Genomic DNA, 72089 nt, shown 5'->3' on the forward strand with positions numbered 1-72089 from the left:
TAGCATTTAACAATATATGTGAGTCCATGTCGAAGAAAATGGACAGTGTGTATGATTTATTGCCATATTAAAAACCCGTCAGAGAAGACACTCGTAATTTCCACACCATGTTGATGAATATATACCAGTCTTGATCACTGTTTTGTCAATAGCAATTTTGAACAGTTGTATAGATCTGGCTGTTCTCAAACCTGTCGCATGCCTGTGTTGCTTCTGGTGTGTATGGTCATGTCCTGCGAAAATGTCTCATCGCCAATTACATCGCATCTGGTGTGTGGAGACCTTTACTGCACCTTCCTGAGCTATCAGTGTGTTGGTAGGATGGGCAAAGCACATGTGGCTATAGCGCTGTCTACAGCCCCGCATGCCTCTTGTGGAGAAATCCAAGGGCCCTTCCTCTCAAATACCAAGACGAGAGTACGCGTCCCTGAGAGAACAGACAGCTCTGCCGGCAAATGTCTTAAACAAGTCCATTTACTACAAAACACCTCGCAACACAGGTGATACAAATTTGGATTTGCATCAGTAGGTATTGTTCTACCAATGGAAAATACATTTTTAAATTTGGTGAAAAAGTACAATATTTAAAAAAAAAAAAATAGTACGCAACATTAGGGAAACGTATTTGTATTATTATTTTTTATGTCAGGGGTAAGTTCGTTTAAAAACAAAAACATAAACCTGCTCCACCTCAGTCGTGGAATCTTAAGAGGAGGGGAAAGTATCTAGCTGCAGGAATAAACTGTTGAACTGTGTAGCTCCAGCAGGGAGTGCACTCTGTCTGATCAACCAGCGAGGGCTCTTCAGTGCTCTTTGAATCTGCTCCTCTTCAGAAGACAGTGTTCTAAGCAACGTTTGCTTCAAGCTTACAGACTTGGGAAAACAGACTTTCAGTCACACTCCCTGTGCACTCACTGCACACATTATTTACAAAGCAGCCTGGATCAGAAAATGCAATAGAATCCCAAACTTCCAATTGTCGGGTTCTGGTATTCCTCTCTCGTATTCAATTCTCGCTGGGATTTTAAAAGTCACATTTCAGTAATATTTTCTGTGGACTACAGTCACAATCATGGAGTTATTAATTTATCTGGTGCTTGTGTCAACGCTGTACCTGGGAGCAGTTGGTGACTTTGACGGCAGGTAAGATGATATCGGCGTTTGTAATAATCAGGTGTAACAAATACAGTGGCTCCTAGTTGTCAATTTTTTTATTTACTTTTATGATGTAATTCTAAAATATTACAGTAAGTTATAATTAAATGTACGCACTACACTAAAGTTACTGAATTATATTGCAGTAATGCTTAAATGTAATGACATCATTACATGTGATGTTCAATTGTTGTGTTGCAAGGCTACAGAGAGAATAAGCTGGAAAAGTACAGCATTTATTTATTTTCCTAATTAAGGAAAATTGGGTAAAATATTTTACCTAATGTAACCATTTCAGACTATATTAATACAGAAATTAATAGTTTTGGCACAAACCAAAGTTTGCTTTTAACATATGTGTTATTACATTTGGAATACAAGTCTGAATTTGACAATGCAACCCATTGGAAAATAAATAGTGACTTCCCAAACTTTATGTTTACACCAATAAGCTACTAATAGGAGCTCCCAAGAAAATGCAAACCTAAACTTCATGCTGAATTAGGTGGGACTCCAGACACAGGTGACTATTTATTATGACATGCATATAGTAAAATGCAGCATCAGGCACATTTAGTTTTGTGTTCCCTGTATGAGATGGATTGGAGGCTGGTTTCATTGTTTCTGCTTTCATTATTGTACAGTTCAGAAGTAACAGCTGATAGGCACCTTCAGAACAAGAATGGCAAAGCACACAGGCGTATGTTCTTTTTAATTTCGCTGAAGTGTAAGTGACTATTTTCAGTGACTAATAGTTCAAGTCCAAACATGATTCAGGTGAAATGTTTTAAGGATAGAAAGAAAACCTGCCCAAGTACAAGAATGTGCTGGAGGTCTGAGCCAGCTTGCAGGATGCCAAAGGAGAAGAGATAAGGCTTGCCAGTTTAGGTCAAATGCTTTCAGACAAAATAACAATCAAACAATCATCAAATACCTTAATTGTAAAAATAAATATAAAAATAAATAAATATGTGTATGTGTATATATATATATATATATATATATATATATATATATATATATATATATATATATATATATATATTGTCAAAAAATGTGAGTGATAAAAGAAAATGAATGATGTCAAGTCACATGCTGATTTTAGTCTTTTTGTGTGTTTCTTGTGGTTATATTAAACCAGGGTATTTTTAGGCCACCCTTGCAGTTAATTGCATCAGCTTCTCAACTGTCATATGTACTTTAGGCAGTATTTAAATATCAGTGATAGTCACCATGTAGCCTTATTCCAGATTTGGTTATGTCTAAAGCCTCTTTCACACTGGCATGCCTACTCTGGTTCGGACCCGGGTCACAATCCTGCATTGTGTGAAACCATGTACCTTGGTTGTACCCAGCTTAACCAGGCTCCCAGAGATCCAGGATGTGGGTATACATGCTTTGACCCGGATTAAGAGAGACAAAGTGCTTGACAGCCGTCGTGAGCTGAAGCAATAACAAACAGCTGTACCTGTGTGAAGATTTCACTTCCTCAAGGAACATTTCTGTTCTGTTTAGCCATATATTTTTGTTGATTGAGAGCATGAGCCAGATTGCAGCAGAAATGTAGAAACATTTGCTATAATCAACATTTGGGCCGACGAATCAATCCAGAGACGCTTGGTTGGAAGCATCAGTATCAAGCTGCTTCCGGGGCATTGATATGCGTATTGTGCACATGCATGTTTAACCCAAATCAACCCTGCTTTATCAAAAGCAGAGTGAAATCGCGTATCCAACCCGCATGACACCGGGAACTGACCCGGGTAGGTTCTGTCCCGGGTAGAGCATGCCAGCGTGAAAGGGGCTTAATTCATGAAAACATGTACTTTTAGGATAGATATTATTATGCACAAACGACCATGACATTATGTACAACAATTGCAATTATCCAAGTTTAACATACTGTACAACCAACAGCCACAGATTATGCAATCCATTGGATTAGGAATGAGCCACTCCACTTAAAAGAAAAGCAGATATTTAATATGCCACCATGCCTTGTGGAATGTATGACTTCATGACTGTTGTGATGTTGTTGATAGTTTGGTGGAATGAGAGACCTGTGTTCAGCAGTTAAAAACCTTTATCTGTGAGGGGCCAATTGGACCCCCCCCCCCCCCCCCCCCCCCCCCCCCCCCATGTAAAACTGAAGCGCAATATTTTCTATAATGAAATGCAGTTATTGTATGTGAAAGAAAGGATTAGGATGTGGGATTAGCATTACAAAAAAGGTTATGTTTTATTGCTGTTTGGCAAGCATGCCCTTTGCAATTGAAAGTCCAAGTTTACTGGCTTGTGAAAGACGTGTTCGGCATGGTCTGTTAATTAGTGTAAGGAACCTCAACGTTTTTGTTTTCTAATCAAGACTAAAACCAACTCTCTCAAAACACTCCTTAGCAATTTTCCTTTTCCCAAACAGTGTAAGAAAAAGTTTTCATGTAACGTAAAATCAATCCTCTACATTAAATTCTTATTCGTTGAAGTTGTGTGGGTTGTTTTGAACTACTAAACTAATTGAGCAGTAAAAGAAAAACAATGGTAATGTTCTATAAAAAAAAAAAAAAAAAAAAAACATTACTTCATTCTTAATATAAGTAAAGCAATATAATCCCTTCTACCCCTCAGATATAATTGCCTGCATGATGTTAGCAGACGCTGCACTATAAGGTCCTATGGAACTATTATCAAGAACAGTAGGCCCCAATTGTATTTCAAGTCAAAAGTCCTGCTCTGGGTATTCTACTTGTTTTATCTAAATCCTTAAAGATTATATAAACACCTTTAAATAAATACATTTGAAATTGGAGGATAGGCATCCTCTGAAGGGACTGCCAGTATAGTTTTGTTTGAGAGTATTATCTAAAGTAGTCCAGCTGGGGATTGAACCAATGACCTCCCAGTCTTAAAGGCACCGATACAAACACCAGTCCATGAGGTTTGTTTAAGTTCATCATGACTGAATTCAGTTTCATCATTAGCATAGATCTGTTAAAGTTTTGTTTACGTGAGCACTCCCCTAGCTTGTGACAGCAGGACCAATAAAAAATACCTGTATGCAATGTTACATTCATTCAAAGAAAACTGCATGCTGACCACTAATGGCAAACAGTGTACTGTACAGTATGTATTAAAAAATAGTTACCTTACCAGCTGCAACATTCCTCCTGAACAGGAGAGAAGATCAACGGCCGGTCAACCTCTGACAAACTTAAGCAACAAATGTTACTAACCTTCTGAATTCTGGAGGTGAAGCCCAGCCAGGCGCGTCTCTACCTGGCCTTGTTGAGCACCTAACCAGTAAGGGTCGCTGAAGTGGGATGAGGTGAACTATGCCTTGATAATTTTCCTCCCTAACCCACAAAAATGCAAAGGTCAATGTACCAGTAATGTGTGGCGCCTGCCAATGTCTAGCCTGCAATATTCCAGGAGGCAGTGTGGTCCAGTGGTTCCAGGGCTTATAAGCAGAAGATCACCAGTTCAAATCCCACTACTGCCACTAACTGACTCACTGTTTGACCCTGAGCAAGTCACTTAACCTCCTTGTGCTCCATCCTGTAGATGAGATGTTAAATCAATGTCCTATTGTAAGTGACTGTATATAATGCACAGTTCACAGCCTACCTCTGCAAAGTGCTTTGTGATGGTGGTCCACTGTGAAAGGTGCTATATATAAAAAAGAAAGTATGAGCAAAAAGCTAGAATCAACTTTTGTGTGTGTGTTATATTGATATTCAAATTATTCATGTGCCAGAGAATGTAGAACAGTCAGAAACTAAAGCCCAAAATATAGGGATTGTCATTTAATATGAGTTTAAGACGATATTTTCCTGTTGTATTATTTAGGAACAGTAAAAAATATATCCAGGTTTAAAATATGTCTCTGTGTGTCTGTCCCTTCTGCAGGTGGCCGAGACGGGCGTCCTCCTCAAATGGACTGTGCCGCTATGGAGCCCGCATTGATTGCTGCTGGGGATGGACACGGCGGTCCTGGGGCCAGTGTCAGCGTGAGTACTGCTATTGCTGGGGCTTGTAGGGACATAGATGGGGCTTTTACACACACGTAGTGGCTTTAACACACATGCACAGCAAGAGACCCTTAGAAACAACTGGGGCTTTAGCACAGACACACAAATACACAGTAATGTGTCCATGTTGGTTTTGTAAACACTTGACAATCTTTTACAAAATGACTTTGGAAAAGATTGGTTCATTACTGTAGAAAAGAAATGAGGCATTTTCTAATGTAAAAGCTGAGGGGCTTAGTGGTGTTGCTGGAATATGCACTTGTAGGTGAATCTGTTTGTCAGCTTTATAGCGAATGTAAATTTGAAATTGGGCCTGATTTTGTTGAGCTATTCTCTGATACAAAATGGGTTTGTGCCAAACAATAATAAACATGTGTGCTGCTTTTGTTTCCTGCTTTATTAGAATGTAAATCTCAAAACAATACTCACAGGTTCACTTACATTTATTTTATAATATTTGCTAATTTTGCAAGCTATTTACAAAAGAGTACAAAGAGCAAGTGGAAGAACAGCAGAGCAATTCCTATCTGACACTGACTAATGTATGGTCCTGTTGCAATATGTGTGGTATGTTGCACAGCTTTTTCTGATATCACAGTGATAGAAATGGCAGGTGTCAGTATTTTGACCAGTGCCAAACTGACATGTACAGTGTCAGAGCCTCCATAACACCTATGAAACTGTGAGCTTGGAGTGATAAGTACTAGTGCTCTGATTGCCATGTGCAAAAATCCAGAACATTTCATTTTGAATGTATTCCATTTAAATGCTAATTTAAATGGAATACATAAGCATTTGTTGTATCTATTTGTTTCATGTTATGTAACAAATGTACAGTGCATGCTGATAGTCAGTTCTGAAGTGGGGCAAGTATATTTGTAAATGGTTTGCAAAGGTGGCATTTTTGGCAAATCCAAGAAAATTAAATTACTATGATGTTTCCTTGAAGTTTTCTTTTTATTTTATATTCAAAAGTTAGGTTCAGGAAATTATTTTTCAGTTGGGTTTGTTACTTGCCATGGGGGGCGGGGGGGAGTATTTCTTTAATGCATAGTCTGTGAACTGGACATTATTAGGCACCCAATATATCGAACAAATTCATGGTAGTTTGCACGGCTTCTGCACATGATGTTACAGCTTTTGCTTTCACAAAGTGCATGCTCGGGTTATTTATACACTGGGGTTTTTGCTCTTAATAAGAGGTGCTGTAGTTGTAAGCCACACTTGGACTGTTGCATGCAGCTGCTGTAATTATTGTACACAAGCTCAAGCCTTAACTAATAGAAAATGCTTTGTCCACCATGCTATAACAGGCTGTTCAAAAGCTGAACACAATTGTCATTTTTTTTCCCCCAACATTTGGTTTCCCAACATGTTTTCTGTTTGCTAAATGTGTTGTGATAAAGATTATGTTTATTTATTTGGCTGTATTTACCTTGCAATATATCTGAATGCAATGATGCATTTTTTTTCAAAAGTATTTAACCAAGTTAAGACTTTAACAGATCGTTGAAACAAAACAATATAAGAGTTTGCCATTCAGTTTCCAAATAATGTATTCCCTTACAAAGAAAGCTGAAGAATACCATTAATATGCTGTTATAATACCCTGGAAGATAACAGCATTTCAAGCAATGGCAACACAATAGATTTGGTAAAAATATTGCACAGTGGTCCTGTTAATATCATACCATATTTGTACAATTAATTCATTGTAAACTCTCAGTATGCACAAATACCATTTATCACTGTCTCGATATCAGTTGGGTGTTGTGCAATAAATCTTCCCACATATGCTGAATATAACTACAAAATCAGGACCTGTGTTCAAAGTGGGATTGGAATAGCCAAATTAGACAATCTATATGGAGGATCAAAAAGGATAGAGAAGCCTAAAGATTTTCTCTTTGAACAAGAATAGAAAGCTAAAATTAAGAGAACAACATGGATTATCTTCTTGAATAGACTATACTATATATAAGTAGCGGAGCATGTCCCCAACTTAAAAGAATCTTAAATTCCAGAACATCCAGTACTAACTGCAAGGCTGTGTAAGGCTCAGACCGTTAAGTAGTGGAAGATTAAATCAGAGTATTATAGTGAGCAGACTCTTTTTGGAGTGAGGACCAAGTGATCCACGGGTTTGATCATATATAATTCCAGTCAGTTGGTAAAGGAAATTGTATATTATGAACTTGTGATAACAACAGCTGGGTAGGAAAATACATAAACCCCTTGCTAGTGTCCCTTTTGTCTCCAGTGTTACCCTTGCAATAGATACAATCCTAAAACACTACCCCTTACAGGAACTCCTGTTGCTCAGACATCTCTAACAGTCTATTACCATTTACCCCCAAATCTTTGCTCATCTATCATCTGCAGGAATAAAAGCGAACGTAAATGGCATCGCTGACTAAAGCCTGATTGAAAGACAACTCCCTGGAGGAACTCATTACAACATTACATTTGCCAACAAGTTACTATATAACATGTCATAGCCAGCCCCCCATAGGAACTCATTACAGTATTTAGCATCTTGCTATTGCAATGGCTGAAGCCACAGTAGCTTTTTAAAGCATTTACCATACAGTTTGGCTGTCAGAGGGTGTGCGTCTTCACAGCCATTGGTGGGCTTTATAGCAAAGTTAGGATACACTGCAGAAATACCAACCTTTGATTTGGTTGGAAATAAGAAGTTTTCTATTAACTCCATTGTAAAGCCAATAAAAAAGGAATATACAATACCTCCCAGGTTCAGTTGTTAAAGCTGAAAGAAACTAGGCAGTGGAACTATCTAATTCACATGCCCCTATTGCCTTTGTCCTCTGAACGTCTGGATTTGAATCTGGCTCAGTGACAGTCTGGTGGTCTCAACTTAGCCCAGTATGGACATTACCGACATCACCAAACCACAACACAGTTAGGCACGATTGGCAGCCCAAGTCCATCATTAGTAAGTAAAAATAAAGGACAGTCAAAACAAGCTCTGTTATCTTCTACTTTTGAACAGTCTGTTCTTGACACTAGGCTTCAATACAGGGCACTGGTTTAGATTAAACTAATCAAAATCAGGTGGTTAAATACTTTTGATAAGATTGTGCATCTGTAATAATTTTACTGTAGTTTTAGAGCTAAATATCTGTTAATGTAACTGCTTATAAAAAGTGGCATGCATGCAAATGATGCATACTTTCATCTTTATTGAAGAACTGTGTTTAACTAGGCTTCACAATAATCAGTTTTTGCAATGGATGCTTACATCCAAAAGAAGAAAAACAGAAACCAAAGCTTGCATTAGCTGGCAGTGTTTTGTGGACAGTATCCTTTTTCTTGCAAAAATACAATCATGTGTGCTGAAATTATGCAGATAACAAAATCCTGTGACTTGTTCCAAAGTGCAGGGATCCTCTGGGATGAATTTAATCAGGTGACGGTTAGCTTAACTCAATAACTGCCTAATAATGTGTTCACGGTACATTACATTACATTAAATGGGTCTTATTAGCCTTTAGTTAAGTTTTCATAAATATATATATATATATATATATATATATATATATATATATATATATATATATATATATATATATATATATATATATATATTAATAAATAAGTGTGTGTGTGTGTAGTTTGAACTCCCCCCCTACTGATAGAAGCATCTCTATGTAAAAAACAAGACCCTAAATCACTGTAGTAATAGATTTATTCAAGTGATGACTTTTCTCCCATGGTAGCATCTTTAGGCTTACATTATTTTTTCTTTAACCATTTTGTTATTTTATTTTATTTTATTTAAAATCTCCAGACCATGAGATTCAAGACCTGGTTTCCAAAGGTGAAGCATTAAATACAGGTGTACACATCGGAAACATAAACACTTGTAAATAACCATTTAATTGCTTCAATCTGTTTAAGCGGATTTGTTTAGGGGAGTTGGGTAACATAAACTCATAATGTTGTTTTAAAAACACCAAGGACTGAAGTCCAAAAGCACACAGCACAGATTAAAAAAAGCAACCACATTGCCAAGCTTCCTACATAGCCTCAGATCAAAGCCAGTTTTTATTCTTTGTTCTTACATTTAAAATCATGATGTGTCATCATTCAGGCTGTTTTGACATGTAGATATGTCAAAGATTTCAGTAGCTGTGCATTTATAGGAACATTTAATTAAGAAAATCAACAGCACTAAATATTAAGAAGCTATAGTTATAACATCCACAGTTACTTCCACATTCCCAGAATCAAAACCTTTCCTTGTGTCATATACAGTGCAACTCAATCTATTCAATTGATCTAAACTTTGGCGGATCTAAATACCAATACTATTTCAATATTAAATTCAAACCAAACCTGTGATTTTAATTACTTTTAAATATGGATGTCACGATATTAACTTTTTCATTATCACGATATTAGTCCAGACATTATCACGTGTATTGAGTATCGCAATATTACAGGTCTGGTTTTGAAGTAATTGTAAAGTTTTCCCTCATTTTTCTTCTGAAAGGAAAAAAAACATCAGTATTATGAGAAATGTGTTGCAGGTTGGAGCAATTGCATTATTCTTTTGAGTTGTTTCTTACTAGTTTTACAATCTTAAACGGTTTTATCCTTTTCAGAAAAATGAGGGCACTCACTTCAAAATGGTACTCTTAGGGCCTCATGCACTAAACAGTGTTAAATTACCTGAAATACTGCGTGGTAAGAGAAACCCATAATATGCGCAAAAAGGAAGACGTGTCCGCTGTATTTACTAATATAATAATATACACGAATAAGGCGAGCTAAATCATTCATTTGCCAGTCATAGCATTCGAAATGCTGCACACGTTAAACACCCTTTATTTTAGTATATGGGCACTCCAAAGGACAGGTAGTCTGGCTCTCACTTTGTCAGAATGACAGCGACCAAGGAGGCAGCATTTGTTGCTTTCCCTTATTACTAGTGAAGCCATCTAGCAATGCAATAGAGATGAATTCTGTGTGAAGTCTGTTAATAACGTGGTGAGTTAATATCGCAGTATACCCTCTTACCGTGACATCCCTACTTTTAAATATAAAACTACAATGTTAAGAGATGTTAGTCAAATCATTTGAATGATTTAAACCAGTATTGAAATGACCTACCACCAGTTGGCTCGATTGAATAGACATCAATGTCTTTAAACCTTTACAAGCAATATATAAATGTCCAATTACATATGATAGTCTGCAGCTGTACTCCCTGGCATTATAGATAAAGAGATCTCCTTTATATATAATGCCAGGGAGTACAGTTGGAAGTACTTGGCTTCCTTTACCCAGTTGAATCCATAGAGTTTCCTTCGTGCAGCATTAAACATGTCTGTAAAATTCGAAATTAGAGACATCAGTATGACAAAAGGTGATGACCATAATATGTAGTCTATAGAATAGTACAGAATAAGACATATTTTGTATTTAAGGCAATGATGTGTTAGTGTCATGGTAGTGTATTAAAATCACTAATTTACAGTACATGGAACAATTTTTTGCTCTCAAAATATATGTAAAATACAAGTGTAACATACAGACATGGAGACACCTCCATAGATCCTCACAATCTGAAAATCCCAATAACGTGCTGAACATTTTTAAATGGTTGGTCAAACGGTTTTACAGATATATGGAAAATATAAGTGATGCATACAGATGTATGGCCGACAGACACCGCCCATGTATCTCCAGAATATCTCAAGTCTCATGTCAAATTTTTTTTTAAGGAACAGTGGAAGGCTTTACAGTTTAATTTAAGCACAGAATCAGTACTTTGTATACATCAGTAGCTAAAATAATTGAAAATGCTCGAACAAATTACGCAAATGTCACTTAATTCACAAGCTTTCTTTAAAACCTCAAATCACTCTTTAGATGTTTAGATGATCACTGTAAACAAGGATTTAGTTTGGTTGTTTTTTTTTTGTGGGTTTACAATATGGATGTGCAATACAGCTATGATAATGTTTTTATTCTATGAACATTTTAAATAGTTGTTTTAATGCTTATTAGTTTAAACTGTTGGATATGCAATGTTGTAACTGGGAAAAATAAAACTATAAGCAAATGGTAACAAATGGTTATCAAGGATACTGTCTCCTAAACAGCTGCTGGTCAAGCTTTCATAAAATAAATAAATCCAGGAGCTTCATTTTTCTTTTGTTAAATAAATGCCATACATAATTGCATCCCTTTGATCTATTTTCTTACCTGCATAAAGTGAAGAAACAGTCAAATGATTCAAATCAAATGATGATACCTTGTAAGTACGAGGCAGTACAATTGTGTGTGTGTGTGTGTGTGTGTGTAAGTCTTTTGGAATGCATGTTGTCGAGAAACCAAGTCCAGCTTCGTGTCATGTTTTTCTTTTTTTTTTTTTTTAAGTCTGGAATTTCTTTTTTTGGACATTTGTTTTGCAGCTCTCTACAGAGTAGTCGGGATAAGGTGCCAGCCCCAAGGTTAGCTCAACATATTTCTTGCAATAATCTTGGCAAGCCGTGTCCTGAAGGCATGGCCCTTAAATCATGGGTTAAATGAGATGTAAATAGCCCCCTGCAGCAGCAAATGTTTCTGTTGTCTGAAACCCCAGCACACTTGCTACAGCCACAGTTTGGTTGAACATACTTGAAATAATCCTCATTATGTATCTTAGCCTTACTTATTGTTTCAGGAAACATACAACACGGCCAAGGTTAGCAAGATAACTGGTCCGACCAAAGTCTTGGTGCAATAACCTTTTCAATACTCTGTACTCTGCAATATCATGTTAGAATGTTGGAAAAGGAAACGGAGTGTGTTAGGAATGCAACAAGATTCTGGGACTTGAGGTCATTTATCTTGGGGATGTGATAGGCAATTGCCATCTTTAGGGGATGGAAACCAAACCCTTAAATGCCCCACAGAGATCAAATCTGAAATAGGGGCAGGCACTGACTGGTAGTGGCTGCTCCAGTACTGCTCCTCCCATTGGGTTTCACTAATATATTTAGATAGTAAAGTTCCAACTAGAGAAGTAAATAATAGGATGTAAAGGGACATTTTCAGTAAAGGATAATGAACTGTAAGTCTGTGATATGTTTCTTTGTCAGTGTGACATAAATAGATAACATAGAAATATATAACAAATCTAACAAAAAATGTTATCTTGTTCAAACATTATTTAATGTAATTAAAAAATACACTTTATTCTTCAGCCTGTCATGGAGAGTAACCATAAGATAATAATCTCCTGGAGATAACAGTGTTGTACTAACACTTTTTCAGTTACTGAATTGAACCCAAAACCTGCTAATATTTAAAAAAAGTAGGTAGGCACTGAATTAAAGTTCAGTTAGTTAAATCTTGATGTGAAGACCACAAGTCGTGAAAACTAAAACGTTAAATTTAAGTCAAAATACCTACATTATTTTAGATATATCCTGAGCCATCACAGACTTACAGTTTGTCTTGCGGATAGCCTCTTACATGTTTATTGATTGCACCCATCAACCAGGAATTCTGGTAATGTGACAAACTGTCTATAGTAAAGGGAGCTGGGGGGCAGTGGCTCTGCAGATTATGACAGATTAGTCTTGAAAAGGGTACTGATGGACAGGGACACCTTATTGGTTCACATACTACATTTGAACTAGTGCTGGCAATGGGTCACTGGTTGAATACTGCTTTGAGGTAATCCATCCCATCTATCAACACTCTGATTAGGTGCTGTTGGAGATGCCATCATTTAAATTATCCCACAGCATCTGTTGAGTAAGTGCAAGGAATTATTGACCCCTGGCCAATTATTTCCTAAAGGAATGGCCTTCATCCCACCAAGCATGAAACAGGCCCTTTCTGAGGAAGATTCTTTGAATGCTTATGGTGTACAGTATATATTTAAACACACATGATCATACAGTAAAAATAATCCCAGGCTGGCAAAGAACTCTCTTGAGTCATCCTGCTGGCAAAATAATCACCTTGGATGACTTTAATTGGAATGTATCAGTCCCCGGCCATTTATTTCCATTCTTCTTGTTCATATCTATATGAATGCAAGGGTGTATATAAAAGGTAGTAGGAAGAATATTGCAGCGCTTTTCACGTTCATCCCATTGGGAGCTATGTGGTCTCAAGTGGTAAAGGTGTTCAAATGAAACAGACGTATTCCACATTTTTACAGTTTTATTGTCTGACTGCCTAAAACAATAATTGTCTTGGGAGAGGCCTAATTTCCAGACACTTATTCAGCACTGTATAAACACTGCTTTCTTCTGTTGCCAAAAACATCTGGCATAGGCCTCTATTACCTAAGGAAAACTTACCCCCTTTATGAACGATTATTGAAGTTAGTGATGATGTTGCGCAACGCAGCCACTCACCACTTGACTAATTAACTTGACAAATGACTCCAGTAGTATCTGACCTCAGCATTTTCAACAACAGAGACAAGACTGTACACACACACAGCTCTTTGAGCGTGAATAATGTCAGTGTCATGCATCTATGCTTAGTACAAAAATACAAAATCTAAACCAATTTTAGGAAGGTCTTGGTTTTAATGAAACAATAAGTTTGTGATTTACCTTACCACAGTCAAACTGTAGTATTCCTGCAGCTCTTTAGTAATGTCTCGTTTGTGTTTTTATATAATGCAGTGTTAAGCACCATTGCAGTCAAGGAAACAATAAAGAACAACCATTTATTATCGTCTCCTTAATTAGTTTCATGGGTAACACGGTAACACTTTAAGCGTCTGTAATTCCAATGTAACTAACGCATGATTTCCTACTGATTTCAAATAAAATTTCTATTGAATTCAAGTCACAAGCATAAGTTCATGACATACTTCATATGACATTTCCCTTAATACATTTGAAATAATCATGAACAGACACTTATTTTAAAGTGTTACAAGTACTTACTGTTAATCATATATATCCACTGAGGTAAATCTCTACCGCTTTGTCTCCATAGTTATATGTAAAAGTTGATAAACTATAGTTATATTTTTTTATGCATGCTCAGTCCTCACCTGTCATTTTAGAAAGTATTACAGCATTTGTTGTTTGGTATTTCAGTATATCATTTTTACAATTTTTTCCATAAAGTGGAAATCATGTAATTTCGGTTTTAGCTAAGCTTAGTAACACTTGGATGACAAGCCATTTAAATCCACATATGTCTGACAACAAGTAGTTTTGGCGGAAGACGTAATTACCATACCAAAATGAAAAAAAAGAACCAGTTTTGAATGTCACAGTGGATGAGATACAGTCAATTGCAATAAATGTATCTGTTGTTGAAGATTGCTGGTCTTGGTGTACTAAAGTCTGTCAGATTTTAAAAGGCTGTAAAGGTAGAGAGGCATAATTTCCTTTTTATGTGGTTGAAATACTTAGATTTCATACAGAGAAGGTGCTCAAAACCATTAGGTATACAAGCTATCCAGTATTTGACATTAACAAACATGTTTATTTTTTTTTCCAACAGCTGTCTGCCAACCTGGATGTAAACATGGGGAGTGCGTGGGACCAAACAAGTGCAAATGTTACCTAGGATACACAGGAAAAACTTGTAACCAGGGTAAGATAAAGCAGAAGTGAGTTACCAGTAGACCAGTTTTAACCCCACATAAATTTTTCGTATAATCATCAGAACAGAACAGGGTTAACCCACATATCAGAATCTGGTATCAGCACTTAAACTTGTTTAGTTGACCTTTAGAACTGGTATAGTTCCAGAAATTCCATCTTCGAACAGGCCAGTCTGTTAGGCTCCATTGTCAATTTCCGTTCTTCAATGAAAGAACGGAAGGGCAAGGGTTGAGAAAAAAAGAAGGTTCAAGAAAATCTAAATGTATTTCAATGTGTAAAGCTTTAAACTTGTGTGTGTTTTATCAGACACTTCTGTATTTATTTATTTATTTAAAATATTTCCGTAGCAATTTTTAGTTTTTTCACTTGGACCAGGTAACCGAAGCTTACCTTTTAACATTATTATTTTTTTTTTTTTTGTTGCTGTCCTGTTTTTACAAAACTGTAACTAAACTCAACGAGAAGGCCCAGAATTCTGCAGAACATACACTTTTCCATTTAAAGATATGCATTTCTGGAAACCATTCAAAAATTTCAACGAAGAATTAGTAATTGGTTTAGAAGCATAAAATAATTTTTACAATCTACCACCAAGTCAGCAATAGGATACCCTGTAATTATGAACCCTAAAAAACCCCATCAGGAATGTATAAGTCAGCAGGCTCACATTTCACTGGTAATTTCTGGTAATGCGTGTCACCTTGGTTAATGGAATATTATTAATAGTCTGGCTCTGTTTCCTTTGTAGAAAATGAATATTAATAATAGTATGGCTCTGTTTTGTTGGTAGAAAATCTTTTACACTTTACATTAGATCCTCGAAAGGATGCTGTTGATGAAAACCCAAAATCTAAATGTACCTGCATTACAGAAATAAACTACAAGCCAGAGGGCATTCTGTCTTAGACAAACAAGGTTAACTAGAGTTTGAAAAGGGCAGCTCTGTAGACTGACTTTCAATTTAAAATTAGCTAGCAATACAGCCAAAGAATGTGGTAGCCATTTAAAAAATGTGTACATGCTGGCTATTGATGTGGGTTTCAGAACCCCTGATGTTTTTTTTTTTTTTTTTTTTTTTTTTATCTTACTTTGGTCAACATGGTATACTATCACAGCATGAAATCTCCATTGATAAGAGGATGAGCTACATACATTTATTGTAAAGTAGCTCTAAGCTGAGGTTCAGCTGTTCGGTTATTTTAAATGAGTGCCAAAGATCTGAACCTCCTTTGACTACCCCCATTGTTAGGAAATATTGTATTTCACTGCTAACTCACAGATGCACACTTGCAGACTTTCATGCTTTTCGAGTAACCTTTACAGAGCTTAAAACTACTCAAGAAGCCATATATTACCACTGGAACTTATTAGATTCAATTCAGGATCCAAGGTATACAGAAAACTATCACCAGTTGTTTTTCTTCATTGTTTCCATTAAGGGCTAGTTGAAAAAGCATTATTATACACCAATACTCAGTAAATTTATTGCGTGTGAGTTATGTGCCAAAAAAAGTCTTTTAAGCAGACTTGACTACATTGAATATACTATAATAAAATATATATTAATTAAACCTGTTTTTTTAGTGCAATAAACCTTCAATGAAAATAGCTTTTGTATCCTCAACATTTTTTAACCAAAAGGTCTACTTGATATGCTTTTGAAATGAGATTAAGGTTCTAATGAGCACTTTGAATATATTCACCTAGTATATTACTACAAAACATATACTATGTTTCAGAACTCTTTGGTTTAACTATTAAATGTGTGTGTTTTTTTTCTTTAAACAAATAATTTAGAAACCTGTAGCTTGTATTTAATCTAACATTGATTATTAAGCAACACTTTTGTCAAAAGAGTTTTTATTTTAGAAAGCATCAAATAAGAGTTTAAAAACTTTATATATTTTGGTGGTACAGCAATGTTTAGTTTCCCACTTGTGAATTGACACCTGTCTTGCAGTTAGAATGCTTCACATCTCCAGTTGTACCATAGACATATATTGTAGATTAGGGTATACACTCACAGTTATCGTTTTTAATTTAGTCTGTCCTTTATGTCAGTATTTTGGCAGTGTGGTTCCAACTGGAGGACGGAATAAAACAAAAATCTGAATTAAAAAAAATAAATAAATAACATTTTCATGTCCCCTCAAATTTCTCACACTCTGATGAATAAACAACAAAAAAAGGAAGCTTTATTTTTCACTATCTACCTGTGTACTGTTTTTGTCTTTGGTATTCCTCTGGCTCTCTTGAAGACGAGCAGGATTATGTTACTCCCCCAATGTGGGACAGTCACCCTCCTCTCTTTCTTCCCATGGATCACCAACCAGCAGGTGCACCTACAGCGGGTGAGCAAGTCTGTAATTCCTAAGGCGGCTTCCCCCCTCAACCCTACCTAGACTTGCACAGCTTACACCGGCGAGTCTTGCTGCCTCCCCACTTCTCTACCAGACCAAAAGCATTGCCTTTCCTGATAGAGCCCCAGCTGGTGAATGCAAAAACATGCCTTAGCAAAGCATGTGATCACACAAGTTCATGGCCCTGGCTGAGCCTCCCAAGACCCTTCATCTTTTCATCATCTCTCTGTTATCTCAACCATAAACTCTCTTACTGTACTTCTCCTTTTTCATATACAGGGCAACTGTCTTTTTTTTTTTTGTCACTGCTTGAAATGCCTGTGCTTCAGTGATCCCACTTCTTGTTTTGTTTCATTTAGAGATGCAGAGAATTGTAAAAGGGCTGCTACCATGGTAATGACTTCTTGTTGATTAGTACACTATTTCCACTGGTGTCACATTGCTTCTTTAGTAATTTTTTTGACTTCCTGTCAACAGTTACCATGTATACCCTTTCTAGTTGAAAGCTATACATTAATATTAAAAGAAACATTGGGTAGCTGTCTACATATGGGCTGTCTATATGGGCAGTATCTTATCTTGTGCCCTGTGTGATATCTATGGAGCGGTCAGAAGCCAGTGTTATGTACTTAGAAGTTACAATTGGGTGTTGATTCAAACTGTCCAAGTGACTATGTTGTGATACCAGTACTTCGCCATAGAAAAGGAGAGGTGAATAAAATATTTTAAATGTACCTCAGTCATAGATCATCCCAGTAATTCACTGAGTGATTTATTTCATCAGTCCAGTTATAATGAACATACCAAGTAGATCATGTTCAGTGCAAATGATGCTACAAAGTTGTGGTAAATGCCCTCTGCTACAGTATATTTTTTTGTTTTCTTAATTTCCGTTTTCCTATTCTATTCTTTACTAAAAAAAAAAAAAAAAAAAAATTCTTGCTAAGCAGCATGTGCTATTGCTGTGGACCTGCTTTTTGGAGAAAATGTATTAACTTTTGTTTTTTTACTTATTTTAACATTGGCTCCTCTTAGAAAACGAAGATAAGAAGATAACGACTGCAAGTTTTCTTTTCTTTTGTAGTTTCTACTAGAACCCATGCTGATACATCTGGATTTTGATCTCAGTTTGAAGCTAAACAGGCAGTCGGCTCCAGATTAGCAAATTCACTGAGTTTTTGAGGCATGAACATAAGGCATGCTGTTGTATATTAAAATAATTATGGCAACAACAAAACCTGTAGATATATATCTATATATATAATATATAATATATTATATATATATATATATATATATCGATATATAATATCTATATATATATATATATTATATTATATAAGTGTTTTAATTTTTTTTCCTAGGGAGTGAAGCCATTTATAATATTCCCATTTTGGAATACCTAATTACGTGCACTTGACTAGGCTGCTCCAATTTTCTTTTAAGAGATCAGAAATTGAATGTGACTGGAACAGCTAAATCCAGTTGGTCTCCATCCTCTGCATAAAGTTGGGCTGTGTTGGTGATCCTGGTTTAAATACAGGGCTACCTCTCAGCGTAGTACAGTTGGCATTTCCTGGACTAAGCTCAGGAGCCATAAAAAAAGCACAACATGAGACCGAAAAATTGTATTTTATTCTCCTATACTGTTCCTTGCTGATTGTTGGAAATTTTAACTGAAAAAAAATCTATTTATAATGAGATGCAAATTCTGATCTTTCCTGTATAATGAGCAGTAATTTATACTGCTTGTAAACTTGCGGTGATATTACAGTAGTTATTCTCAAAAAAGAGCTGTTTAGTGCATCACATGCAAAAATTCTATGAAGGACAGAGGCTATGAATTTGCAGTATTTACAAACACGTAAGTAATATTAGTACATAGAATCCTATATGTATAACCTAACCATTTCCAGGAAATGTAGCCACACTTGAAGCCAACTTCAAAACTGACTATTCTTCTCTGGACTGAGAAGGCTTTGTCGTGAGGTGACTCGAGGTTTCAGAGCCCAGGTGTCAATGGCTTGGCTGTTGATGTATGATTGTCAATGCAAGCTCTGATTTCCAGCTGTTGAAATAAGGATTTATCTGGAGGCTAAGGAGGAACATGAGAGGGTATGAGAAAAAGAGACTCAAACACAGAGGGAGATGCTCTCATCATGCTGACCCAATCATGACTCCTGCCTATCACAGATTGTGACTAAAATGCTTTGTTATGTTGGGAATGCATAATTTATAGACTTGAAATGGAATACTTTGCAATCTTTAAAAAAATAATTTTTATATCATTGTAGTAATAGCTGTTAGCACTCTAGAATTTCGTTAGGATTACAGCCGGAAACATTGCGGACTCCTAAGGATAATAACCTATACTATAATATATATATATATATATATATAGATTATATATATTATATTATATATATATATATATTATATATAGTATATTATATATATATCTATATTAGATAGATCTGTCTTTCAAACCCAGGTTATCACTGCAACTTAATAATGTACTTAAAAAAATACGGAATCAGATTTCTATTTAGGTTAATGACTTCTTTTGCTTTGAAGACCCCATTTTGTCATTGTTTTGTTGCTGTTTTTATTTATCCTTGGAATCAGCACATTGATTACAAATACAAGAGGTGATAGTCCTGCTGGTAATGAATACAATCGGAAACACCATTTTCAAATGCAGTAATAGTATAATTCTATATACTGCAATTATATTTAAATAAAAACATATATGTTGGTACATCTTTGATACTGCACACCTCTGTAGAAAGTGTTTGAAGTACATGGAGTCCAGGATATCATTACTTTAAGATACTTCAGTTTATCAGAAGTGAGTATCAGGAAAAAATTCTGAATGTAGCAGCCTACATCATGTGTAATCTGATCCCTGCCATAAAACCTTGAACTCGTCAATTATTGTTAATGTGACTGTACACAGAAACAGCATTGCAAGTGTGGTTGAGAACCATTCATCTATTTAAAGACACGTCGTGTGAAATATTTACTGCATGCTTCTTTAAAGGGTGCATTCCAGTCATTTTCTTAAAGCTAAACATGGCACATTTGCGTCTATGTGGACTGTAAGGAAGATCTATTTCCAACGCGCGGAATTACACTAGTAAAACATGCTAAACGCTTTCCCGAGAAACAACCGCTATTATTATTAGAATGGCACCACTCTTGACCCATATGTTGGCTGAAATCCAAACTCAGAATGTTACTTTTAGCACCTCAGTGTCTTTCTTGCCACAGAGCCCCCTCTTTGGAGCAGACATCAACATTAACCATAATACAATTTCCTTTGAAGCTTTAACGTGATAATATGTAATCTTGTCATGATATACACCAACAATATTTTCTAAAGTTTCACCAGACATCATAAATTTAAGGTCAGATAAGCATCTGTCTGGGGCATCTGGGAACAGCAAGTCACTACATTAATGTATTTAATTTGTGTTGCAAAAACATATGTTTCATTTTTTTTTGGAACATGTCATAAAGATATGCAAATAGCAGGTACTGTATTCAATTATAACTGGTAACATTGATCATTAACTTTCCAGTCACTGTCTGTACTGTATATTTAAACTATTTAAACTCTCAGAAGATGTTAAGGCTGTTTTTTTTGCGTGCACTGGGAAACAATGCAGGTGTAACAAATACTTTGTTCCTGGTTGCAGAAAAATCAGGTACTGTTAGAAATATTCAAGGACAAAGGTTGAAACAAGTGATACATTTAAGATGATATACTAAAAAGACAAATGTGTTCAAACGAGTAGGGGTGAGTCGACAGGTAGTTCCCAATAGAGTCATGCACAAGATGGCGTGGGCCTGTTGAAACAGCATTACATTTCCAGAGTCCTGTAAAGTTAGAGTCATATGCAAGAGGCAAACCAGACAGGGTGGACTGTCAGTGTTGACTTCTGACCTCTGGATGCTCTCTGTAATGCCACTGGCCTTTTAACAAGCCCCTTAATTAATGTCTTTTCTATCTATAGATCTCAATGAGTGTGGACTGAAGCCCAGACCTTGTAAACATAGGTGTATGAACACCTATGGAAGCTACAAATGTTACTGCCTGAATGGATACATGCTCATGCCTGATGGAACATGTGGAAGTAAGGAAATGTAACACCTCTTTGTGTCCTACAGTACAGCCTTTTTGTTTTTGTTATTATTATTATTATTATTATTATTATTTTACTATTCCATTTTGCAACATACTCAAATGTAAAAATATTCTTTTTAAAACACGAGGCCCATCTATTATTTTTTTATAATACATGGATACCCTTGTGATGCTAATATTAAAGGAGACAAGGTTCAGCAGTACAGTTCATTTTTTTAAACGTAGTGTTTCAGTGCTGTACAGACTATCCCTTCATTATGTGTTTCTTTGAGATACGAATGTGCCAGCTTTACAGCTTTTTTTTATGTATTCTCATTTTGTTGATCTTTAATTAATATTTCTGTACTGTGGGTGCTGTCGAGTGACTAAAAACAAGACATTTATGTTTGAATTGAAAGTGATGGTCTCGAGGAGTGGAATGGGTCAAAGTTCAAGTATATTTTCCTCTAGAGGATTATTCATAACTCAAATCTAATGTGAAACAGCTTTATAAGTTCAATTGAACTACAGTATTAACACACATGGCCTCTTTTCACAGATGCCCTCTCCTGCTCCATGGCAAACTGTCAGTACGGCTGTGATGTGGTAAAAGGAGAGACTCGCTGTCGCTGTCCATTACCTGGGCTACAGCTGGGGCCTGATGGCAGGACCTGTGTGGGTACGTGCAGCTATACACAGTGAAGTACAGGCAGACCTTTGGTGAATCGCTGCATGAAAGTGTATTTCAAATAATAAATCACAAGACCACCTGTCTCTAAATACAAATTTAGATAGTGCTGGGAGTTGTCATTATAAGCACAGCATTATAATAGGGCCAGATATTGAAAGCTAGTTTAATAAATTAACAACTTTATACCAATTGCAATATTGAAATTCCTGGGATAGGATTTTATGATACTGTAATATATTATGGATCTCATGGTACTTATTTTCCTGACTAAACCATATCCAATCTTCATAATTCATCAAGTATGTTGTAACAAAATATTGATTTTATAGATGTGGATGAATGTGCCACTGGCAGAGCTGTGTGCCCTAGATTTCGGAAGTGCATCAACACCTTTGGAAGTTACATCTGCAAATGTCATGAGGGATTTGACCTAAAATACATCAACGGAAAATACCAGTGCATAGGTAATCATCTCTAAAGAGAAGCAGATGCACTATACTTGTCTAGTTAAAGGTATAGCCTTTATGAATACTCTGTACTAAAGTGAGCTGGCTGGGAGTTATTTGCCTTTTCTGAAAATGCTGTATATTAGAAGGAACCCTTTGAAATAGCAGCAGTTTTATTTTTTATTTTTATTTATACATGAAACAGTCCACTGTTAAGCATTTACAGTTATTCTCAGGTATAGGTTATCTGACATTGATTTAGCCAAGTGAGTTTTGCAAGGTCACAATTTATTTCACCCTGCTTTGGAATTCAACTACGACATTAAAGTTGGATGCATTTTCATCACGTGGTGTTTTATGTCCCTGTAAAAAAAAGTGACATTTGAAAGATAGAAGCTCACTTTCAGAAGAGAAGTAGCCATGTTGTTAAGATAATGGAAAAGCACTTACTATATAGATATGCTTTAGCTGCAGAGCCTATAATCCAAGGTGGTGATCTTAGAATATTGTTATCCATCACCCAATGTCTGGCCCAGGATTAATTGCTTTTGTTTTCCTTCACAATATTAATTCGAAGGGGCCTACCTTTCTTTAGTTTTGGATTTCTTACAGTAGTATTGAAGCTATCAGTTTTCTTACAGATGTGAACGAGTGTCTTTCCTCTGTGCACCAGTGCAGCAGCTTTGCAATGTGTTACAACACACCAGGCTCGTACAAGTGCAAATGTAAAGGAGGCTTCAAGGGGACTGGCTTGGAATGTAAACGTAAGTATTATTTGCATCCGGCCAACAGCAGTTCCGCATTTTTGAAAAGAAGATTGCCATACTCCGGAGGATACTGTACAATACGCCCCTATATTGTGTAATGCTCTACCTGAATCTATCCGTGTTTGATTCACTTGGCTGTTTTAAAACATACCTTTTTAATGGGGTTAATTTTCAATATTTTGTGTGTGTAAAGTACTTTGTGATCAATTTGCATTGTATTGTATTATACTTTTAGTAAGCATTGTGAGGACAGCTCATTTAGCACCTACTGTCGTCATGTTCTCAATTCATCATCAGGCTTTTCTAGTCTTATTAGCCCATCCTTTAAAAACCCGGTCAACCCTTAAGGTTAGTGCAACTGCTGAGGCGAGTACATTTACGTTTAGAAGTCTTATCTGGAAGGGTTATGATCTATGGCCTAGGAAGCACTATATATGTTATGTAGAATCACAGGGATCTTATCCTAACACAAGGATGGTATTAGTGTGCTAATATAAAGGTTTACCAGCATTCAAACTGGATACTAGTTGCTATTTCTGTATTGCCACTGACAGAAAACGTTATTCTTGAATATACTATATATTGCTTTACTAAATTTAAATAGGCAGCTTGAATGTATAGGACATCGAGGAAGCAGACTTAGTCTAAACTGACAGACAACATTCAGATGGCATGTATTAAAACTTAATTTTTTTTTCATCAAGTAGACAAAAAGTTAAAATATGTGAAATGCCGTATTTATGTAGCTTAGAAATTAAACATAGTTTAAACGATAACATTCAAGGTCCTTTACCAGAGATCAGAGACCCCCTATTGACCAATCAGGTTCAAAGAAATCTCTGATCCATTTTCTAATAACACATAATGTAATTGTAATAACATTATTTAGGTTATAGTGGCCGTTGATGAAGGCTGTACAGTGTGGTAGGTGACCGTGACTGGAGTTATACATTCAGAGCCGGGGGCGAGGTCACTAACAAAGGTCATCGTCAACTACCACACGATAGAGCCTTCATCAAGAGGGCACTATCACAATTATAAAACAATTTTCTCATTATTTTCTTAAAAAAAGCACTTTAAAATTTACATTTACCTTGAATTTGCAATTATTCGCTAGGTACCCTTCCGCTGAGAAAAGATTTAGGAAAGTAGACCCACAAATGTTCATAAAGGATTGCATACATAATTAGGGGGAAAAAAAAAAACTTTATTAAACAAATAACTTTATTATTTATCAGAGCTGCTTATAGTTTATCTGAACAGTGCCAGGTATTGCTTAATTGTCCGTCTTGGTTTGTTGTGGTTGAGCTGACAATCTGTTATTGGCTGTCTCGGCAGTTCCGGGTGGTCGGTGCAAAGTATTGAACAGCTGGATTTGGTGGATAATAAAATACATTTTGACCAATTGTGTCTTTGTTTAGTATGTGCAGTTAAAAAGATGGGAACTGAACAATCAATACAAGTCAAAATGAAAAAGCCGGCACCTGCTCGGATTGATTTCAAATTTGATTCACAGGTGATGCTGTGTGACGTTCCAGCAGGAATCTACTGTCTATTAGCTAGAAGCTGATTGCCTGTTGATACTGAGTCGTTTTTTAATGTCTATTTGGTTATCTTAACTGAAATTCATAATATATTTATTATGAATGTATCATTTGAGCATCTTTACTCAAACAAAGTCTTTTAGGTCTCTAAAATAAAGTAAGAACATATGCATTCTTAAATTAATAATAATACAAAATGCCTATTTCTTTTTCATTTGTAGCCATACCCAAAGTCATAATTGACCCACCTCTACCAGGCAAAAAAGAAGATACGAGAAATTTGAACACCACAAAAGGCAACGGATGTCAAAATAAAATCCCTGATTCTGATTGTGACAGAAAGATAACCACCGCCCGTGTACCTGTAACCACCAGAAAAACTACCACTACAATAAAAACCACAACTACCAAATCCATCATAACTACTGCACCACCAAAGAGAACCACCCCAGCCCCCATTGTCACCAGGAAGACTGTGGTGACCAAAATGCCAATTGTAACTACAGCTCCAGAGAGAGATACTACTGTGGACAACAGGATAAAAAATGAAGTCTCCCCTAAACCGAGAGGGGATGTGCACAGTAAGTCCATGTATTATATGTTAACCTACAATAATAATAACATACACTAATAACACCAAAGCAGACATTACCCGGAATATTTGTTCACTTTATTATTAAATTAAAGTTCCTCATGGCAGGGTTTCTCACCGCAACAGTGATGTCAAAGAATACAGTAATCTGTCACATATCCGACTGGAGTGGGAGTGGGACCACAGTAAGGGCGGATATGTAGAAAGTCGGATGAATGAATCCTGTTTTAAATACCATTATACACTTCTGTAACAATTACTATATTCACACGTTTATTGTTTTGAGATTCAGCTTTTATTAGATTAGAAAGGTACAGGGTATTAATACTTGTGACAGAGTAGCCATGTGTGTGCATGCATTTGCTGCTGAGTGGCAGGCAGGAGATCGAGATGAAGGTTGAAGTTGATACGCCCCGCAGGTGAACAGGATGTATTTACATATCAATACACTGAACAGCTCACATACCAGACAGTATACGAAAACTTTGGTAGGATCTATCAGAACTCATCTTCTCTGTTCAATAATAAACTAACATTGCTGAAGAGGTTGATCATGGCGAATAAACGGTTAGGCCAGATATGTGACAGGTTACTGTATTGAGAAATCCAGTCATTTTTAACATCAAATTTAGTTCCCTGGTTTGATGTAGAGCCTTTAAGGATATCTAATTTTAAGAACAGCACCTAGCTTTACCAATACCGTCTTAGCTTTTCCCACACATAGATCTTAGATGTTTGTCCAAGTAAACCCTGAGATCTATTTGAATCTGTGACCTCTTGTACTATAGAGAATGAACACTGCATGTTTGGCAGCATTTGGAGATACCTCGTCAATCATGATACAAGCCTTGGCTCAAGCAAACCCATTGTTATTTACAAAGGCTCGAGGGCATGCGTGAGTCAGCCTATGCTCTACGAGGGAATAAAGAATCCCCCTGTGACATTGCTAAAACCAGTATGGAAAACTCAATAATAGGTAGATTATATTACAGTTTTGCTTCATCGTTTGTCTGCTTGGTCTCAAAACAAAAACAAGCCTCAGGTTTTATTGTGGACCTGTAGTTTAACATAAATTGGGGATGGTTTCTGGTAAGTAAAGCACAAAGAGGTGTCTTTTGCAGCCGAAGATATTAAACTGACTTGATGCCAGCTAGCTTCATACATTGCATTACAATGTGGTGCGTGTTTTCACAGGCGCTTGCCAAAGTACACTGTGCGCCCTTATTTATCTTCACTATAGCGGGAGTTAATTATAGGACTGGCAGGATTTCTGAAAATGCCTGCATTGGGTTTCATGGTTCACAAATACAAGTGAAAACAAATAGGTTCTTTAATTCAGAGCAGGTGTAATTTTGTGCATAGAGCTTTCCCACCAGTTGTGGTTGCTTGTGAACACAAATTAATTTGTTGTGGTATAGTACCACCTCATTCTTAATATGCGTGTCAGAACAATGTCCTGATATTGAGTAAAATGTTTAGAAAGTTTAAAATGGTAGGCAAGCTGCTATTTCTGCTATGTTCCAAGTTGACAATCAAACCTACTGTGTTATGGTGTTGAGTATGCTTATGGCCGATACCGCATATAGACACATCTGATTTTTTTTTTTTTTTTTTTTAAAATAATTTTTTGTTATGTGTTTCACTTACCATCAAACATGCCTGCATTATGAAAGGATTCCATAACGTTGATGTTTTGTTATATGTTGATAATACTGCTTTTTTATGAAACAATGGTGTTTTATATAAGGTGTTTCCTATAAGTAAATAGTGTATATAGTATACCAGTCTACAAGAGGTGTGTGTAACTCAATACAGCTCAGTGTTATATACCGGGTGCATGTTATATTTTGAAAATTACATGAGTTACCTTCTAAATTAATGTTGGGATATAACACAGTGGAATTCTTTGGAGAGATCATAGATTCTAAACCGTAATGTAAAACAATCATACATCACAGGAAATCCTTCTGTTTGCTGGAGAATTACTTTAGAATCTGGTAGGCTGTTTGATTATTATCAAGTTTAGACAGATCTCTAGCGGGTATCCAACTCATACAGAAGAATGACTTTATTACAACACCAAACAGATTGCAGAAAGTATTTCCTAATAGAACGCTGATCATGACAGTGGATATCTTCAGTTGCTACTTGGATCTAAGTTGCTACTACTTATACATATTTTGGCTAAACTTACCTGAGAAGCGACTTCCCCAGGTTTTATTCAGCTAGAAAAAAAGGAACAATGGCAATTATTTTTTGCTGGCGGATACAAGCATTCCTAACAATGTCTTCTAGCTAATTTCTAACCCGACACCCATCCTGGATTTTTGGCAGCGAACATACTCTGTCACTGATACCTCCATGCTTAAATAAGAAACGAAACCACAGCTCAGCTAACTCATTGGGAGGTCCTTTTCTGTTTAACCCCTTAATCAGCAGAATGCCTGGCATTGCTGGAGTGCCAGCATGTTATCCGGGCATCTTTACCCAGCTTGTTGTTCTAGATTGGATCCATTACATTTTATACCACTGCCGTAGCTCAACAGTGTTAAATTGTTAAACTGTTATATACTGTAGCTGGTCAGGGGTCATAGTGCATTTATGTGATGCATATATTGGTACACCTGAAGCTACTTGTGATCACTAAGAAAATACTGGATGGAAGAAAACGGCTTGCATGCTCCTTATCAAAAATGTTCAATCTTAAACCGGAAATTGTCAAACTATACTTAAAGAAAGGAGAATCTTATACTTGCGTTACAAAAGATTATGTTTTACTATTCTCTAGTGACATGTAGCTGGAGCTCTGAATGTGCAAATAGCTGACATTTTCCCAGAAAAAAAGTTATTTATGGAGTGACTTCATGTTTGTTATCAAGTTTCCAAATGACATTAGAGTAATTAAAATCAATAACTTGCATAGCTAGTGACTATACTGCAGCATAAAAAAACTGGTTATTGGTAAGAAGTAAGTCACTTCTAGATATAAAGTACAACTACATTAATATTTATATATAAGCTAGAAATATAATTATAACAGTGGTTTGTGTCCAAGCTTTGTGAACTGTCTGACCTACTCAATTACTTTCTCTAATTCTGCCTAATAGTTTACCTAATTTGTCAGACATTTCACAACTCAACAGTCTTCCAAAGCAAGCGTGTACTATAGATATTAATATATGCCAAAACATGTCTTCATGAATAATGTTACAGTTTTTTTTTTATATTGTATTATATTGTGTAATAAACACATGATATGACACCTAGAGCCATGTTCATGTGTTTGTGTGCTTGACTGCATCTATGACAGTAATGCATATTGTGGCATGCTAATACTCAATAAATACAATGGTATGTACTTGGCATGGGACCTTGGTTAAAACATGTACTATACAGTTCATACCAAAAATGTATATAGCTGTTAAAGAGTGCGTCCTTTTAAGGTATATATTGGTTTGTTTTAAAGTTTTAACTGTAAGGAAATGTGGCTCCCCTGGATTATCTTCATCTACATCCTATCAAAGCTGTGGTAAACTAATACTCAATGAAAGAGCACTACTAGTGCTATGTAAAGCAAAAGCTTAGTTCCGGCTTTTAAGTGCAAATCACACCGTCCCTCTCGGCCAATGGGAAATGCAAGCCTTGGCCACGGGACATTTTTATGTTTAGTAAAAATGTGTGTCAGAGACAGCTGAAGCGCAAGAGTTATAATCCCTTTGGCTGTGGACTGCAGCTGTCCTTCATAAGATACTAAATTAGTAAATTGTGGCTGATGCTGAATCTAATTTCAGAAATTCGAACTTTAAGGTATAGATAGAGTATTCCTAATCAGGAGCTGTGATAATAATTGTTGTACTGTAGCAATTCTCATCAAAGTGACCTCATCTCATCTCCAGCAGATGCCCAAATCAGGAATAGTGCGGAGTTGCAGTAGCCCCTCATGCTGTTGCTAATAATTCTCAGTCTTTCATCTATCAGAATACATTTTAATCAAACCCATACCCAGTATGCACCAGCCTTGTTTCTTATACGATATGTTAATCTATATATAAAACAACAGGGAGTACTCCAGTATGAGGGTTAAAGTTGCAACACCTCTGGAGTTCCAAAATAAGGAACACTTTAGTAGACTTCCTCTGCCAAGCTGATAAAGGATTGCCTCATGTATCAAACTGTTACAGCCACAGGAATAGCTAAAAAAGCCAATGCACTTGCCCTTTTAACTCACTGTTTAATCCATTATCTTTTGAAGGGACTGCTCCTAATTCTGTGTCTATCTACAATAACAGAGGTACATTCTTAACACAGGATGTGAACAGTTAAATTATGGAGGCAAACCCATACTTTGGAAGCAAGTGTTTAAATCCAGCTGAGTTTTGTAGTTTCACTTGACTTTAAATGCCAGTTCAAATGCCAAAACTCACAAGAACAAAAGCAAAAGCCCAGGATTGGAACGGCAAGAAAACCAAGCCATTTCCTTCCTGACACCACAAAGATTGACACTGTGCTAGACCCTTGATAAATTTGGTTTCCAGTGCTGCAAATCCAGCACATTCTGTAAGTGCCATCATTTATAAAAGGAAATGAAGCAATAGTGGAACAGTTTTTCAAAGAAAAACATATGGATGAATTAAGATTTGTTTTAGAGCAGATCTAAATGGATAAAGATATACATAAAGAAAAATAAAAGTAAACAAACGGTTAACACTTAACACAATGTTGGATCTCCACTAACTACCTTTTGTCTCCCTACTTTGTCATTAGTAGTGGAGGAAATGCAGAAGATGCGCCCTACTACATGCTGTTTCTCAATTTACCTGCTGCCTCTAAGATCCATTTTTAGATGGTTTGAGACTGACTTTCACCTCTAACCAGATGATACTCAGATTTACTTCTCATTACCTGCAGACCCAAAGCTTGGACTTTCCAGGATAAATGACTGCCAATGTGTGAAGTCCAATCATGGATGACAAGTAACTTTTTGAAGCTCAGCTCGGACAAAACTGAAATCCTGCACCTCGGTACTCAACAGAGGTTGCAGTCAGTTTCTCTTCTTGCAATCTCCAGGAAACATGGCCATTTCCTCCTCTCAACTATCAAAAATCTGGGAGTCATCTTTGATAGATAACTCAGTTTTAACAAGCACATTAATACTACTGTAAACATTTCCTATTACCATCTTAGAAATATAGCAAGGCTTTGGCTGAGGCTGTCACAAGGAGATGTTGAAATGCTCATCCATGCATTCATCATGTCAAGAGTGGATTATTGCAGTTCTCACTTTTCCGGCGTTAGCGATTGCACCTTGAAAAAACTTAAAAACTCTTACAAGGACCAAATCAACTGAGCACATCACCCATTTCCCGAAGTCTGGCTCCCTGAAAGTTTTGTGGAAGTTTTATGAATTTCGTTACATTTAGCCTACATGTCCTCAGGTTAAACCTAATTCTTGCCATCAAAAAAATATATATGTTTTTCGGTTAATAATGGAAATACAACACATTAATTTAGTTTGGCACAGGTTGACTTTTTAAGACTTTTTTGTTATTCGGCATGGAGTATGTTCAACTGCAAGATGTTTTACATTCTTACATTGCAAGCATACACAATTAAAAACAGAGCATTGCTATGGTAATACTAATGTTTTGTTAATCCAAAGCTGTATCTCTCATTAGCCTGAGGACTATGTTGTTTTCTCAAATACATGTACTATATAGTGGGTAGTAAAGTTTAGAAAATGGGTGGTAGACAAAGTGAAATATCCACCAGTATTTACCATAGTTTGCCCTGATATGCCATGTTTAATAATATACTTTACCAGACCTTGCTTTTCTTTACAATGCTTAACAAATGCTTTACCATGCTCTCCCTATGCTTTATTACTTTGCTATGCTTTTACTATGCTAAGCTTTTATAAGGGTGCTTGTAAATGCGCAGCCAAGGAAGAATACTTCAGTTAAGCAGTCTTGGGTATTCCTCAGTTTAATTTGTGTATGACTTTTTCCTATATAAGATACTGGAACTATATATTTAATTACTGTATGGTTGTATTTTGTAATGTTACTCCAAGTAGTGGTGAACGAGTTCAAAAAGCTAGTACCAAGCTGATACCATATTTCATAATTTTTATGACCAAATTCCAGTCTTTTCATTGCCTTTTATATTTTATCCAGGTGTTAAAGACACTGATCCTGCATGCTGAAGTTTCAAATGCTCCAGGGCTGTATCTTTCTGTGTCTCAAAACTAATTATATATTTAGTGAAGTGATTATTCCTTAATTGCTGCCTCTAATGATGTGCTGTTGGTTTTCAGTTCCTCGGAACCCTGGAGAGAACAATATCATAATTGGAAGCATCGAACTGGGAGAGACTGCCGATGGCGAGGAAGCCAGAGACGATTCAGGTACCGCAGGTTTATAAGTAGGCTGTCTGGAGGAGCAATCCATTTAAATACCTTAAACATGTGCCGTCTGTTAAAAAACATCTTCTTACCGAATACAAAAAAACTCAATGTTGTTGTCACAAGTGTCAATTTCAGAGGTCTCCATCAGTGTCTCACGTACAGCAAGAAAGAGTCGAACCGCTTCCGGACCCGCTACTGCAGGTCCTGACCCGAACCCACAACCCTCTGCAACACCATCTTCTTACCCGCGACCCGACTCGCTTTAATATGACCTGCAAACCAACCCAAACCCACAAGTGTCTGTCCTTTTCCTGCTGCCTGTGTCGACTGACTCACGCTGTCAGTTTCACACACAGGTATCTCTGCCATTCTCCACAGTTTATATAAATCGTTGTACAGCTTGGTAGATTTCTCTAGTGGTCTGCATATATTTTAGCATTGTAACATATTAACTATTTCTGCTTACTTTACTATAAAATACATTTCTTTCATTCCACCACTTGAAAGGAGCTACACCTGTGCTTTTGTAGAGGTGTACCAGTTTTGTGGCTGTCATACACAAAAATATAATGGCAGGTTTTGCAAGCAACAAATCCAGTCACATGTTCATTATTTTAAATTAAATGATTCCAAACGAATTCCACACTGCTGATTTACCTCTCAAACTATTATACACTACATGATATAAACTCTGCACTGTCTTTTGTTGCATCTTGTTCACAGACATTTTTAATGTCGCCAAGCAGATGTGATAAAAAGATCTTGTGATGTGTCAAACATGCGGCAAGAGGCAATATAAACCGAGAATACTGCTTAGTCAACTGACTCCTCCCTAATCGCCTCCTGCTTTAGTGCAGGAAATACCAGCACATTTACCTTTTAATACGTTATTTGGGAAAGGGTTACAGACGAGTATGCAGAAAATGTTTTGGTGATTCCAATTCAGACCCAAAAATTACATTTTTTTGACACGCACCCGAGCTGCAAACTGTGAAAAAGTTCACATTTTTGACTCAAACCCGTGGGTACCCAACCTGATGCAGGACTCTAGAGCAAGACCATACCCAGTCCAGTACAGGGTGTGTCATGCTGGTTCTCAGCTGCACTGAGTTGGTGATCATGGCTGGGGGCCCACAGGGAGTGTTTAATTGGTCTTTGCGCGCCCGTTAACTAAGGAAAAAAATCATCAGGGGTTGGTTTGCCTCACTGCTGTTTAGGTACAAAATGAGGCCAGACCGAGACCAGTCAAGCTGAATTCTCACGTCCAGGGTTCCTCCTGAATCGTTGTGTAGGTTTCAATGTTGACAAGACAAGCTGGGTAAAAAAAACAAAAAAAAACAATTGTAAACTTGGTTGCTTTTCTGCAAGGAGAATCCGCCCCTAACCAATACGTCATCAGCAAGCGCATAAAAGCTCTGTGTGTTATTCTTCCATGTCGCTTCTTTTCGTTTCGGCCGCTCAGTCAAGCGCTGGGAAGCCGAAATGGGAGTTGACCACTTAAAGCATGGAGGAAGGATTCCCTGAGGTTTCCCCCTTAAAAATTAAATAAATAAATATGAGTAGGGGGTTTTTCCTTACCTGAATGCTGAGCAGTTCGTATTTAGTTCTGCGCGGTGCGTGGTTGGGTTGGAGAAGCTGGGCTCTTTCTCCCAGCTTAGTCATGCTCTGGGTGATGGGCTGTGTCTCAGCCGCTCATTTTCATTAATTTTTCATTATTTGGAGGGTAGGTGGCTGTGTGCTGCTGTGGGGTCCGTTAATCATTTATTATTTTCCATTCATGGTTTGCCGGCCTCATCTTTTTGGGAGAGGTGACCATAGCCACTTCCTATCTGCGGCACTGTGATGCATGTAACCGTTCATGTTTTCCCAGCCTGCCTCACACAGGTAGCCGTCGGGCACCAACGGACGACGCCTCCGGCCAAATTTAGCGTTCATGCGTGCCTGAGCGCTCATCACAGTCATTAATCATCTGCAATTGCAATCGTTTATCATTGCAGATTCTCCATGCTAAAAATACATGTCAGTTTCTCAAAATGCTTAACTGGCCTATATATATATATATATATATATATATATATATATATATATATATATATATATATATATATATATATATATATATATATATATTTAAATATTAATTTAAATTTAACGGTACGGTACAGAACATTGTCATGTGCCAATTATCCACCCAGGCCTCAGTCAAATGTCATGTTCAGTAGCCAATCTCAGCTGAGTTGATTGGGGTTGGACATGTGATGAATGCCTTATCTGTGCGCTGTTGATCACTCTTAACATTAAGTCTTTTAACAGTATTGATACTAATTTAGACTTTTTTATATGCAGCTAGTCAACAACATCACTAACAAGGTGCTACAAGTAGTTGCTGAATTTGTGTTGCTTAGTGCAGTGTGTCATTGCAGCAGTATTGCACCACTGTACAAACTGGCTTTTAAAAATGGCCTGGAATACATTTTACAGCAGTCTCCGGCTGACCTTCCTCTGAACGTAATGAATCCCTTCTCATTACATGTGGTTGCTTTTTGAACACTGATTCAGCTTATAACTTGGAAGTTACAAAACATTTTAAAGGCAGCTTAACTTCTTGGCATGGAAATAAACCATATGAAAGTTTTTTTTTTTTTTTTTTAAATGTAAGTAGTTTCTTTTGAAGTGTATTCATTCTTGTTGTTAAGTTGTTAAATAACACATAATAATCTGATCTGGTCATTATAAATGATTTCATTTTGGCCTGTGTTTATTTTGGCACAGTAGTTTTAATCAAAAATATGAAAAAAGAGCATCTTTTAAAAACAAGATTTGGCACATGTCTTGTTGTGAAAGTGTTCTTGGGAATAACTAAAAAATATGGAAAATATTATGATTAAAGTTCAGCACACATAGATTAACATGTGTTGTCATTACTGTAAGCTGAATAGCTTGTGTGATATCAGTAAATTGGGGCCAAAATAAGTCTTGTCCCTCGAAACAGCATTTCTTTAAAAAAGTAAACATTTAGACACAGAGACAACCACTTATTTCAAACTGCCTAAACTTGCTATACACAACTCATCTGATTGAATTCTCTGTGTCTATTCTGTTTATACTATACTTACTGAATTACATAAATTACCAACCCCCTCTTTGGAGTACAATCATTCTCTTCCTAGGAGGAAGGCTTGGAATGGTTCCACCATCCCTTCCTTTAGTGGCTCAGGCAGCCCAGCAATGAGTGGATAAACTAAAGACCTAAAGGCTAATTTTTGGCTTCAGTGGGCCCAAATGTTCTCCTTAAATATCTTAGTATGTACTTGAAACATCATCATAATTTTGTCAATTTTGTCACTGCTTTTCCAGATGTTATTTTACACAGTTGTAGCTTTGACCATGGTCTGTGTGGATGGCTCAGGGACAGAGAAAGTGACCTACACTGGGAAACAACCTCAGATGCTGCAGGTAACAGTCATCCCACCTCCCAGCAATTATATTTCTCCTTTACCTACGTGGTTAAAAAATGTCACTTATATATTTATGATGGTACCATCATACAACATATTAGTATTTAATTCATGCTTTAGTTAGAACGGTTAGTAAAACTACATTTTTCTTTTTAAGACTACCTTCATTCTGAGTGGTTTCAGTAGTTTTGGTTTGGTTTTTATGGAAACTATTGTGTGTGTGTGTGTGTGTGTATATATATATATATATATATATATATATATATATATATATATATATATATATATATATATATATATATATACATTTCAATTGTAAAGAGCACATGTAAAGCTAGGAAAAAAAAACTGGAACATGGGGAAAAAAGCATTGTTTACTTACCTCTATATCAAAATGCTTGCATGTAATACAGTGACAGAATTTTGTAATTGCATTAAGGATCTTAACGTGAAGGTCAAAATGTTTCTGCACATCTCTAAAACTTAAGAACAATGATTAAAGCTACTCATGCCATTGCGAGGCAGTGGATGTGTACAGTAGTTTTTTTTTTTTTTGTTTGTTTTTTCCATATCCCCTCCACAGCTGTGAGCAGATATAGGTTAAGTGACACACATCCCAAACAAGCATCTGTGCAATTCCTGTCTTTTAGCTGAGCCTTAAACCATGACAGAAAGAAATGTAAGAGCATGTCACCCTACTCCATTCCAGGTCTGCCTGGTGTGTGTAATACAGCAGAGAGAAAGCAAACACATAGTGGAGAGGAATTGGACTGTTTAAAGTTCAACATTAGTGCTGAGCTAAGGTCCGCAATGAAACAGCCCACGCTCACTACTTCACTAGCAAAAACATGCAATTCTTGTATCCGTGACTAGAGGGTGGATTCAAGCAAAACATACAATACAGTTTTATGACCCTTGCCATTTCCCTGTTCATTGGCACCTTTCTGCCTTCCTGTATAGTATTTTAAGTTTCTTTTCAGCTCGTTACAGGATTTAATAATAATAGGCTAGCCCTGTTCGTGTAATTTAGATGACAGGGTGTATGGCTTTTTTAAAATTTATTTATTTATTTTTTTTAAATAGAATATGGCTAAAAGTTGCCTTGCCATTCTGCACTGCTATGGAACAACTTTTTTTGAATGTTCTTTTTTCTCTTATTGAGGTGGAAAATACTTGACGATTCCTGAAGTTTTTGGTAAGCGAGGTGGAAGAGCAGCCCTGTTGGCTCTTCCTCTGAGGCAGCCGGTGGACTCGGGGGAGCTGTGCCTCTCGTTCAGGCACAAGCTGTCGGGGCAGCACTCCGGTTCCATGCAGGTGTACGTGAAGAGGAACGGGGCACATGGCCCTGCGGTGTGGGGCAGGACTGGTGGACATGGCTGGAGGCACACCCAGATCACACTGTGGGGGGCTGGCTTGCAGAGCGTGAGTATTCTCAACATTGTTAATTTTCTCTTTATTTACACTTAAATGCTTTATTTGAGTTGATTATTGTGTCAGGAGCAATATATATATATATATATATATATATATATATATATATATATATATATATATATATATATATATATAGATAGATAGATAGATAGATAGATAGATAGATAGATAGATAGATAGATAGATAGATAGATAGATAGAGGCATTGTTTTCATTTTGTTTTTTTAAATATCTTAGTACCCAGTTTTAAAGTGGGCTAAGAAGTGCAAAGTACTTCTAGATGTTCACTTATGGAAGAAGTGATAATACATAATTGTATCTAAAATGTTTATGGAGATTAGAGTACATACTGTATAACTTCTAAACTCCTGTAGGATTACCTAGGAATAATAGGGTTGCCACCAGAAATGCCTTACAAAAGTTGAAAAAGTATGACCAGAGTGTCACCCCAGGATTCGGAAATTAGAGTGGTGGTGCTTACTGTACATGGAAATTCTAACAGTGTTACACTTCACCAGCCAGTACATCTGCATTAACCGTTTACCTGAAAACTTCTGAAATGCACTAGAATCCAATTCTAACCAAAGGCCTTGCTTTCTTTGTCCCTTAATTTGGTTTTCAGGTCATCTTGAAAGGTGAGCGATTGAGCGAGAGGCTTGGAGAGATCGGCCTAGACGATATTAGTCTGACAAGGGGGTCCTGCTCTGGGGAGCACACTCTGAGGAGACATTAATACAATGTGCAGAATTGGAGCAGATTCCACTTTTACCAGGAGACTGAGCTCCAGGGGAAAATGCAGCCTTGTCAGAGCAATTCCAGTGAACCGGGCCCCTCAAAATAAGAGATTCTTCGAGGGCAAGAGAAAACTTTACCAGAACTGGAGAGTTTCTATTTTAACTTCCTCCCCTTTCTTGTATGTGAATCCTGGATGTAATTGCTGCATGCGCCATTAATGCTGAGGACTGCAGTCCTCAAACTGAAGCCATCTCTTGCTTATGAAGCTTATCCTTACTTTTCCAAACACAGTGGATTCTGTTGTGTTGTGCATGTCATGTATTTACTTCAAGCAGTTACTGTATGCTTTGTAAAATTAGTATCTACATGTTTTTCCCCAATGCTTTGCATACTGTTTTCACCCTGCTTATAAACAGTATATGTATATCTTTAACACATCAGATTTAGTTTAACCTCTAAGGGTTGTATCGTCTCTAGTTAACAAATGTTTGCTTTGCATTGATATTGTTATGACTGTCTAATATTATCAAACAAAAGTATAGTACTTGGTAATAACTGCCATTTTAAAATATTGATTGCACTTCTATGTATTTTATTAGCTTAATAGATTTGTTCTGCCCCCTTAGAATGTTAAATGGGCACATTGGTGCTATTTTATTATACTGATAAATGTATTGATTTATTTTCATGTTAAATCTATTTAAAACATAATAATAATTAAGACATTTTTGTTTAACTCCTATACACTGGTCAAACGTATCATGTTTTTCATAAATACAGTAAAGGATTAAAACAAACATATCATTAATATTCATTTGTAACATTCAGACTATAGATATTATTATATAGTCATTTTCAAATTGCACCATTTCTTATAATCTATTGTCCTAACGACTAAAACCAATGGAAACCTCTTGTGAAATAGGATGACATAGCAAGTGCCTTGGCATTTAACTAGTTAGTGGATTACAGTATATTAATTTAAAGTGCCAGGAGAGTATTGCTTGTTTATGGTTTTATAGCAAGCTGTCACCATGGGCCAACACACAGCACACACAGGCAAAGTAATACCACTTTTTTTGAGATATTAATGGGAATTTGATCAAAGTATGAGGTGTCAAAAAGGAAATCATCACATTAAACCAAAGTGTGAAAACTATCTACAGTGCTGTGCTGAATTAATAATGTATACCTTTAACTGTACACTCTGTGTATTAATCTTCAAAAAATTATACATGTGCTATTTGTGGTAGTGTTGTTAAACCATGTGTTCATTTTGGAACTAATTAGAAAAAAAAGATCAAGCAAGCAGTAACCCCTGAATCAACTAATCATGGATTATCACCAGATATCACAAGACATTTTAAACAAAATTAAATATTACATTTTCATATAGTGATTTAGATGAGGATTTTTATTTATTGTTACGTTTCTGAGATGGTCACAGCACCCTTACACAGATCGCAGGAAGGCATAGTAGCTTTGGGAAGTTGATTCCAGACCACAATTCTCTGTGTAAAAAGTGTCTCCTATTTTCTGTTCTGAATGCCCTTTTTTCTAATCTCCATTTGTGACCCCTGAATCGAAAAAGTCCCTTGCGTCCACACTGTCAATACCTTTTAGAATTTTGAATGCTTGAATTAGGTCGCCACGTTTTCTGTTCAAGACTGAACAGATTCAGCCTGTCTGCATATGACATGTTTTAAGCCCGGAATAATTCTGGTCGCTGCACTCTTTCTAGAGCAGCAATATCTTTTTTATAGCGAGGTGACCAGAACTGCACACAATATTCAAGATGAGGTCTTACAAGTGCATTGTACAGTTTTAACATTACTTCCCTTGATTTAAATTCAACACTTTTCACAATATATCCGAGTATCTTGTTAGCCTTTTTTATAGCTTCCCCACATTGCCTAGATGAAGACATTTCTGAGTCAACAAAAAAACTCCTAGGTCTTTTTCATAGATTCCTTCTCCAATTTCAATATCTCCCATATGATATTTATAATGTACATTTTTATTTCCTGCGTGCAGTACCTTACACTTTTCTCTATTAAATGTCATTTGCCATGTATCTGCCCAGTTCTGAATATTGTCTAGATCATTTTGAATGACCTTTGCTGCTGCAACAGTGTTTGCCACTCCTCCTACTTTTGTGTCGTCTTTTGTTTCTGAGATGGTCACAGCACCCTTACAGAGATCGCAGGAAGGCATAGTAGCTTTGGGAAGTGTAACCAATCCTTTGTAGAATACATTTATGTACAGTGTATGTATGCTGCACATCGCTGCAGAGAATGTCAGGGTTTATGCTGAAGACTACTGCTTTCCAGTGCCCAGCTGTCAGTGAATGGGATACATAAATGTAGTTCTTGTGGCATCACCAGCAGTAAATAAATCAGGCAACAGTTTTGGTCATCCTAGATAACCATCCATTTCAACAGCATACTTCAGTGGTTACAAACACAGCATGTGGGTCAGTGAAGTTATTCCATAATAGGGGGATATACATCAAACTTGTGTTCTCATCTTCTAAAGTCAACCTGCCTGTTTGTAAGCATGTTTAGTGAGAATGTAAGTGTGACTATCCAAAAACATCAATAGAAAATATTACCCCTTATTAAATATTATGCCATATTTAAAAAAAAAAAAAATACATATTTTAGCCTGTTTCTAAACTAAGCTGATTCAGTGCCATTTTAAAAAACACACTTAATCAATAACCAACCAATGCTCATTGTAACACCCTTATTTAATAATTATAAACCTATGTTATTATTATTGCAAGTACACTTCTAAATTGTTTTTAATAAGAAGTAACTTGCGGTGTTTTAAAAATAAAAATGTGTGTGAACAACATGGTGTTGGAGAAATGTTAGTGTTTATCATTGCACCCATTAAATGTTTACGACTTCTGGCTCAAATCCTCCAGTCTGTGATGCTACTCTAAAAATGTCTTCGAAAATATTTCAAACTCACTCGGCCCTATTTTGAAGCAAAGACACATTTTCTGAAAGGAATAATGTTTTATATGTTTTACGTAGTTATAAAAGGATCCCCTACAGTGGATATTTGAAATTCAGAAGTGCCTATTGAATGTTATATATATATATATATATATTATAGATATATATATAATAAATCTTTAAAGATATATCGTGCACCTTTCAAAGTGGACCACTTCACAAAGCACTTTACAGAGGTAAACTGGCTGGCTGTGAACTGCATTATAACCAGAGTCACTTACAATAGGACATTGATTTAACATCTCGTCCACAGGATGGAGCACAACAAGGTTAAGTGACTTGCTCAGGGTCACACAGTGAGTCTGTCAGTGGCAGAGGTGGGGTTTGAACCAGTTACCTTGAACCGAAGACCTTCAGGACTTCAACACCTGCCCGTCTGCCTGTCTGCATATTTATAATTGTATAACGATGGTCAAGTACATCAATAAAAATATGTCAAATATAATTTGGATGAAAAATTAAGCAGAAGAAAGCATTTGAGCTGTTACAATCAGAGGGAGGGACAGAGGGAGGGGAGATTGGAACATGGAACTGAACCATTAATAAGGAAAATAGGAATAGAGATGGAACCAATATTTATGTTCATGTTTATAAATTAACTAGAATATATATTAAATGTACTTTGTGGATAATAAGTTACTGGTTCCTTAAGCTTTTGTTTTGGCTGTGCTGCAATGGTTTTAGTTGTATTTTAAGGGTATTCTTTTTGGACTACTTTGGTGTGTGCTTGCTGCTTCATAAAATGCCTGTAGAATCCCTCCATAAAATGTCTGTAAAAACAGAAGCTCTCTTACAAATACGAAATATGAACCATCACTAATGCGTTATTCCCCTTTAAGAATCTTGTGTATTCAGTGCTGTTACTCCCTTCCCTTGTTTTTCTTTATTTTGCAGAAAAGGGGATCGAGTTCTCTGGGCTAGTATTCATTCTACAGTTACACTGTACAGTTAGCTGGAGTGCATCTTTTCGTGAGATCTGCTTTTGTGGGATTGTCTTGCTAGTGTTGCGCTTTAGCACAAGGTTGACATATTCTTCTTTGTACTTCGGTAGCAGAGTGGACGCAACCTTAGAGTAGGTACTTGGTACTGACTATATTGACGCGATACATAATGCATACAGTACCTAGCCTCTCAGAACCGACGGTATACCTCGGAACCGGGGCTGTCAGGTGAGTATTAACGTAAGTCCCGTACCGACATCTCGTTAAAAAAAAAAAAAAAAAAAAAAAAAAAAAAAAAGGACATTGCGGTGCGGACGTTACGGTACCAACGGTACTAGCTGTCGGTACCGAGCCGTTTTTCAATTAGTTTTGGTACCGGTAGTATTCATACTCGGTACTTAAACTATTTCAGTATCAGGTTGCTGGCACCAACATATTGCTGTCAACATCAGACTTGGTACCAAGCTTGCATGCTTTTGGTAACAGTTGTACTAGATATTTGGTACCCAGACTAGTGTTTTTCTAGTCTGTATATACTAAGTCAGGTAACAGGCTCGATACAGAGCACAGCTTGGTACTAGTTATTTTTTGTTTGTGCTCAGCCTATTACACACGCAATAAGCACTATGTTTCACAGTTGTGTTGATTGTGGTGCCAAGCTGCCAGCAGCTGATGGCCATGAGAAATGCATGCGCTGCTTAGGCCAGGAACATGCAGAGTGAGCGCTGGTGGACCCTGCCTTTTACGCACAGTGTGCTGCTTTCAGCAAGCGATCCCTACAAATCAGGCTTATGCGCCATTCTAGTGATCACTCCATCACTCTTGCGCAACTACCTCCTGCGGAGACTGGAAGCAGTAAGGGGGGATCTAGGGAGTGCTGTTCCGCCAGCCCTAGGGAGCACCGTCCCAGAGAGCGCTGTTCCAAAGAACGTAACCAGAGGCCCCATTCTGCGGAGCGCAGTGCCAGGGCACGTAACTTCTTGCAGCCTACCTCTCGGAAGGGACACAGGAGAAGCCCCATTTCCTCTGCCTCGTCCTCTTCCTTTCCTGCTTCTTCTCCTTGCCCCCTAAGGACTAAGAAGAGGAGGCACAGGTCCAGGTCATCAGACTGCTGGCGTAATATGTGCGAGATGTTCCAGCAACAGCAGTCAACTCTGACCCAGTTGTTGCAGGAGGGTCTGTGGAGGAGGAAATGGAGGATGCTCGCTCTGTCTTTGCTTCAGAAGAAGCGGAGGAGCAGCAAGAGGGGTTTGTATTGGAGGAACAAGCAGCATCGGATTCGTTGCTACTACCTCCGTTACCTGGGGAGCTTATACCCTTGATGCGTCGAGCCAATGAAGCACTTAAGGTGCCATGGCCAAGCACAAAGGCCGAGAGGTGCTCAGTGTTTGATGAGCGTAAGGAGATTCCATTTGAAACCCTGCCCATCCACCCGGACTTTTGGCAGGAGCTTACCATATTATGGCAACAACCAGCCACAGCCTCTGCGACCCCTAGGTCGGGCACGATCTATAGGATGTATGAGGGGGATAAGATGGGACTCGTCCAGTTCCCACCATACCAGCCGTGGTGCACCCAGCGAATCTGCCATTGCTGTCCAAGGATGCTGCTTGCCCGAACAAGCAATGTAAGGTCACAGAGGTCCTTCTAAAGAAAGCCTACTCCGCTGACAACTTCGTTGCGCGTTTGGACAACTACAACACGGGACTGGTGGCTTACCAGAGCCTCATTTGGAGCTCCACTGCTGAGGTGGGACTCACCTCAGATCAGATGGATGAGCTGCAGTTAACCTCTCGCATGTTGCAATGGTTGGGGAAGTTCTTGAGCCAAGCAACAAGCCGGAGTATGGCAGCACTGGTAGCAGCACGCCGCCAGGCTGATGGAGGGTAATAAGGCTGCTCTGCTTGACTCACCCATTACACCAGGGCATACTTTCGGGCCTGATATGTTGCTTCAGTCCAAGGTGGCAAGGGAGGCAACAAAGGTGTTTGATGATATTGCCACTAAGCCTGTACCACTGCCTAAGAGGCAGTGGTATCAGAGACCACCACTCCAGCCACAGTGGCAGCCTCAGGGCGGTCCACAGGATCCTCCAGCAGTTGCTGGTATGTCGGGCTGAGGGCATGGTAGGCACAAGTGCAATGCACCTGGCAAGAAACTGCAGATGCCAAAGTTGAAGCAACAGCCCAAGGATATTGCTGCCACAGGCCCAGGGCCCTTTCTCCAGGGACCATCTGGACTACTGGGATCAATGCACCCACGATTCTTGGGTGCTCACCACTAAACGTCAGGGATACTCCTTACAATTCAGCTCTTTGGGGCGTGGTCCATACGCTGGTCAAGGACCCCCGAGCCAACAACTCACTGGCTCAGGAGCTAGAAACCCTCCTGCACAAGTAGGCTATTCGCATCTACTCAAAATACGTTCTTGTGCCCAAACGGGACGGCGGCCTCAGACCGATCCTCGATCTCAGACAAGTCAACCTGCACTTGAGCCGCAGGCGGTTCAAGATGTTGACCCTGTGACGGCTGTTGCAGTCCATCAGGCCAGGCAACTGGTTCATGGCAGTGGACTTACAGGACACCTACTTCCACATTCCCATAAAACCAGGGCACCAGAAGTACCTGCAGTTTCCGGACGGTGCAGATTGGAGACCACATCCTGAGATAGTGAGCCTCATACGGTGTGGTTCTCCATAAAGAGAGACGAAGGGTGTCGAGTAAGTGAGCTACAGGCCCTATCCGTGGCTAAAGCTTGTTTTATTTTTTTGTACACGGGAGGTCACGAGAGATACTCAGGACCAACCCTGCGTTTTTACCGAAGACGTTTTCGGTTTTTCATGTCAATCAGTCGGTGGAGTTGGAGGTCATTCACCCTCCCCCTTTCCAATCCGTCAGAGACAGGATGCTCCACACAGTGCACGGTGAGGGCACTGGCATACTATGTGGAGAGGACAAAAAGTTGGCACCAATCGGAGCAACTCTTTATTTGCTACGGCTCTCAGTCCCAAGGGCAGGCTCTGACCAAACAGCGGCTGTCTTGTGGCTGATGGAGAGCGTGAAGATGGCATATCAACTTTCCAGGTTCCCTCCGCCAGAATAAGGTAACTGGCCATTCCACTAGGGGGCAGGCCACTTCTTGGGCGATGTTCCAGGGTGCATCTGTCGCAGACATATGCAATGCAGTGGTATGGGCATCTCCCCCTACATTCACAAGGTTTTACAGGATGAACATTGTGGATCCGCTGTATCCTGGATTTGGATCACGGGTGCTGAGGGCTGCTTTGGAGGCCATCCCCTCAACCATGGATTAATCGGTGGGTAAACTAGTTACCTTAGGACAGCTAGCGCCAGCTCAGAAGAGTCTTGCCCCTGTCCTCACAACAGATTGGGTATACTTACACATTAGTGATTGTTCATATTTTGTATTTGTAAGAGAACATTATTATCATAACCCTGGTTCTCTGAAATAGAAATATTAACCATCAGTCTTCACTGTCGCTGAGGAGCCACGAGATTCAAAAGTAAAAGAGAATTTGCAAATGGCCGCAGTATGCTTTTGTCGGGGCAACTCGGGCTGCGTCATGCATCTTGCGGGTGTTTGTTGGCATACATGCTTCAGTTCTTGGGTTCTTAAAGGGGAATAATCCATTAGTGATGGATCATATTTCTGTTTCAGAGAAGCAGGGTTATGATAATAACCTAATGTCTTGAACTGCTCAGCAATCAAAATAGAATTACAGCCTCTTAAAAATTGTGTACCAAAGTGTCAATTACATTAAGCTGACAGTACACAAAGTTGATAGAAAGTTGATAAAAGACTGGTTAAAAGATTTATTTTCAGTTATAAACCGAAAATAAATCAGAATATTAAAACTGTAATTGCTATTTGTTGAGCACTATACAAAAGTGCTGAGCAGTAAGAATGTTGCTAAACAGCACAGGCACAAGAAACAGGCTTTATTTCTAATAACCATCATGGAACATGTACAGCTAGGGCCAAAAGTGTTTTTGTCTCCTGGAATTTCAGGATTGAGACATAATTAAAAAACAACTATATTAACATAATTTAGATCTTTTATTTAATAGCCTGTAATCAAACTACAAAATGTTGTCTCAAAAGTCTTCCAGGAAGCTGTAATAGTAGTACAGTATTTCATGTAAGATTTTGAAATGTCACATTTTTCAATTTTTGTCAGTTATTCGTTAAGCATAGGGAGAACTACAAAGCGGTATGTAATTCAGCATGTTACTGTAGCATTATTCAGCAGGTTTCATTTGACTTTATGAAGCAATATTACTAGTTAATTTTATAGATGATACAAAGCTTTTGCCATAGCTGTACATGAACTTAACACATTAGATTACAGTATTTACAGTATAGAGAATGCCTGTGTTTATTACTTTAATGTGTACTGTATCAGTGTTTATCCCAGTACGCAATATATTCTATAATATCTTTGCCCATACCAATCCCTTCTTTTTTTTTGAAAGTACATTATCAAAAAATAATTACCAAAAACTGTTCTCCAGGTGGTTTAAAAACAAACCGTGGCAAAGTTGTACTGTCTGTCAAAACACACACTCAATTTGGCAGACACCACGACAGGGTGTCTAGGAGCACGGGGCAACGGACCTGACCTACTGGTGCCAGATTCGTGCTTCAGGGGTCGTGGTCGGGGCTGTGGTAGTATGTGGTCTCTTTACCTCCTCCCCTCTCTCTATAACCGGCGCTCATTTCCTCCTGGTTTTGGTCACAGCACCCCTTCTCCGGTTGTGGTGATGCTGAGCAAACCAGTAGAAGCAACATTGACAGCAGCAATGCTGGCAGAGGTGGGGAACACTCCAGCAACGGCAATGCTGCTAGTGGCAACGTTAGGCAGCGGAAATGCTGCATCCTCCAGACATAATTAAAATTACAAATGAGAGGCGGCCATTCGGCCCTTCTTGCTTATTTGGTTGTTAGTAGCTTATTGATCCCACAATCTCATCAAGCAGCTTCTTGAAAGATCCCAGGGTGTCAGCTTCAACAACATTACTGGGGAGTTGGTTCAAGACCTTCACAATTCTCTGTGTAAAAAAGTGCCTCCTATTTTATTCTTAATGCCCCTTTGTTCAATTATGTTAGCCTGTCTTTTTGTAGCGAGGTAACCAGAACTGAACACAATATTCAAGGTGAGGCCTTACTAAGGCCTTGTACAGTTTTAACATCCCTTGATTTAAATTAAACACTTTTCACAATGTATCCGAGCACCTTATTGGCCTTTTTTATAGCTTCCCCACATTGTCTAGATGAAGACATTTCTGAGTCTATATAAACTCATAGATCTTTTTCATAGATCCCTTCTTCAATTTCAGTATCTCACAAATTATATTTATAATGCACATTTTTATTGCTTGCATGCAGTAGCTTACACTTTTCACTATTAAATGTCATTTGCCATGTGTCTGCCAGTTCTGAATCTTGTTTAGATTATTTTGAATGACCTTTGCTGCTGAAACAGTGTTTGCCACTTCTCCTATTTTTGTGTCATCTGCAAATTGAACAACTTTCTTACAATACCAGAATCTAAGTCATTAATGTAGATTAGGAATAGCAGAGGACCTAATATTGATCCCTGTGGTACTCCACGGGTTAACTCGCTCCATTTTGAGGTTTCTCCTCTAATCAGTACTTTCTGTTTTCTACATGTTAGCCACGCCCTAATCCATGTACATGCATTTCCTTGAATCCCTACTGTGTTCCATTTGAGAATTAATCTTTTATGTGGGACTTTGTCAAAAGCTTTCTAGAAATCTAAATAAACCATGTTATGTTTTGCAATTATCCATTATCGATGTTGTTCCTCAAAAAAATCAAGCAGGTTAGTTAGACACGATCTCCCTTTCCTAAAACCATCCTGACTGTCTCCCAGGATACTGTTACCATATAGCTAATTTTCCATTTTGGATCTTACGTTTACATATAATAGAGTCAGGCTTATTGGTCTGTAGTTACCTGGTTCGGTTTTGTTTCTGGCCGTGGCAGCTGGTAGCCACAATGCTGACAGCAGTACGGGACACTGCAGCCGTGGCCGTGGTGGTGGCAGTGTGGGGCACTCCAGCAGTGCTGATCTCAGCACGGGGCACACTAGCAGTGGCAACACTAGCCCGCACATCTTCCTCACCTCCGTGAGAATGGCATACTGCTGCTGCATGTCTCCTGGCATCTTGCCTCTTTACCTACGATGATGCCAGGAGTTCACCAGCAAACTATACTCCATTTTTCCCTTTTTTTCTTTTTACAAAAATCTGCAGTTCCTAGTCTAAGTCTCTAGGGGCGCTATACCACTCTGACACCATATGTAGTGTGGTAACGTCACAGCCAAGATATTGTTTGTAGGGAGAGAGACTCAGACACAGAAAGCAGCAGGCTTAATGCGGCAATGCGCAGTTTATTTACAAAAATAAACACACTAGACAAAACACAATAACAAAATAAATTGCACAAGGGCCAAAACAAAAGGGTCTACAAAAACTCACGAACACAGTACCTAATAACAGCACGGTAACACTAAACACGGACCTCCACCTCAATCACTAACATTAATTGTTCTAACCCTAAACTAACACCCGTGAACACCTTTTTTTATACAACTGTGGCTAATTAATCATTTAATAATTTATTCAATTGTTGGCTCCAGCCACATTCCCACATGTTTTGACAGGGAGAAATTTAAGCTTTAACATGAAAGCTGGCATAGGCTAACATTCCTGTGATGGTCACTAATGGATGATTGTATAAAGCATTGTCTCATATATTACAAAAAAGACAAGAGTAAGAGGGTGCTTATAAATCCTTCTATTTCTGGTATTAATGGAAAATTGCATGCTTGAAACCTGTTAAATTCGAAACCTGTTATGTACCTTAACTCAAGGCTTTATGTAATTAGCAGGACTAATACTTGAAGAAAGCACTCTTTCATTGTATTTATGTATGTTGGCATGGCTTTAATCTTCTACAATCTACATAGCACACTGCCTGCCAAGGATCGAGAACACTTTATAAGGAAAAGTCGAGTAGCTAAAAAATATTAATGGTCCATCCTGAATTAATTTAAAAGCTGGCACAGAGGTAAAGTCGCCTGCTACAATATTTCTATATACAGATGAAAAACATTATATGAAAGCCCTGTGTCTAAGCTGAGGTTGAAGAGCTGTTAACATTTGACAAATGTGGCTTAACAGTACATAACTTGTTGGATACAAGTAAAGATGTTTAATCACCTAAGCTGTATGAATGGTTAAAATAATATTGTACAAATAGTTTAGTTTTATCCCAATTGCAAACTAAAACAGAAAAGTATTGTATTTATGTGTAAAACATATAGTTGATATGAATACACTTTAATTGAACATACATACTTTTGCACACATAACGTTAAGGTACATATATACAGTGGCTCTCAAAAGTATTCACCCCCCTTGGACTTTTCCACATTTTATTGTGTTACAACATGGAATCAAAATTGATTTAATTAGGAGTTTTTGCCACTGATCAACACAAAAAAAGTCCATAATGTCAAAGTGAAAAATAAAATCTACAAATTGTTCTACATTAATTACAAATATAAAACAGAAAATAATTGATTGCATAAGTATTCACCCCCTTTGTTATGGCACACCTAAATAAGCTCTGGTGCAACCAATTGTCTTTAAAAGTCACATAATTAGTTGAATGGAGTCCACCTGTGTGCAATTAAGGTGTTTCACATGATTTAAGGTTAAATACACCTGTCTCTGGGAGGTTCCACAGTTGGTTAGTATATTTCCTAACAAAAACTACATCATGAAGACAAAGGAACATTCAAAGCAAACATTCAAAGTACCAATCAGAGGTAAGATATAAGAACATTTCCAAGGCATTGAATATCCCCTGGAGCCCAGTAAAGCCCATTATTAAGAAATTGAGAAAATATGGCACAGCTGTGAATCTGTCTAGAACAAAAATAAAAACACACTGGAAATGTGAAAAAACGCCAAGTTATCACAAGTGCCCAGCCATTTAAAGTGGAAATATCAAAAACGCAAGCCAAGTTTCAAGAAACCATTGGGGCAACCTTGCCCAGCACAAAGCAGATAGGCACAAGTGTAAAACCGATGAGGGCCAAGGTTGCCCCAATAGTTTCTACTAACTTGGCTTGTGCTTTTCAGGCACAATAAAAGCAGATCGAGCTTGCATTAAAAACACAAGCCAACTTCTTTCAAGCGATTCAGTTGAATGTGTTCTGTGGTTCTTCTTGATTATTGCTCTCATTGTGTATTTTGGTATTCCATATGTCTTTGATACTTTTCTGTGGCGTTTCTTTTGTTGGAGTTTACTACGAGTCATTTTCTCAGTATGTGATTCCAACTCCTTTGTCTTGACCATTGTCTGCCATGTTGCCAAAACTTTCTTCAACAGATGTTGGAAATAATTACCTATTTTTCTGACTATTGACTTTATAATGCAGCTTAGTTACTGTGTGATGGTTTTCGATCAATGAATGCATTTTTTTTAAATTAGTTCGATTACATTTTTACAGATTTAATGTAAAGGTGCCAATACTTTGTCATGAACAAATATTTGAAATTGCTTAAGTGCTTTTGCTTTAGTTTTTTTTTTTAATAAAGATTGTGCATTTTAATCTTTTATCGTATTAATTGGTGACTAATGTTCACTAAATGCTTTGTTGAATGATCTTATATTAAGTGTAGGGTGCCAATACTTTTGTCTGCGACTGTGCAAACCCCTCACAATACATTTTCAACATCAAGCCAAGTTAAATACCTGTGACGCCTAAAATGCCCATAGCAAATAAAATGGTTATCTCCCATGAAAAAGGCAGTTCATTTACTTGGAATGTGAAAATCTTTCCTTTAGATCTTCCATTTTGGAATCTTGCTTGATTTTTTTTTTTTTTTTTATATAACAGTGCTTTGTTTTGTGGTGCCAGGTTTATGTTGCTGTGTGGCTTATCAGGGAACAGCCCTGGCACAGAGGCCAAGTAAGACGTCACTACAGTGTTTACTGTATGCACACACTGCAAAGGGCAGGAGGTTAGCAGTATTCCATTAGGCTGCCTTCTAATTGCACAGTAACATTAGAAAGTGAAAGCTTCAAGGTTGTTATGATCCGATTAATAGTGTACTCATTCCTAGCACTGTGTGGCTGCAGAGAACAGCACACTTCTAAACTGGTATCAAGGAGTGTAGGTAGCAATGCTGTGGACATGCAAACGTAGTGTTAACATAAAACTAGTAACAATCTACTCATAATTACAACCATTATAAGTGTTCCATAGCAAAGTGTAACAATGGTAGGTAAAGCACAGAGAGACACAGTAAAGCATATTAAAAAACCCAGCAAACCATGGTGGATGCATCGTGTAACCATGGAAAGTGCAAAATTACTGTGGCAAGCTTTTAAAAGGAATTTTAACCCCTACAGCTAATTCAATACCTGCATTCAGTCTTTGGATTACTGGTTGTAGTGACTGCTATGTGTATTTCAATCCTCTGCAACCTTTGCTTTTCTCTATCGGTAACCTGCCACTTCCGACTGCACACAGACCATGTTGTTTTCAATTTCTTGAAAACAGGACAGTGGTCCTCTATTTCCCAGTTCGAGTAAAATGTTCCTCTTCTTTAGTTCCTGTCTGCTTATATTCCAAAACCGTATTATTAAAAGACTACAAGAAATGGTTTATATATCATTTCATTCCAATCAGGAAAACCCAGATACCAACAGTGAAAACAGCTGCTCTTTAAAAGGACTACAGAAGATAAACAAGACAAAAAGCATGAACACATTTTGACATTTTTATTTTCCAGTTGCTGTCTGGAAAATAACTGGAAAAATCTGGATAATTTAATGGTATGCAACATAAAATGTATTTAGCTAGTTTATAAAGATTTTTGGGGATTAAATTATGTGATTGAATTATATAATCTTCTATAGGTTATAAATTACAAACAATTCTAGTTGTAGGGAGTTATGCAGATAAAAAGTTATTAACTCATCCAGGGCTAAGTAACCTTACAGAAAAAAACAAAACAAAAACTGATGCAGTATTTAAATACCTGTAGTTCCAGTGTCCTAAACAAAATAAAGATGGGCATTTTTATTAGTATATGAGTTTGCTGGTCTAGTGTCAAAGGAGAGTTATCCATGAGATGTCCATGTAGCAATTATTTAAAACAAACTGTTCCCAAGGTATAGTCTTCAACAGTCCAGCCATTCAGGTTTCAGTACTGTAAAAAGTAGGTCACTATTAATTTTATTCAAAGTACAGTGGGTCCTATAAAAAAGATTCCCAGTACCACAGTGAATGTGGTAACTGCTAATGTATGTATCCATTTAGTACCAATGCAGAATAACTAGGTTGAATGTTTATTCTTAATTTGACACCAATTATACCTAAGGCAATTGTGACTGCCAAGACATACCATCAGATGCTTATATTTGAAAATTGATTTAACATATTTAATTGCATTGAAGGCATAAATATGTCCTAAAAAGAAAAAGAAAAAAGACGATGCATGGAAAACTTTACTTGACTTTTGAGCAAATACTCTTTGTGGTAGGGGGGTTTATTAGGCTAAAACACACCTATTAATTAGATTTTCTCTGACATACATTTTACAAAGCATTTTGGAATACCCCAAAATTATTTCCCTGAGACAAAAATCACTTTTTTCCCCAGGCGTTGAGGGGCACTGTTTTTCAACTTCCCAGCACGAGGTATCTGGAAATTAAATTGTTCTCCGTAGACATAGGGCCATATTCATAAAAGATGGCAGTAATTTCCAACCATAAAAAAAATTTACCAGGCAGTATTTAATATGCAATTTATAAAACTACTACCTGGTTATTTTACTAGCCAGTAATAGGTTAAGATGTGATTTACCATCATGGATTGTTACTGAGGGATTTTATCTAACCAATTGTCAGATGTATACAAATGAGCCATGTCCGTCTTATGACGTCAATGGCATAAACTTTCTGTCTACGCCATCACGTTATGGCTACGGAACAGTGCTGGAGACAGCAGGTTGTCCAAAATAAAGAACTGTAACCACCACGAATCTAATGTGTTGTCACAGTTCATGATATTTTATTTTTGGCTGAGAGAAAAAGGATCCTCTCCTGTTAGCACACGTTTCCTTTGCAGCACACAATTAAGTATATAAAGCACTAGAGCATCAGCAATCTCCAGTTATTTTTCTCATAATATTACATTTAAAACTTTCATTTGAATGACAAATAGCACAGAAAGGCAGCACACACACACAGTTACATTAAAATACAATTGGTAAATAGCTGAAAAATTGTCTATGCTTTTATGTTACTGTATTTCCTCAGTTTGCAAATACCCGCACAATTCATTCAAATACAATAACATCTCAAATCTGGTTCTCATACAGTATACCTTACCATATAAAAAGTTAGAGCAGCTAGATTGGAAATGCATGTTCCTAAACACAGAAATTAAGGTAGGTAAAGATACTGTTAAGACGCATCTCATTCTCCGCCTGGTCTGAGGACATGTGTTAATTATGATGCCAATAAGTGTCAATTAACGGCACAATACAGATTTATGAATCGGACGAATAATATGCTGATGAGAAATTCGGTCTCTAAAGGCACGTTATTCTAACGTCACGATGAGTGATGGTTTTTTTGACAGTAAATTGTGTTTATGCATCACCCAATCAAATACTATTACTGGCACAATACAAGAGACCATAAGTTGTATGAATATGGGCCTTAGTTTTGTAACTATCTTGCACACATAAAAAAAAATATAATAACATAACATGATGCCTGTCGACAAGAATGCCTTACTCCCTTGCTGTGCTATTCCAGTCATCAGTTAATTTTGACTACCTTTGCAAAAATATTGGCTTACTTCATATTTCCCGTATTTATTTTAAGTGAGTTACATCAGAACATTTAGAGCCTGAAGTGTGCAGCAGTTAAACCATTTGCAGGTTTCTGACTCAACGCCATCCAAAAGTGTGTGCCCAGAGGTAAACAAAATCCTGTTCCTCCTTCTCAAAGCAGAAAATGTTGTAATGGGGCATTCTGCAAACACTTTAATCTTGCTGCCAAGCCATGCACAACAGTGAACTGTAAAACATAAAACGAGGCACCGACACACTTAACAGAGTAGCAGTTTAAAACTGAAATTAAAAAGAAGAGTTTCCGATCTTTATCAAGGAACATATAATTTCCAAGCACACCAATAAATATGCTTTGCTTGACATTTTATTTGCACGTCACTAAACTGGGAAGAAGATAAAGAGTCAGTTTAGGTTCGGTGTACACAATCAAATAAAATACAAGTTTTGCACCTGCTCCCTTAGTTTGATTAGATTTTTATTATGTGACAACACCCATGTTTATACTCTTGATAAGCGTTCCTTTATACTAAGAATCAATTCTTTGATTTTGTAATGTACAATAATGACCTGTGTACCATGTTTTGATCCACTCAAAAACAGTGCTGATTAGTGACTTTCTTTACTGAGTGGTCATTTGAAATTGAAAACATACTGTAATTTGGTAAAACCACATTGTAAGTCATAAATCATCTGGAAATACATACTTTTATTGGCAGTGCAGTGGACCCAGTTCATGCTCCCTCTTCCAAAACTGTGTGGTGCCGATTGATAAAAAAAAAATGGAGCAGGATACAGTAAATACACTATTGGCGCTTCTAAAATAAATTTGTTTATCCTGGTGAACAGTTGAGAAATATATTCTACAGGTGATCCATGATCCAAGACAACATGGACAACACAGTATACAGCAAAGTAACACTGCATGATCTTTAACCCTTTAAATTAAAAAAATGCCCTTTCATCTCTGCTGACTTCTTGTAACCTGCATAACCAGCACTCAACTACAGTCGGCCCACTCAATGCTTTGCGTTCGGTTGCTGCTCAGATCTGAGGAGAGGGGACGGTGAGTAGGCCTGTAGGTTTCATCTTGTTGATGCCTCCGTCCAGAATGCAAACCCGTGGGTAGGACACCTTCACTAGATGCTCTGCAAACTAAAGCACAGGAAAAAAGAAATTAGCCATGTGGATGACAAACATCAGGACTTCAAAAGAGTAAGTAGCAGGGTTCCGAAAAATAGTGTCATACATCCCTATGTGTTGCTACAACTGTCTATAGAATGCACCTGTAATTTTCCTTTCCATTGTTAATATTCTGACTTTTCAAAATGGCTGCTCTAGTGCACTGGGGCTTTCTGTCTTCTAAATCATTGCAGGAAGAGCGATTTAAAAAAAACTAAACAAGTGCTCTGGCTTTTCTGATCCGTACCACATCATAGATCGTTATTGCTGTGTTACCTTTTTGACAATGTGAGCAATAATCCTTACACTGTCAGTGCACTACAGCATCTTGAAATATCTTAATACCTATTTTTAAACCGTGAAATGCAGTGAAATAAGAAATTTTTTATAGTGAAAAAAATACTACCCTAATTTTCCCGGATGTGTGGCAACTCACTCAGGGCTGCAGTACGATTGAGATCTGCTTAAACCTCACAAGAAATTTAAAAAACATATGTTTTGTTTTTGAAGTTAGAGATAGTAGCTAGGCTTTGGGGGGAGGAGAGAGGGAGAGGGAGAGAGAGAGAGAGAGAGAGACAGAGAGAGAATCTAAGACTTGAGCCCCATCTGAAGTCAATTTAAATTTCAAACAAAGTGAGCTGAAGTAAATTCTGCTATAAATTGCATTGGTTTTGTTTTTTTAGGAATAAGACTTTGTGTTGCTTACCTTGCATTTTTGGAGTTAAAACAAAAGCATATAACACTTAAAAGAAATGTGTTCACTTTCCTGGAATTTGTGTATAGTTATCTTCTGTGGCATTTGATTAATGGAGTTCTATTTCCTGACATTTTATGTATATACTTCACTCACTGGCATTGTATTCATACAGTAAATACCGGTAGTTCCCTGGCATTTAATGTATGTTATGTATGCACGTTGTTGAGTTGCTTCATGGAAATGGCATTGATGCATCATAGGATAAGTTAGTCCCAGAATAGCACTAAAATACAGAAGAGTCGCTAATCTGGATGCAAGTTAATACATTTCCCAATATACTTTGCACTCAGCTGTTCGAACTAGGGCGATTTGTTTCTTCCCTGGAGGGGCTAATTTACACCAACAGGAGATTTGTGTTAAGTAAATTCATATTACAAGAATTCACTTATAACACCATGTAACACTTTTTTTTTTTTTTTTTTTTTTTTTTCCTGGGTAGTAAGTGTTATTTCCCAATTGCTTATGCCTCAAGTATAGAAAATGGCTATTATTCCCCACAAACTTTGCTTTTGTGACCAGGACAGTGACATTTCAAAATGTCACTATTTCCAATGGGAAAACGGGCAAATGTGTGTCTTTTTGTTCACATAAAGTCAGAAAAAAACAACATATGAATCCAAATTAACATGCATTTATACTAAAGTAATACAAAAATGACTACAAAAGATTTAGAAGTGAGTACTTTTTCGAGATTTACGATTATACTGTAAATACAGTATAATTGTAAATCTCGAAAAACTACTCACTTCTAAATCTTTTGTAGTCATTTTTGTCACTGTCCTGGTCACAAAAGCAAAGTTTGTGGGGAATAATAGCCATTTTCTATACTTTTGAGGCATATGCAATTAGGAAATAACTTACTACCCAGGAACAAAACTTGTGTTGCATAGTGTAATAGACTGCTAAATGTGTCTGTAGTATCAAGAAATTAATCTAATTTGAGTTAGTTTTACAGAGAATAAAGATGTTTTGGTATATCTAGGAATAGGGTTAGACTATTTTAAAAGTTCACTTTTTAAATATTTTTTTAATGAAGTCTTTCATGTCTGTAACTGGTGTTAAGTGCTATTTAAACCCTGCCAAGTCGTCTTACAAGTGAACGCAAGATGTTCTCCAGTTCATATTGTTTTCCCACAAATAATTAGGCAGGCACATTACTATTGTACAGCAAGGAATTTAGACCCTTTCTCCTTTCACTGCTTGAGAAAGTTCAGAGATTTTTGTGAAAGTTATTTAGTGTACAATATTTTTAACACATCACCAATCACCTTGTGCCATTCTGTACATGGATCCAACTTAACTGCTGCCCTACAAGCCTCTGCTTAGATTAGATCATCCATCAACTGTGTTTGTAATGGGGTGCTCCTGCCACTGCAGCAGAACCTCTGCTAATGGCCACTGGGTTAGACTGGAGCAAGTACAGTACACAATACTCTTTCAAGTTGCAAGTGAGTTATGAGGACACCTCTGATAATATTTATTAAATCACAAATGAGTGATTTGGACACTTATTAACTCCAACTGGTGGGGTGGATTATATATATACAGCTCTGGAAAAACTTGACCACTGCAAATTTTTCTTAAATCAGCATCTCTACATGTATGGGAGCCATTTCATTGCAGTGTCTGTTGAATTCCAACACAGGCACACCTCATTCTGCTGAATGAGGTACTGATTAGGGGATCACCTGAACCAAATCTTATTTAACGAGGAAAAGTATAAAAACCACTCCTGTGGTCATCACTATCCTCTTGCAACAAGACCAGCTGGATGGCAAAACAGTGCTAGTAGTACCTCAAAAGTAATTGGAATCAAAAAATAACTATTGACCATGCCCAAAGAGTTGAAAAAGAAAGTTTTGAGTGAGGAAAAGGGTTCAATTCTGGCTTTACTGGCAGAGGGATACAGTGAGCGTCAGGTTGCTTCCATCCTTAAAATTTCAAAGATGACGGTTCATAAGAACAAGGTCAAGCAGCACACATTGGGGGAAAACAAAGCTACAGACCAGCAGAGGGCGAAAACGACTCTCCACTGACCGGGATGACCGCCAACTTATTCGAATGTCACTCAGCAACTGCAGGGTGACATCAAGTGACCTACAAAAAGAATGGCAAACGGCAGCTGGGGTGAAGTGCACAGCGAAGACGGTTCGAAACAGGCTCCTAGGGGCAGGGCTGAAGTTGTGCAAAGATAGAAAAAAGCCCTTCATTAATGAGAAGCAAAGAAGAGCCAGGCTGAGGTTTGCAAAAGACCATAAGGATTGGACCATAGAGGACTGGAGTAAGGTCATCTTCTCTGAGTCCAATTTTCAGCTTTGCCCAACACCTGTCGTCTAATGGTTAGACGGAGACCTGGAGAGGCCTACAAGCCACAGTGTCTCGCAACCACTGTGAAATGTGGTGGAGGATCAGTGATGATCTGGGGGTGCTTCAGCAAGGCTGAAATCGGGCAGCTTTGTCTTTGAAGGACGCATAAATCAAGCGAAGTACAAGGTTGTCCTGGAAGAAAACTTGCTTCTTTCTGCTCTGACAATGTTCCCCAACTCGGAGGATTGTTTTTTCCAGCAGGACAATGCTCCATGCCACATGACCTGGCTGCCACACAGCCAGGTCAATCAAGGTGTGGGTGGAGGACCACCAGATCAAGACCCTGTCATGGCCAGCCCAAACATCCACACCTGAACCCCATTGAAAACCTCTGGAATGTGATCAAGAGGAAGATGGATGGTCACAAGCCATCAAACAAAGCCGAGCTGCTTGAATTTTTGCGCCAGGAGTGGCATAAAGTCACCCAGCATCAATGTGAAAGACTGGTGGAGAGCATGCCAAGACGCATGAAAGCTGTGCTTGAAAATCAGGGTTATCCCACCAAATACTGATTTCTGAACTCTTCCTAAGTTAAAACATTAGTATTGTTAAAAATGAATATGAGCTTATTTTATTTGCATTATTCGAGGTCTGACAACACTGCATCTTTTTTGTTATTTTGACCAGTTGTCATTTTCTGCAAATAAATGCTCTAAATGACAATATTTTTATTTGGAATTTGGAAGAAATGTTGTCAGTAGTTTATAGAATAAAACAAAAATGTTCATTTTACCCAAACACATACCTATAAATAGTAAAACCAGAGAAACTGATAATTTTGCAGTGGTCTCAATTTTTTCAAGATATATATATATATATATATATATATATATATATATATATATATATATATATATATATATATATATATATATATATATATATAGACACACATACAGTGCCGTGAAAAAGTATTTGCCCCGTCTGATTTTTCTTCTTTTTTTTTTTGCATATTTGACACTGAATGTTATCAGATCTTCAACCAAAATCTAATATTAGATACAAGGGACCCTGGATGAACAAATAACACAACGTTTTGATACTTATTTCATTTATTTATTAAAGAAAGTTATACAACACCCAATTCCCCCATGTGAAAAAGTAATCGCCCCCTTGACTCAATAACTGGTTACCTCGCCTTTAGCAGCAATAACTGCAACCAAACACTTCCTGTAGTCATTGATCAGTCCCTCACAGCGACGTGGAGGAATTTTGGCCCACTCCTTCACGCAGAACTGCTTCAATTCAGTGACATTTGTGGGTTTCCGAGCATAAACTGCTTGTTTCAGGTCATGCTACAACATCTCAATGGGGTTTAGGTCTGGACTTTGACTCGGCCATTCCAAAACTTTAAATTTATTGTTCTTCAACCATTTTGATGTAAACTTGCTTGTGTGTTTTGGATCATTGTCTTGCTGCATGACCCAGCTGCGCTTCTGCTTCAGCTCACGGATGGATGGCGTGACATTCTCCTATAGAATTCTCTGATACAGAGCAGAATTCATGGTTCCTTCAATGATGGCAAGTCGTCCAGGTCCTGATGAAGCAAAGCATCCCCAAATCATGAAACTACCACCACCATGCTTGACTGTTGGTATGAGGTTCTTACTGTGGAATGCAGTGTTTGGTTTTCGCCAGATATAACGGGGCCCATATTGGCCAAAAAGTTACTCTTTTGACTCATCTGTCCATAGAACATTGTTCCAGAACTCTCAAGGATCATCCAGGAGCTTTTTGGCAAACTTAAGACGAACATTCATGTTCTTCTTAGTGAGCAGTGATTTCCGCCTTGCTACTCTGCCATGAATCCCATTTTTGCCCAGCGTCTTTCTGATGGTGGAGTCATGAACACTGACCTTAGCCAAGGTGAGACAGGCCTGCAGAGCCCTGGGTTCTTTGTGACTTCCTGGACGATTTTACACCTTGCTTTTGGAGAGATTTTGGCAGGACGGCCACTCCTGGGAAGATTCACTACTGTCCCAATCTTTCTTCATTTGGACAATATGGCTCTGACTATGGGGCGCCACCAAACCAGAGCCTTAGAAATGGCTTTGTAACCCTTTCCTGACTGATAATCATCAATAACCGTTTTCCAGAGTTCTTCAGGAATTTTTTGATTGTGGCATGATGTGCCTCTAGAACCTGTGTGCTGACAACTTCACTCTGATGGTAAGGGCTAAAGTCAGTTTTATATTGGGCAGAGCTGGCCAAAATCAGTCCTCATTGTTAACCAAAGTATTCAAACAGCTGACCCTAATTATCCCTTTAATTGGGTTGAGTTAACTTGGTGGGCAATAACTTTTTTACACCTGAAGATTGCATGTTTGATTACCTTGTACACCAAAGAAAGAAGCACCAAACTTTGGTGTCATTTTTTTCTCTCAGACTCCCTCTATATACTACTAGAACCCACAAAAAGATCTGACCAAATTCAATGTTAAATGTACAAAAATGCAGAAAAAAAGACAGGGGGCAAATACTTTTTAATGGCACTGTATACTTTTACTGTCTGAGGTCAAATTCTTAGTTTCTGTTTACGTTTTGGGCTAGCACAAATTCCTGGTTTGCTGAAATGCACTGTAAATTATGAGTCTCTATTTCTGTCAGCCATGTTAACATTCTTAGCCAAGACACTTAATTTTACTTAATTTTCAAATAATTATACAACTCTGCTAAAACACGTGCACATTTATGCTTATGTTAAGTCATGATTCATAGTGCTCTACCTCATTAAAATCAATCTTTTACCTCATTAAAATCAATCCATTTTTGTTGCATCCCTAGTTAAATGTTTAGAGTTAAGTGCAGATTCAAAGCGCGGATGAAAGCTGTCCTCAGATTAATTAAGATACCACCTGCAGACCAGCTGTTAACCATGTCATGGGACCACTTAGGTAGTCATGTTCCACAAACATGGCTTGCCAATCTGCTTTCTAAACCCTCTCCCAGGAATGTATACGCTCTGTGATCTCTGGCAGCAAAGATAAACACGGCTCATTCGAACAGAAGGAGGGAGGTGGGGGAGGGGTCCCTGTTGGTACAATTGCACAGCAAGATAAATTTTTTTTTTTTTTTTCACAAAAGGTTGAGGAATGCTTAAACCTTGTCCAGCTTCCAAAATGATAATTGTACATCCTCGGGACACATTTAGGTACATCTCACATCGCTCAACTACTGAAATTAAGTAAGCAGCAGGGCCTTTTATTTACTAGGCACCTAGCTTATACTTTTGGCTCCTGGCTAACTGCAGTGTACCCCATGTGTTATGTCTTAATCTTAGCCTAAGGATGACACCAGAAGATAATATCCAAATTACACAAGATGTTTGTTCAACCCCTCTTTACATTCCAAAACCTTATCTATGAACATATTAATAAAGCATAACTCTAAAGCGCATTTACTGAACAAAAAGCAAATCTCAATGAATGCATGTATTTACATTTCGAAAACAAGTCCTTATGTTTATATATACTGTACTTATCATGCAAGGCAAACCTTGTACCTTAATATACAAACACATATTATGGAGGTCTTGCTCATGACAATACCTAGGATTGTTACAGCCATCAGAAAAAATGACATGGTGGAATGAAACTATTGTATTTGTGGTTAAAAGTTTTTAAGACAGCTGCCATTTCACTTAGCCAACGAGTTTTCATTGTGAAAATACACTAAGGGTTATTTTCAAAGATTTTTACATCAATGTATACACCTTGTATAAGAGGTTATGTTAACCTTTTGGTAGAGTTTGGGGGGCGGGAGTAGGGCTTTTCTAATTTCAGCCTGTCAATCACCATTAATCTCTGTCAATCATTATCTAAATCCTATTTAAAGCTTAGTCACATCTATCTCCCTTGTCAAGTGTTTTGCTTTTGCATAAGTCGTGACCTGTTAATTTGCTTGAATATAAAATCTGTCATCAGGCAATTCTTCAGCATGGATCAACTCCCTGACAACTCTGACCAGGAATCATCCCTGCTGGATTCTCCTCAAAACCTCTCCTTCACATTTTAGATGGAAATCCAGTACCTTTTACTTCTTATGCCGACCTCTACCCAGCAACCAGACCTTCTGCCCCGGCACTACAGAGATGAAAATGCTCCCGTCAGCAGGCTCAGTCTCTGGAGCAGCTATTTTATGAAAACTGGCAGCTTGCCAAACTTTTAAAAACCCTGCATGATAACAACATGAACATCCCAGCTGGAAGCAATCTTATGGTACTGTTTAAAATGAACTGCACCTTAATATCTGCTACACCCATGTTCCCTCCTTCTTGCAGATGCACTTCAGTAAACCTGCCAGCTCAGAGTCTCAGGACAGGCAGCCGCCGCCGCGCCTCTTCTCCAGTCATGGCCCCTGCCTCCTCTCTCAGTGCACCAGTTCAGCAACCTGGAGGTGCAGCCGAATCAGATCCAATTTTTCAGCTTCACAACAGCGTTTAAGGACATGAAGTCCCACTGCCATTTCAATTGCTTCAATTAATGCACAACTCAATGATATGGACAAACGAGTCGCTTCCAACTCTGCAGTAATCACCACTTCTCCAGGGTCAGCACTCGCTACTTTTGCCTGGCCGCCATCTCTTCCGGTCCAGCACCTCCGGTCCCTGAAGCTGACGTTACCACCTACAACCTGGCAACAGCCGCTCTCAAAGTTCCACAGAAAACTCCTGTTGTCAGAAATCACACTCTGGCTCCTCAACTCAGGTGGCAAATCATTGAATACAATAATAATATAATCTTTATTTTTATATAGTGCACCATCAGATAGGCTGGGGACTGTGCATTATATGCAGAGCCACTTATAAAAGGACATTTTGATTTAACATCTCATCTGCAGGATGGAGCAATAGGAGGTTAAGTGACTTGCTCAGAGTCACACAGTGAGTCAGTCTGTGGCAGAGGTGGGATTTGAACCTGTGACCTTAAGGGAATTTGTTTTTAGTAGGCCAAGCACCAGCTCCACCTTATTCATCCAGGAACACAGACATATCCGGCCGTAAAATCAGATTTGCTGGCTCCAAGCAAATCATCTGTAATAACTTCAATTCATCTGTCTGCTCATCAAAGTTTTGCAGGAAGCTTCATATTTGCCCACTCTGTCAGTTTGCCCAACTGCCCCTAAGAAATGACATTCAAATCTGCTCACAGTCTCCACCACAATAATCATCCCATCTCTGACAGAAGCCATCGAACATCACCCAGACCAGCTATTCACAACCTACCTCATCAACAGTCTGCAGCACAGATATTTTACCGGCCTGTCAAGAATTCCAGTATCATCACACATTTCCAATAACTTACACTCAGCAACTTTGGACCCTCAATCAGTCAACACTCTCATTCAATCTGAGATACAAAAAGGTTTTATGGCAGCCCATTTATAACCCCCCCTGCTTTCGACGACCACCTCCCTCCCACTAAACTGGATTGCATTCGATACCTCGCCAATGAATTCCAAATCACAACCTCTATCAGAAAACGTGACCTGCTATCCTTGCTGCACCACTTTAATTACACAATTTGGATCATCCCTCCAGGGTAGAACCTTCATTTCACATCTCCTCGCTCTTTCTTCTACAGCATCAAGCCCAGAGGCTTGGATAAACATATCCGCAGAATCCAGGAAGGACATTCAAATGTGAGGATTATTAATCCAAAACTGGAACAGGCTTTCACTACATTCTGAAGATTAACCTTAGCCCCCCAAAATTTGTCCCTTTTTACAGATGACTCACTTATAGGATTCGGGGGTTTCATGGGTACAGAGTGGTTCTCCAGCAGCTGGCCTCCGGAAATTCAAAACCTAGCCATGCATCTCAAGGCTACAGCACTCCTGGAGTTGTATACAACTGTAGCAGAGGCCTACCTCTTGGGCTATCAGTGGTCTAGGAAGTCAATCCTATTCTTCTGTGATAATCTACCCACAGTGCATATTATCAACAAAGGCCGTTCATCCTCTCCTCTCATCAAGAGTTTACTCTACTGCCTTGCATGGATTTTAGTGTCTCATAATTTAATTAGTCAAGCACCCCACATCACATGCATTAATAAACGCTGCCGATGCTTTATTTCGTCTCCAGATCACCAGATTCCGCCAGCTGATCCCAGCAGCAGCTCCAGTCCCATTGCAGGTCCCGCTATTCCAGAACCTGGTGTTCAACTCGACTCTATCCAAGCTCCTTCAATCTGTCAGAAACTACATGACTTCAGCCCTCGCTCCAACTACAAGGTCATTGTACAACACATGCTGGAACTGCTATTCAGCCTCCTGTGCTGAAAATCAGATTCTTCCTATTCTGTTCAATCAAGACTGGATCCTCGCTTTCATCGCTCACGCAAGCAACTCTCCATCTGGCTCCAGGCACAATTAAATCATACATCAGCAGGACCCAGTATCACTATCGCTTATTGGCAGTTCCTTCCCCCATCTTGCTGTTCATTCCAGCAGTCCATCTGACACTGCGAGGAATCATGAAAAGCACAGCCCCATCTTCCTCATCGCGGCTACATATATAGGTGGAAATTTTATTCAATTTAATACAAAGCCTTAAAAAAATGGCTGCTTCAATCCTTTCAGCAACTTACTCATGGAGGCAATGTGTTTAACCGCTTTCTTCTGATTCCTCAGATGCGCAGATTTCACAATTCCATCCCGCCCTGTGAGCTAAGTGTTATAACGGGTCTCGCTAATCTTGTAACATTAACCCACGTTTTTCAAAGTGTAATTTGCACAATTGACTTAATGTTTCAAAAGTAGAAAGGCACAGCACTTCAAAATGCCAAACATTTGTAAGTAGTTTATTTGCAAATTTGTTAATTGGTACATTCAATGTTTTTTTTTTTGTTTGTTTTTTTTATTTACACAGAGATGAAAAAAGCTTTAGAAGCCGCTCAGTCTCATAAAACAGACCGAATGGGAATGGCATCTCAATGTGGTTGTGAACGGTCAATTTTTACTGGTCAACACAGTAGGTTCTTTTTAGTTTTAGAATCCTAACTTTTCATTGAATTTGTCATTTTGGCTCCAATTGCATTGAGGTTGCCCAAACTACTGTCTGCTTGGGTTCACCATTAATTATTACATTGAATTATACAAGTTTCAGTGACATTGCAGATAACTTTCAATTTATTCTAAGTTTCTGTTTCTTATACAGCACATTTTCAAGATGCATATTGCTTACTTTCCTTACCGCTTCTATCCTATAATCCTTATCACGGCTAGACAAGGGACAGCAATTCCAAACCGAAGATAAGAAAATGTAAACATTCCTCTCGAGCAATGTTACCTGCTTGGCTGATTACTGTGTTGCACAGACAGGTGGTGTCAGGTAAAAAGCTGACAGCTCTTTGCAGCTGAATGGAATGGATGGTGAAATCAATAATTAAATTGAAAATAAATACGTAAATCAAACTGACACATTTCTTTCTGAAATACTGTCTTCTAAGTTCAGTTGTAGGTTTTCTGGATTAAACTTCTTTCTGTCTCAAACAGCGTTTTTAATGACAAACTACTCTGAATGAATGACAACTAACTTGACATGCTAAGGTTTTTAATCTGTGTTTGACAATGTTAACTAGAGAAGGTGGAAAGGTTTAAGGAATGTGCCTGTGTTTTTCTCCTGTTACTGTGCACACTAAACCCCCTCTGTGTAATCACTACTGTCCCTGTTTATATTTTCTGGTTGCTAGGTCCTATAGAGACAATGCATTACCTCAGTTGAGAGCTGAATATGGAATGGATTGTTATATTTTAGTCATGCTGTCTACTGCACCTTTTCAAATCTGTGCTCAGCCACTGTCCGTTTTAGTGAGTGTTGAGGTAGGACTGTTTCTGGAATAAATTAACAAAAGCAGGGGGATTTACATTGCCAAGGCTAGTTTTAAGAAATAAATGTTTATGAAATATACCCTCTACCAAATAGTACCTTTATAGTCTACAAACAAAACCATAGTTCAAATTACCACGAGACAGCACAGCTGAAAGCACATCTGTCTAATCTGATAAGATTCTCCCTATTAAGCTGTCTACACAAATTCCTACAACACTAAGTTATTTCTTGAGGCCCCTGTGACAGGATAGCTGCAGAGGAAAGACTCAGAGTCAGGAAAATGCAGCGAAACAAAAATTCAATAATTAGCCCATTAAGGTTCCAGCCACATTCTAACATGTATTTGGCAGGGAGGAATTTAACCTCCTCCCTGCTGATCCAAAATAAACAAGAAACATAATGAAAATCATAATGAAAACAGTAAAAATGATATCAACACAAATTATAGGAGGCAGACTGGCACTCCATCATAGCCACTCATATAAACTTCAATCTACAACACTTCTCAATGTAACAGTTTCCTCTTACAACTTTAATTAACACAATGAGTACAAAATGAAGTGCTCCTCTATGCTTGTCAACTCTAACCCTGCTTATCAACTGAGAACAGATTAATCTGGTATTTGTTGTAGGCTATACCATTTATTTACTTCCTTTAGTGAAACTCTCAGAATTGCCCTAGACTTAACGTTTGTGATGATGCTCATACTTTCTAGTTATGTGAAATGGCACTCTTGGTTAAAGTTTAAAATGCTTTAAGTGTTTAAAAAAACACAATATCATTGTAAATATCTAAATCACTTGACACAGTGAGAAAAGATTTGACTCCATTTAAATTTTACCCTGAAGCTTAGGTGTGTGTGCTGCACTTTTGTTAACTCTAGAAAAGTGACCCTTGAAGACAAAACTCATTATAGCTAAGGCCAAAGTCTTTGCTGTAAATCTTATTTGAAAGTGTAGTCTTTGAAAGGTGGCCCTCCTTCTTTAATCTGTAAATAATCACATATTTGCAGAGCAACCATCCATTTTTTACATATATTTTTTCACAGTAAAAAATGATTCATTTCACCGTCTTAAATAGGCGTTTGAAGATTTTTCATGATTAAACATAATATTTATTAAAGAAATAAAATATAGCATCACATTGAAAAGATGTGTTTATTAAAAGATTTATACAACAAATCTTCTAAATATTTAAATGCTGTTTGAACAGGGCTTGTCCGTGGAACTTAGGCCTGAAGCAAATAAATAATTGCTTGGCTTGCTGTCAACTATGGGTGCGGTCAACATAATAGGCCAATGCCCTAACTGGACAGAACATATGGAGCTTTCTCTCCCTGTCAGAGTGGAAAGGAGGTGATGAAAGGCTTCCAACTCCACTGACTGGTTGATACGGAAAGCAGAAATGCTTTTAGGGAGAAAAGCAAGATTAGTGCTGCAAGTAACCTTAGTTATGGTCTCTGCAAAAAACAAACAGGCTTTCGCTGCTGAGAATGCTTGCATTTCACATACCCGCTAGTGGTAGTAATAGCAAGCAGGAAAGCTGTCTTTAAGGACATAAATTTTAGCTCTGCTGAATGTAGGAGATCAAATGGCGGTCTTTGCACTACACTGAGCCACCAGCGAAGGGACAAGATCCTTTCTAGGGGGTCTTAACCTCATAGCACCTTTCAAAACTGTACCGCTAGGACGCGCAGAGGCCAGACCCAAAGCTGCAGAGCTGCTGGGTCTGGATGCCACAGAGTCCCTCGCAACTGGCTGTGTCGGTCTCGACGGGTCAGCAGCTCCCACGGCTGACCATATAGGAGCTGTGCCAGTGTCGAGAACCAGGTCCTCTTGAGCCACATTGGGGCTACTAATACCTATTTTCCACTGTACAACTGAGCCATGCCAGGGCCATATCAAGCTCTCACTGTGTGGTTAGGGAGAGCCCGGGTACTGTCTGACACAACATAATGATGAAAATCTTTAACCCTGGCTCGGCTTGGCTCACAGATGTCTTGTGAGGAAGGCGTTTCACGGTTTGGTTCTCGTTCGGTTCGACAAATAGCCAGTGATGAACCATCAGTACTCGTACTGTACCAAGCCCTCACGAGTCTGATGTGCCAGTGGACAGGGGTATAAGAGCACCAGAGCCGGATCCTGCCTCATCTTTTCCACGCACAGTGGAAACAGTGGCAATGGTGGTCCTGGGCTATCTGTGGATCACCGTGTCTATGCTGAATGGGTGACCGCTCTCCACTAAGGAATACCAGTGGGGACAATAGGTGGACTCTTGGGTCGCAAAGGGCGCATCCGTTAGAGCCCTAAGGGTAGGATCGAGGATGCTGTTGCCATCAGGCCAAGAAGTCTGTATAGATCTCGGTCCCTGCTCTGACTGTGAAATGGCGGCAGACACGCATTCTCTGAAACGTGCCCTGCCAAGCCATCTTTTTTTGCACGGCAGGTCCACAGCGAAGCCATCGCATGTATAGTGACAGAGGACAACACTGATCTGAATGGCTCTTCAGCAGACCCGCAGGCGTCCTGCTGGCCACAGGAGTCACTGGCGTGTGGTGACGACCTGAGCCCTCCCTACCCGGGTGGTGCTCGGCCAATTGTGTGCCGCCCCCTAGAAAATCTCAGTCACAGTCAGCAAATGACATAGTCTGGATACGAACCAGCAATCTCCAGGCTATAGGGCACATCCTGCACTCCACGAGGAGCACCTTTACTGGATGCACCACTAGGGAGCCCCAGAAATCAAGTATTCTTGTCTTTATCAAAGCATTACTTTGTTCATAACAACTGGAACATTATGGTTTTAATCCACAATCACAAGTCACTTTAAACAACAAGCAGGCACCAGTGGAAATCACAATAACTTTTACCTATACAACAACCTTAAGGACAAGAAGTTAAGGCATTGATACATGCCACTTATAATAAAAGCCTAATTTAAATGTTTTTTATACTATCATCAAATAGGTGATTCTATAGATGCTGGAAACATTGGTTAATTAGGCTAATAACAAAAATGGGCATTCATCATTTCCACAAAAACTTAACCTTTAAAGATAACTTAAAACGTACTTAAAATGTAGACAAAACATGTGTAATTAAAAGCAGATGTGCATTATGCAGTATGTGTCAAATTCCAACCATACATTCGGGGTAATGTCTAAAGAAACATGCAATGCATCTTCAGTTTCTCTTGTTCTGTTTATGCAATTTAAAACATTGTCCTGTGCTTGAGATTTCACTGAATAAGGGATTCAGGAGGATCAAAGTTCAAAGCTTAGTGTGCCAGTTCAAACTCTTGTAGTATACATAATACAAGAAAGAACACTTTGTCCCACGTTGGATTACCTGTGCTGTCACCTCCCAAGTTGACACTATATACTTTTCTGACGTTAGCATATTCGTTTGGGAAAGCAATTCACTGATTATTGACCATCTCATACATAAGTGTAAGTTATGCGCATAACACTTAATACATGAATAGATTGAAGATACTTACACTGGCTGCACTCTTCACTGAATGGCTTACAACCACAATGACTCTTCCCTTGAAGCTCTGGAGAGTTGTTGTGGCGCCACAGTGGACCAGCTCCCCCTCTGGTCCGAAGGCTGTGCTATAGGGAATGTTTATGCTGCCCGATATATGGCCCCGGTTAAAACTGGAAAGAACATTGTCAAGGAAAAACAGAACATGGATGGTACAGATTATGATGCATTGCTACTGTATGTTCCTGGAACCCTCGGCCCTACAAACAAATACAATTATAATTTACATTCTGTAATGTCTTAATATGCCCAAGTAAAAATGGCAATAAATTATTATTATTATTACTAATAAATCATTTTGAAATAAAAATACACAACATTTTGTAAAGAACCACTAACAAGTGGAAGTCATAATTAATGGTTCAAGTTAACAGCTGATAATTGCTAACTGAAAATGTCATTCACATCCAGATACAACCTTACTTCATTGCCCAAGTTTTATTTCTAAAAAAAGCCATTTCTGTCTAAATGGTCTTGTTAAAATGAATGAAGTATTTTTAAAGTGTCATCTTTTTTGTATAATCTCAGTGCAAAACTTAAAAAAAAAATTGAAATCATTATAGTACAATATAGTATTATGGTTTATATGCACATGCAATGCTAATGTGTTTCAAATTAGGTATGTTCTTGTATTTATACTGCACTTCTAGAAAATTGTAATATAAAAAAGGAATTAGCCTGCAATCAAGTGAAACATTTAAAAACATTCTCAAAGATTTAGGTGTCAAAAAAGTATAAAATAGTAACATGGTATTTACTTTTGTAACTTTTTAAACATAATTAAGTTTTTACTATAGTAAACAACATAGCTGTAGATAAGTCATAGATTAAAATCCTATGAGGCAATGCTGGTACCTAAAATTACTTTATTCTCTTGTACCATCCATCCCAAAAGCCCCTCTTTTGGGAACCCATTGAAGGATTTAATCAACACGGCTTGCATTAACAAGACCCCTCCACTACTCCACAAAGATTAACAATTCTATAAATCTATCAACACAATTAGCTCAGACATTTCACTGACCTCAAAGACCTACATTCATTTTTAAAAACAATCTAGGGCAAAATGCAGAAAAAAGAACAAATAACATAGAGAAAGGGCCACAAAGAGAATTATATTTATCAGATTTCAATGTTGTGATTTAACAATGTTACTGTGTAAATTACACAACACTGTAGCAGGCAAAAATTCAAAAGCCAATTTAGGGATTATATTGCACCAAATTACAGAGCGCCAACCAGTTACTTTAACTTTTTCAACATGAAATAACTGTCCATAAGGATAACCCCAAGACAAATAACTGAGAAGTTTCAATAGTCACTAAAAACTCATTACAGTATTATACATGGGCATACCTTTGAGCAAGTTACCAATTTATACAGCAATAGTTTTGAGTTGAGCTATCTTTCTTTGATCTATAGCAAACAGACTGTCAAGCAAATGGATTATGTTGACTGTCTGCCGGGTAGCAAATAATATTTGCAAAATAAAATATAGCAGTCTGTTATGAAACGGTCTTTATACTTGACTATTATATTCATTTGAACAGTGACGATAACATCCATCATTGTACATGTCTTGGGTGTAAACTGGTTTTAAGCGTGTGGGACATGCCTCACACAATCTCTGGGGTAACTACACTTCATTCTCATATCCAGCAGATATAATATGATCACAGTTAATATTTTATTGTGGTAATATGTTTTTGTTTCTCAAATTATTGTGATACACATTTAAAAACAGAAGATCAAATAGCTGTTGCTAATATCTTTTACAGTACTTGTCGGAAGAAATAGAAAGTTAACTTTACAACTTACAGTGAAATTTAAATCCTTCCTGGAGCTACTGTTATTAAACCCAGTTGGTCCATTAGACAGTGTAACAGAAGGAATTAACCTCCAGACAACTGGGATATCTGAATCCATGAGAAGCTTTAAACATCTAACGGTGCGTGACAATAATAAATAAAAAAAAAAAAAAAACATTATGCACTTCCTAACTACTTTGATCATCTGTATGTTTTTTGGACACAAGTTCATGTTGAAGGTTCACTTTTAATGTGGTGCCAGGCTCTGACACTTGACGCTGAATTATCTGTATGTCATCAGCACTCATCCATTCGACAGGGCAAATTTATATTGCAGAAAGACTGTTTTATCTTGCACACTGCTGCTACTGCAAATTACGGTATGGTTCACCCTCTCTGCATAAAAAAATTAATGAGAAAGTGACACTTAAAAGCATTTGGCACACATGAAAGTAAAGATAAATAGGCATAGCCTAGAGAGACATTTATTCTCAGTGAGAGCATAAAATATAGATTTTACTACTTAAGACTTTTCTAAATATATGTATTTTATGTCTGGGAAAAATCACCAGTAACTTTATCAACACGTAGTTAGATTAAAATGATAATGAACTTAAGTTATAGGGCACAGCTTGTTGCAGTTATAAAATGTTATGTTCTGTAAAATAAATAAGACATTAGTGTGTCAGTTTGGCTCAGAGTGTGTGCCCGTGTGTGGGGGGCAGACTCAAAGTGGTAAAAATCACAATAGAGGCACATTGAAAAGTTGCTCTCCAAACAACTAACAACATTATTCCTTTATTTCTATGTTTATTTAAGAGAATAAACGTTTTTAAAATGTGAGAGAATTTCAATACGACACATAATAAAGCTTAATTAGCTTGTGCTGTATAGCAGAAACCTACTTAGACCATTTGATCTTGACTTATTTGCACAATACAGACCACCTGTTACAAATCGTGCAGAAACTGAACCGGTTAAGACAAAATGAGGATTACTACCATGTCAATATTTACATTACCTGCTGTGCAATATGGACTAGATAATCCAGTCTTTGAAAGCAGTTTTTCTCTCGTTGAATGGGGGATTAGCAAACATTTTGACGTAAACTTGTCAAGCTTCAAAGTGATAGAAATAGGATGTTAAAAAATAAAAGGGTTAAAAAAAAAAAAAAAGCTTTCTGTCCAGTAACACAAAAACATCAGCCTTTATTGTCCGGTGTTGATCTTTTGGTTTTCCAGTCACCAGTTTCACTTTTTGACTGTGATGGACCATAGCCTTATAAGTGTGATGGACGTGCTCCCCCCCATTCCTGTTACATGTAATAAGATCTTTACTTGACTCCAAATAGCTTCCTATGTGAAGTACAGAACATACTTA

The 72089-nt window shown here is 37.9% G+C and overlaps 2 protein-coding genes across 7 annotated transcripts in view; one reads left to right on the forward strand and one right to left on the reverse strand.

Moving 5' to 3' along the window:
* Positions 1-634: 634 nt before the first annotated feature.
* Positions 635-38727, forward strand: LOC121296389 (nephronectin-like). 4 transcript variants are annotated; one of them, XM_041221897.1, is made up of 14 exons: positions 635-1143; positions 5059-5159; positions 11621-11659; positions 14673-14765; positions 17035-17127; positions 21153-21272; positions 21822-21941; positions 22283-22417; positions 23041-23163; positions 24932-25291; positions 31616-31705; positions 35063-35161; positions 36326-36585; positions 37220-38727. In XM_041221897.1, the coding sequence occupies exons 1-14, from the start codon at positions 1073-1075 to the stop codon at positions 37328-37330; spliced, it is 1815 nt and encodes a 604-aa protein (XP_041077831.1). In that variant the 5' UTR covers positions 635-1072; the 3' UTR covers positions 37331-38727. The 4 variants fall into 4 exon arrangements, with proteins under 4 accessions (XP_041077831.1, XP_041077848.1, XP_041077840.1 ...); XM_041221914.1 differs by lacking the exon at positions 17035-17127 and having other exon boundaries at positions 636-1143; XM_041221906.1 differs by lacking the exon at positions 11621-11659 and having other exon boundaries at positions 637-1143.
* Positions 38728-53679: 14952 nt separating this feature from the next.
* Positions 53680-72089, reverse strand: part of LOC121296408 (TBC domain-containing protein kinase-like protein) — a 74853-nt gene continuing 56443 nt past the window's right edge. For all 3 annotated transcript variants that reach the window (XM_041221946.1, XM_041221936.1, XM_041221956.1), the window contains exons 25-26: positions 68855-69014; positions 53680-54373 (exon numbers count right to left, since the gene is read on the reverse strand). In XM_041221946.1, the coding sequence (XP_041077880.1) occupies positions 54263-54373; positions 68855-69014 (271 nt within the window). In that variant the 3' untranslated portion in view covers positions 53680-54262. The remainder of the gene's footprint in view (positions 54374-68854; positions 69015-72089) is intronic.

This window comes from Polyodon spathula, chromosome 2 (genome assembly GCF_017654505.1).
Source record: "Polyodon spathula isolate WHYD16114869_AA chromosome 2, ASM1765450v1, whole genome shotgun sequence".
Classification (NCBI taxonomy): domain Eukaryota; kingdom Metazoa; phylum Chordata; class Actinopteri; order Acipenseriformes; family Polyodontidae; genus Polyodon; species Polyodon spathula.

Bases quoted from the DNA above. Each gene is read 5' to 3' on its own strand.
- LOC121296389 (XM_041221897.1), top strand. From the start codon at position 1,073: ATGGAGTTATTAATTTATCTGGTGCTTGTGTCAACGCTGTACCTGGGA. The intron at 5,160-11,620 runs GTGAGTACTGCT...TTTGTTTTGCAG, and splicing joins GTCCTGGGGCCAGTGTCAGC to CTCTCTACAGAGTAGTCGGG. The intron at 36,586-37,219 runs GTGAGTATTCTC...TTTGGTTTTCAG, and splicing joins GGGGGGCTGGCTTGCAGAGC to GTCATCTTGAAAGGTGAGCG.